General features: G+C 37.9%; 1 protein-coding gene across 1 annotated transcript; it reads left to right on the top strand.

Moving 5' to 3' along the window:
* The first annotated feature begins 3648 nt into the window (after positions 1–3648).
* On the top strand, positions 3649–42567 carry TINAG (tubulointerstitial nephritis antigen). The gene is made up of 11 exons (XM_038133563.1): positions 3649–4141; positions 8252–8315; positions 9415–9504; positions 11120–11234; positions 17449–17572; positions 19281–19431; positions 24892–25072; positions 25522–25567; positions 30050–30155; positions 40657–40702; positions 41768–42567. The coding sequence occupies exons 1-11, from the start codon at positions 3772–3774 to the stop codon at positions 41882–41884; spliced, it is 1410 nt and encodes a 469-aa protein (XP_037989491.1). The 5' UTR covers positions 3649–3771; the 3' UTR covers positions 41885–42567.
* The last annotated feature ends 29522 nt before the right edge of the window (positions 42568–72089 follow it).

Here is a 72089-nt window from a genome sequence, read left to right on the forward strand (position 1 = left end):
GGGCAAAAAGGCTGTGAGGCTGTAACAACCACATAATAATAATAATGATAATAAGAATGATAATAATAGTAAACCATGTGATGTATATTTGTAACACCTATAAAGTGATTTTCTTTTGCCTGCGGTTGTTGACTCTGAACTCTTGGGCATTTGTGTATGCTCATCTCTGTGTGTGAGGAATGGGATTTCTTGGGCATGCACAGTTTGGGTCAGTTGCTCTTCCTCTACCTCCGGCCCTAAATCTGTTGATTCAAATATCTGATGAATTAGAAGAACTGGTGTCAGAGACTGTGAATAATAAATCACACTGTGATGGGATGATTAAATTTGTCACTTAAGTGACCATTATTCTGAGTTACGTGTAGCTTGGATTAACATCATAAGACTTGAGATAGGCAGACCTGAAAATTTGAATTAAAAGTGTCATGCTTGCTACCACACCAACAAACCACAGCAATGAGCTGCAGGCTCTTGCCAAATAGGCATTCCTATGCCTGCTGCAAACCTACAAAGACTGAATCGACAGTGAGAAAATCCCTTTAACACACAGCTTGTCTCTGCATAAACACATCTAGGAGCTAGTCATTCACAGTGTGGGAGGATGAATCCTATTCTGCCATTAGTACAAGGTAGAGACAATACATTGGGGAAGAATACTTTTGTTGAAGTAATTTTGCCTAGAAAACTTTCACTGCATTGCAACCATTAATAAAAGAGGAGTAAGCATAAAGTACAGTGGCCATTAGAAATCAGTGGCGCATTCTGTGCCAGGAGTCACCAGTTAAATTTCCATTTGAATTTAACAAAAGGGATGGATGGTATCATTGCAGAGTTTAAACTGGATATAAGCAATTACATGGATTCTCTGATGCATTGAGTTGTACCTCCTGGCAAATGACTGACCTGGGCTCTGGCATTATGATTTCTTCCTTAACTGGCTGAGTGTCCCTTCATTTTCCTGGCATAAGGTCATAGTACTGCAATTCCCCCTGCACAAGGCTTGATGCCAGTCTGCTTGTGGCAGCCAGGAGAAGGGAAGGTATCATGGTTGTCTGATGAGATGGGTTCAGCTATCCATCCTGGGAGTCACCTTCAGCACAAGGAGTCTTGCCAGCCACTGCTATCCTACCCTTCTCTGAAGGTGATGAGATTTTCATGATGCCCAGTAGGCTCAGTCAGACAAATTAGGACAGCTTTTGAAAGAAATAACCCTGGTGCAGCTTTAAAGAGATTCTTGGACATTATAACATCCTTTTAAAAAAAATTTATTTGTTACTCCATCAATCATTCAGTGCTATTAATATTTGAATTTCTACCAAATGGTGGAGTTTCCTGAAGCTCAGGCGTAAACATGTAGAACTGCTGAAAGAGGAACTAGACAAACATGTTTGCACTTAACTGTGCCAACTAGAACTAGGACCCTTACTCAAAATCTTAGGACAGCTGTTATGCTTGGAACAGGCCAATCTTCAACAGAGAAAAAGGATCGCGTCCAGCTGTTTCTAAATTATTACAGATAATTCAGTAATTATGCTTTCACACAGTGAAGACAGAGCTGCTTGGCTTGCAGAGGAAAATGCCAAAAAAAAACTATTTGCTGAAGCACAATGGAGTAGTTTTGTGGGGTTTTTTAACATTTGAACAGAAACCATCAAGTGGTAAAAATGGGTTATATCAACTTTGTTGGAAAACACAACTTGTAGAACACAAGTTGATTTTTGTGTTCCTTTAAAGGAAATCTCCTGTGTAAATGAGCTGAAATGATTTCCAAGCAAATTCCTTGCCTTTGGTTTATCATCGGTAGGTCTTTAGAGTTGAAAAAGAGATATGCTTGTTCATTTGATCTGACTGACAGACATTTACCACATATTCTTTCTTATGCTTCCAGAGCAAGGAAATAACTAGATAAAAGTGTTTCTGAAGATTTGTAATACAAAGGAGATTCGAATTTTTCTAATGCCAGTGCAAATCAAAGGTCATTTTCTTGGAGCTGACAGAACTGCACAGATGTAAGGAAAAGAAATGAATTATAATTTCCAGAGAGCACTTCACTGTTTCCATGAATATATCCTTTCTCATCTCCCTTATATTTGTTGCATCATTGTAGTCAGTGACAGAATTAAGGTTGTCCAAATTTTTCTACTATGAACAAAACAAAACCAAACACACAAACAAAAAACAAAACAAAACAAACCAACCAAACAAACAAAAAAACCAACAACGACAACAAAAAAAGCAGAGCAAATTTGAAGGTTAAGATTTATGTACCTTTAATGTGATGGACAGTGATTGTCTATTGCTGACCTTGGTCTTTCTGATATCTTTCACACAGAAGATTGCCTGCAAGAGAGAAAAATAAAATCGTGTGGTCAGAGACAATTTTCCCTCATCTGCAGCTCCTTAGTTTGACAAGGACAGTGTAGGAGGCAGGTCCAATAAAAGCACTGCTGGTGAAAAGAAATTGTATTGAAGACTTCAGTCTTCAATAAACATACACACATTCTGCCTCTTGATGTCTCTATCATTCATGGCAATGCATCCACACTGGCTGTGCTTTCAAAAGTAGCTGCCCTTCGATGCTGTGCCTTCCCAAGCTGCCCAGCTGAAGTCACAAAGGGAAAAACCCCCTTAATTCCCTAGAAAACAACCCGCTATCAACTTCTCCAGGCTCCTCTCACTTACTAAGAAACGGAGACAGAAGGATGACTGGTTTTTACCTCTGCTTGTTCAGCTTTGGGGACTTAAACTGTCTTGTTCAGATCTGAAATTGTGTTTGGGGTTTTTTATTTCTATTAAGCCTTATGGGCTATCTCTAGTAGAAACTTCAAAGTTCTTTGGTACTTTTTTCTGAATCTTTTTTTGGAAACAGTACCACATATATTTCTTTATGCCCTCTGATCAAACACCTGGAGATTACGGATCATGTAGGAAAGCCTGTTAGACTTATCCTTGATATCTCCTTTTTTTTTTTCCCCTTTTTTTGAGGGGGCTGTATAAACACAGACATTTACTTTTTAAATAGGAATGAGCATTTATCAGTGGGTATTTATTGTGTTAATTAGAATGACTGCCAAGTTAATTTTGACTACAGAAATGCAAACCTTAAAAGGATGCCTTTGAATAATGGTTTATATTGAATACCACCTGATATTTTTTCTGAATTTGCCCATAGTAAAACAAGTGAAAAAAGTGAAGCATATAAGGCTAAGATAGATCACTGGAAATAAAATTGAAAGGGGGGATGCAGGATAAGTTTACTGCAGTGATGTCACCCTGCTTATCAAAAAGGAAAATTTAGATGAGATACAATCTAGATGTTAAAGGTTTTCTAATCATGTGGCAAACATGCTGGTTATAGGTACACAAAAAGAAAGAGAGCTTCCTTTGATACCGTGTACGCATTCTCACATTGTTTTGATTTTAGAAGTCTGAAGTACAGAACTAAAATACTGGATCATGTATATTTTGTATATGTTGAAACTTTGTTATAAACTTTCTCACTTGCAGGAGATCACACCAAAGTTTCATAATGATGAATACATAGTTGTGGCTCTGTTTTCAGTACCTCTGTATCTTGGACAAACAAATCTGTTTACAACATATCTGAGTAATAATTAACGCATGCAGAGTCTTCCTGGAAAACTAGTCTGCAGCTTTCTGTTCAAATTTTTTTCTGATTGCTAACTGGAGGTACTACCTCTAGAGTAAATGAACATTTGCTGAGAAAGTGAAGGACAAAAAGCCTCAAAAAAGGCTTCTGGAGGCACAAGAATGTGGCACAAAATTCAGATATTGCTCTTATATTGCATTGTCAGTGAAGTTTCGATGGCAAAACGTCCTGATGCTAGAAGAAATTTCCCCCAAGGACTTTACTCTGTAAAAGATAGTGGTTCTGCTAAGTGGAGCAGGATGAAAAGGAGTCTGTATCAGGGAAATTCCTGCAGGATACGAGGCTGTTGCACAGGAAGAGATGATGACTGCAGCTTTACCATTATCTCCAGAGGAGCTATATGTTACTGTGACCAGTACTGCACCTCGGGCTCTCCTGGGCCTGTAGACTGCTGCACTGACTACTGGGATGTCTGCAACCGCCCCGTGGAGCCCACCAGGTCAGAGGAGCCTTGGCCGCCTCCAGCATGGGGTAAGTGGAGGGAAAATGCTCAGTTGGCTTTAGTGCATCACAGTGAAAATATACATAGAAGTAAAATCCTGAAAAACTGACTAAAGTCATAGTGGACAAAGACACTGAGCATGAAACGGGAGTGAGAATTATGGTTGCTGTTATTTCTTTGTCTCTAGGACATTAGTGTTGATTTGATTGTATTTCTCTTGGACAGAACCTCTGTTTTATTTGAAACTTCTCAAATAACCTCATTGGGTCAAAATTAGTGTAAACTGAAAAGTTTCAATAGGGTTTCACAGATTAACATGAGATGAACAGCAAGCTCTAAATATTTGTATCCATGACTACAAACAAATCATCCACAAAACTGAGGGTTATCCTGAATGATACTGCCCTGAGGTGTTCTGCAATGCTTTTGATTCAGCATAGCTTTCCTGTAGGACACTGTTTTTCTGGCAACAGCTCAGGTGTGGGACTAAATGAAGGGATGTGCTTAGAAAAAGGAGTTGGTGAAGGGATGCGTTTAGAACAAGGATTTGTGGCATATTTTAGTTTCTTGCAAGTTTGCAGTGCAAGTCCCTCCAGGACTACTCTAAACTAAGTCTAATTATTTTTAGCACTAAAGATTGCAAAAAAAAAAAAAAAAGATTTTCAAACATCTGGTCCTCCCTTGGCTTGTGGATAGGCCAATACACCAAACCTGGCCAAAGATGTAGAGAATGTACCAAAGTTTCAAAAGCCTCAAATCAATGAAATACTACTGTGATTTTTAAAAATTAATTGATTCTTTGCAATAACCTTGCTGCTTGCAGTTCAGCACTCAGAACACAAACTCTTCAGGAGGCTGTGCTCTTAGGTGTGCAGCCAAAATCTGATAAGTGGGAGTGTCAAAAATGCTGCAAAACAAATTTGATTTTCCAAAGTGTTTCTAACTATGTAAAAGAATGTTCTAAAGCTTTATGTAAATAAAGACATTTATTTTCATTTTTATTAGGTTTTTGTTGTAAGCTCTAATTAAACATGTAGTTTTATTTCTGCCTAGAGCTGAGAGCTGGTGAATCTGCTTTGGCAAACTGTCTCTTGGAACTGAATCATTACAGAACCTGCAGCAGTTTGCCACATGGTCACTGCCACAAGTCTACGTCTAAAAGGCAGAAGGATAACAGGTTTAGATAAGGGAATAGGTGAGGGGTAATCTTTTTACTGCTTTCTTAATCCAATTTTTTGCATTTGTGTTAGCTGTTTGTAACTCCTAACATGCCTGCCAGGAGTAGCAATTATATTTACAGTACCTTTACTGGTCCTATAGATGATCTTACACTATTTTTTAGTATGTCATCTTTAAAAAGATGGAAAGTCTTCAATTTTTAAAAATCTCTTTATTGGATATTGATTATGTAAGTAATTTAGAGGGTAACAGATGAATATTAAAGCCAAAATAAAGCAGGGAGGAAAAAATGTAACAAAACCATCTCTAAAGAATCTTTGTAGAACTGGAATATGTGAGGAATTGGAATGAAAAAAAAGGAGAAACAAGTAGGACAAAATGCCTGAAGATTAAGCAAATTAGGAAGCATCATTAGAAATGACATAAGTATGCTAGCTGACTTTTAGCAACTGAGACTACCCTTCTGCCTTAGGCTAAGAATTATTTAAGCCCCTGAAGACCACATGTGCCAAAGTACTTTTTACCAGGAAGATCTTGATCTTTTGGTTGCCAGAGGTTTTGCTCTCAGAGCCTCCTGAGTCACAGTTCTTTAAATAAACCAATAAAGTGAAGTGTTTTACATGGGCTGGAATGTACAGCAATAAAACTGCTCAGTGGTTTATTTCTGGATCCCCACATATTCATAGATAGGCTACAGCAGAAACGCTGTGACTTCTTCCATGTGTGTGCCCAATGCTGGGGGTCAGTACTGATTTAAATATGTGGAACTGCTTTGACACTGCCTTTATAAACCCAGCCTTCAGTTTGTTTCTGTGGCTTTCATGTGTAATTTCAGAAAAAAACTGCACATTCCTGCCTTAGATACTGAATAGAAGTTCAGGGTCTTTTTATTATAATCATATTTTAAATTCTGTTGTTAGAACTTTTTGAGTTTTATCTCAGGCTTTATTTATTATTTATTTTATCTCCGTTTTTCAGTTATTCTGATGGTACAAAAAGCCCTGTGAAAACCCACACACTGGGTCTCACTCTGTTGGTGGTGTAAAAGTGACATCCACTGAGTTTGCTGATTGCTTTTACATGACAGATGTGATCTGACCTACAAGGGAGTAAACCTGGAGATATTTCACTGACAGAAGTACTCACAACAATTCTGGGGACAAATTAAATAAGAACCATTAAGGGATATGAACATTGGACTGTGAAGGAAGTCTCCATTTCTCAAATTTTCTTCTTTCCAGTAATGATTTTCACATCATAAAATCTCATTCACAAAGTCATCAAGCTGCATCTTCAAATTAATTAATTTCCTACTTAATGCATTAATATTCCAGCCTAATACAATAAGAGCCAGACAACCTCACTGTAATCTCGTGTGTCCTTTAGATTAGATAATTCTGTTGTCTCACTTATGCCTCAGGCAGTACTTCTGGCCCACAAAGCATTAACTTGGCTAGGCTAAAGAAACTGCATAGTGTTAATTTTCAATTCCCTAAGCATACATCATTATAAAGCTGCTTCTGTACCTGTCCAGGTTTGCATTTTATCTTGGGCACAGGCAGTGAGCCCTGCCAGCAGAGCTCCAATGAGGGTCTGTTCCGTCTCTCAAATGCTGCAGCAATACTTCCTTCCCCTGATATTTTTGAATTACCTTGCTTGATCCTCTTTCCAGCTTCTGTCTGATGTTGACTTAGTCACATACTGTGACAAGCTATGGCACTTTGGTAATTTGCTTTGCGTATTCTGTGAAAAATTCCCCAGCTCTTAGCTGAAGTTGGATTAGAGCAGACACTTTGGGCCTCAGACTGCCTCGGCAGGATCTGTTTTACCTGTGCTATCTCCCATAGCCTGCTGAATTAACAACAGGGAAATAAAGGCATTTATAGTTAATACTCACCTAATAATCCCCTCTAGTTCCCTTCTACACTTTGTTATGTAATCATGTCGGGCTCAGAGTGTGTTTCTGTCCTGGCAAGGAGGGAGGTGCCGGCAGCTGAGGCTGGCTTGTGTGTGCCCGGGCAGACAAACCCCAGGCCTGGCCGTGAGAGGGGCATGGCCTCCCTCTCACTCCCGCTGGGGGAAAAGCAGGCTACCATGCAAATTTGCGAGTCAACATCACATTAGAGCTTCTTGAAAATGCAGGAAAAGGGAGTCCAAGCCCTCTCAGCGGGGGAAGAAGCGTGGTGCCTGTAGGCTGGCCTGTCAGAACAGGCTGGAAAATACAGACCCGTGTGATAAATGTACCGCGCTTGCTCCCGACTCAGTCCAGCATCCCGTGCAGGCCTTCTGATCCTTCTTCTGCTGAAGCTTTGACAATCACATGCACTGATGAAACAATTTATGTGGGAGATACTGAAACACACACAAAATCTTTTCTCCGTGAAGTGTTACCAAATAAAAAGCATGAAAGGGTTGTATTTTTTTGAGAACTCCTCCCTCGATTTACATTTTATAGTGGGTTTTTGAGGGTGCATGAAACATACATTTGCCTTGAAGTGCAATTGATCTGTCTGTTTTTCAAAGAGGAATTAATCTGGCAGGAAAAAGAGTTTATTACAATACTTTTGGAATATTCACTAGTTTTTTAAATTCTATACCTGTAAAATGTTATTTCTAGTTAGTTGCCAATTAGAAAATACTTTTTATTAGAAATATTTTCTTTTTAATATTGGAAAATAACTTTATTTGAAGAATTTTTTATTTATATGTAAGATAGTAATTCTTCAGTGGGTGTTTTGATTCTAAATTTATTTGCTATGAATCATAATATATTTTCTAAAAAAATAAAATACATGAAACTGCCTTCATTACCTGGAAGAAACTGGAACCATATTGCTGACTTTCAACTAAATAATTAAAACATACTGCATAAAACAAATTAATACAATAGTAGCAAGAGTTTTCAGTAATTAACTTGAAGAATTATTTTATTTTCACACATCTATGTGTTATGTTGGCAGGTTGTTATAAAGATGGCCGATATTACGGAGAAGGAGCAATAATTAAAGACAACTGCAATTCCTGGTAATGTTTCAGAGAACTGCAAATTGAATTTTATCTAGCATATCTCATGAAACAGGAATTAAGGTAGAGAGCATCTTTAAATTCATATTAACCACATAATCAAATCAAAATGGCTGCAAAAGTAGTGCTAAGTGTTAAGGTTTTGTGGAGGTAGATTATAGTCAATTTAGAAGAACAGCAAGAGGGAAACTGGAATTTCTAATCAAGATATGAGTAGTAGACTATTCAAATCTCTTCCTCATGGGCATAATTCTGTTCCTGCTCAGGCAAACCTAAATTGAAAAGGTTTCAGTCTAGACCTGGGCATTAACCTGAATGCAGAACAAACAAATATAACAAATGTAAATAAACTTTATTGAAGCCTTCCTCCTTGTATTTTTTTTTTTTTTTTTAATGAGTTATGAGAACTTATATTAATCTGTAAGGAAAGGATATATATATATATATATATATATATAGATAGATAGATAGATAGATAGATAGATAGATATAGATATATATGTGGAAAGGGGTGAATTGTTTGAGCACCCCTTTCTCTGCCTTGGGATAGGAGCAGACAGAGCAAGCAGGGAAGCTTTGCTGTCAGCCCTGGAAGTTGGCTGCCTGGGCTTTGCCTCTCCAAAAACCAGCCCTACCCTGGAGTAGAGTTCCAGTCCTACCCTGGAGTAGGGTCCCAATCCCCAGGCTCCAGCCCCACTCAAGGAGGGCTGGAGCTCTTTCTGTGCTGACTTTAGCCTGAAGCACAACGTCTGAGGCCACAAAACCCTTTCTGGGTTTCCAGAGTAAAACTGCCTCAAAATATCACATTTTTTCAGGAATTCAACATCAACATTCCATTCCCTGGTTTGGTCTCACAAAGATGGAAGCAAAATGTTTCAGATATGACCTTTCTCACAAACTGCAAACCTTCCCACCTTGTTCCAACTCTTTAGACGGTGAAGTAGGAAGAAATGATGCTATGCTTTCATAAACTCTCTGTGACAATTATATTGTTCACACTCTTTCCCCCCTCCATCTGCCTTCTGCTGTTAAAGTGCATATTTTTCCTTTGAATTTTTTTTGTTGTTGTTTTTGTTTAATGATATTCTTGTCCTTTCAGCAAGTGTTTCAACAGTCTCTGGAAATGTTCAACAGACGTATGCCTTGTTCGCCAAGACTTAATTCAGCACATCAATTCTGGAGATTTTGGGTGAGGACCCTTTTATTTTAAAGTTTTGTTATGCATCACAGTATTGCTCATTCTGTGCATGTGCAAATTACAAGGTATCCAGTCTTCCCCACCCCTTCTTTCTCCAAATACATTGCAGCAATTTGCCAGTAAGTATGCATTTGTGAAACTTTCCAAGTCACAGGCAGATTATAAGGCTTTAAATGGAATGATACTGAACATCTCATGCTGGTAAGAGAACATCTGCTGTAAACATCTATGTAAAATATTCTCCAAATTTAGAACAATTTCTTTTTTCTCAAAACAAGATTTGCATCCTCTTCCCCTATTCTTCATTGTGTTTATTACTTGGGATAGATATTTAAAGTAATTTTTTCCTTCTCCCTTGAGAGCACTGTTCCATGTAACAGGACTCTATGTAGCACTGGAAGTGGAGAAGATGGGTGAAATTTTGATAAAATTATCAGAACTTGGGGGATTGGTGTTTTTCTTACTGAAAATATCATTTCCCTGGCTAGTGCACAGAGATTAGGGACCTCAGTACTGGATCTGTGCCTTGGGAGCCCGCTGGCTGTTTACAGACAGAGATTCAGGGGCAGCCTCCCTAGGATCTGGGGTGCCAAATTCACCCATGGAGCCTGCCCAGATTTCAAGCTGCCAGGAATGCTGAAACATTTTGCTCTTCATGGGAGGCATTTAAAGCAACTAAATTAGGATAAAAAAACAAGTTAAGCCCCTGGAGCCTGAACCTATCTCTTGTCAGTCGTGACCCATGAGGTTTACCACAGGGTGACAAGTGAGATATGACTCAACTTCTCCATGTGCTTGCACTTTTCACTGACCACAGGGAGACCAAGAGCAATGAGGCTTCTTTGGGCACTATGAATCCCACTCCTTGTTCTTCTAACAAAAGCAAGAAAAGAAGAAGGGTAAAGAGAAGGGTAGAGAGAATGCTTTCTCCCCTGTCACTCAGCCCTCTTCCAGCAGTAAATTTCAGTGTGTTCCAAATGTTTATGGCTGCAAGGGTGGTTTTCTTTGTGTTGTGCATATAGTTTGCACATCAACATTGCAATCTGAGTTGGGTTCACCTGAGAGAAGCAAAGGAATACTTAGAGAAACATGGGGAGCCCTTACTCTCACAGTGGCTATTGGTATAAAACTCGGGCAGAAGGTGTCAGCTGGGCTTTTGCTTGGTTCAAGAGTATCTCTCTTCTGGTGCACCAGAGCTTGAAGGTGCAGTGCAGCTCACAACGCAAGGATGCTCGTTCTCTGTGGGAATCTGGGCTGGAGCATGATTTGAACATAACTTCAAGAGAACAGCAGTGTTTTGACTGAGTGTCTGGTTTGCCAGTACTGCTCTGAAGTATTTCACACTCATGTCCTGCAAGCTGATATGATGCTGACCCCAAATTACAACTATTCATATACTGCTGTGTTGCTCCATCCTGCACTTCTCTGTAGTGGAAAAGCCCATAGGAAATATTTTCTCGTACATATTGAATGCAAGTTTTTGAAATGCAATTTCAAAAATTGATTTCTGGATGCGTTTGCTGTTGTACTCTTAAATGAGCGATGTGTTAATGTGAGTGTTGTCTCTAACCTGGGTCTTGTTTTTTGGTTTTCATCTGTGAGGAAGATGGAAAGCTGACAACTACAGTCAGTTCTGGGGAATGACAGTGGAAGAAGGTTTCAAAAAGCGCCTGGGCACTTTCCCTCCATCTCATTCTTTGCTGAATATGAGAGAAGCTCCTGTAAGTGTCATGTACACTTATGAATTGTTTTAAATAACTTTATCACATGGAAAAATAAATGTGGACAATTATAAGAGTATGATTCAGGGTTTTGTCACTAAATGTTTCCATGTTGAATATGATGTTCCTGGAACAGTTCTATAAGTCTTAGAATGTCTTTTGACATTGACAAAAACAAACAAGAAGAGCAAAAGAAAATCCTAATCGCTGTGAAGCTCTGCAGCAATATTAACTTATCATTGTAGTTCACTTCATTAAGAGGGCTCCATATTAATTCTCTCCATTTGCTAATTATTGCACACACAGCTGTAAACACAGAAAAATACATCTGGGCATAGTTCATTAAGGCGAACAGCTGAGACTAAACAGCAATCTTTGACAGAACCTGTGAAAGCTTTTTTCAGGTTTTGAACAGATGGACAGCAAAGTTATGGGAATCATTGCAAAATGAAATGGTTCTCTACTACCAGCTTTCTAAACCCCTTGGCCATGACAATTTTCATGATAGCTAAATTAAATTTCCTGTCATTTATTTATGCTGAAATTAGTTTGGCATCAAAGCAAATATACTTTAAGTTATGTATGTTGGTTAAGCAATTGAAGAAAAAAATACAAGTTATTTAATCCAGAGTGATTTTTCCAATGCTTTGGATCAGTTACTTAGTTTCTTTCTTAGAGGACACAATTTATGGAATTCACAGACAAAAAACCCCCACCTAACCAGCTCACCAGAGTGAAATTAGAAGTGAAAGTATAAACAGATAGATCCAAGGTTTGCAAAAATGTTAAGTATCACAGATGTTTATCTTTGCCTTCAATATAGCTCAGGCAAGTGATGCCATTTCATTATCTATTAGAAGCCAATTGTTAATGCTTGTTTATATGTTGTGGTGTTTCTACAGTCAAAAAAAAACTTTCCAAACAATATTAAAGGTGGTAATATAAAGAGCTGTTCTTTAATGAAAGCTTTCAGGTGCACAAAATATCTTTGTGTATGCCCAATATGGGATTTCTACAAATTTTGTAAGTTTAATTAATTAAGATATTTAGCAAGTACATCCTATAGGAGAGCAATTGCCCTGGTAACCACGCTTGGGCCGGCCCCTCAGGTCTCTCCAAGCGGTTCTCAGGTCTATATTTTGTTGTGTCTCCTGTGTGTTGGTGTAAAACAGAGTGTTCTTGTTAGAAATACTTTTCTTGAAAATAAGATTATTTATTGAAACAGAATTTCAAGAAGGTGCCATAAATGTGTGAGAAAGCATGAAAAATTATACAGCTGCACATTGAAAATCTACAAAGCAGTGAATGTATGTGTGTGTGTGTGTATATATATATATATATATATATATATATATAAAACTAAAAATATAGCTAAAAATCTTGAAGGATTTCCACATGATAGTGGGCCCTGTGGTGACAGAGTGCAGAGCTGCCTCCTGAATGGGTTTTGGGGAAAGAGGACATGGCCTCTACAATAATTTGAGCAGTCCTAACCCTTTTGCTTGATTCAGACCATTCTTGGTTACACACGTCAGCTCCCTGCGCCAGCATGGCAAGGCATTGTGCTCAGGCCCACATTGGCCAACTCAATCAAAATTACACTCTGAAGGGCTGCCAGAGCAAGAAGTGCACAGGAATTAAACTCGGAGTTTTATCTTGTAGGATTTTCTGGACTACTCTTTACAGCCAAAAAAGGATCATTTGACTTGAAGATGGCAGGTCAAAATAAGACAATGGCATAAAAGAATTTAACTAAATTTAGTAGGCGTCTGCCTTAAGTTACTAGTGAACTGCACTGAGGCTCAAAAGAGTTGGATTGATTTGTTGTTTTTGGCATTTTCCTTGAGGGATACAGTGTGAAGCTTATATAGCACAGGCAGAAAACAGATGACATGTACCCAGCCCAGAGATTGACATCTCCATTGCTCGGTATCTAGCTAGGTTAGACAAATCCCACCTAAGAAAACAGGAAAGGGGAATGTTTAAAGAAATTCTTCATGATACTTCCTTTCTTCTGTTCAGTTTGTAGTAGCTGTTTACTCAGTAGTCCTGCATTATATCCAGCTTATTGAATCATAGTTATTAAGCTTCCTGCAGCTATTTTAACTACTACACTTCTTACAGCCTTTGTTCCACAGGTACATTTCTCAGTCATATTTCCTCTGTCTGCTGTTTTATGAAATCTGTGAGCCACAGCCCAACTCCCTTTGGCACTGCCAGATACCTAAGGAGATTCAATGCATTTTTCTCCAGAAATCCAACTTGGCACATTCATGAATTTAGCCATCATGAGACTTCCTTACATGTTGCTGGAACCACATACCTTTCACAGGATTCTAGGAAATCTTTCTACTTACAAAAGCTAAAATATAAAATATTACTCTCCATATGACTTTCTCAGCTTCTGCAATATTCTTAAGGAAATCACAAACTTCCTGAAGTTGCTCATAGAGCTTTTAAAAGTTCTGCTTTTAATAAAAGGCTTTACCTGCTCAACAAGGTAATACTTTTGTCTGGAAGTTTGTCATGATGGTACATTAGAGCACCTAAAAGACAATGATATGGAGCAAGAACCAAATCTGAACTGAGGACCCTCTGTTGCACAGTATGACTAGACCTGAGTATAGACCAACAGCTAAATGCATTACTAACCCTGTTTGACTCCTGACAAAGCTGAAGCTCCTCCATCTGAGAAGGCATTTTCACTGCAGGAAACAGTGCAATCATTCTTGAAGTTCCATGTAGCACAATAATAATTGCAACACCTTTGAAAGGACTGTGATGCACATTTGGTGGTATTCTGCCAGCACAAGTCCTGGCAGGAGGTACATTGCAATGGTAAGGTCTGCACCCCCAGCAACAAGGTGCTCACCTGAGTGCCATCTTACATGAAGATAAAATACATAATTCAGTAATAAGGCACCATTTTCTCAATAAATATCAAGAAGCACGTAAAAACAATTGGAAAGTAGACAAAGTACAGCCTCTGTTTCACTGGTATATGGCTTTTCACAGTAAAAACTCTCAGCAGAGGTAGTTCTCTTGCAAATTGAAGGTCATTCGTGCCCATTTGGTCTTCACAAAACAAGTGATGTCCAGGATCTTTTTACTACATAAAAAAAAATTTAAAAATGTTGCTATTCCTCAGGGAAACTATTTCTGCATTTGCAAATTCAGTTATCTTTGGCCTTTTTTCTCTTATTGGTCATCTATCTTTTCTGAAGAAGTCATTGTTGAAATTCAAGTGCTCTTTTACATCCTCTTACCTTCCTGCTTTGGCCAGGCTGCTAACTTCACTGCAGAGAGTACATATAAAGGTTTAAAAATAGTTCACCAGTCATTTTGCTGATTGCCTTGTGCTGTCTCATGCTGGTCCATGGAGCATACATTGAGAAACAGTTGTCTAGACTTGACACAGACCAGCAGCACTTCTCAATATCAGGGTAGAAATTTTTTCAGAAAAAAAAGACAATTTTTCTGCTACAGATCAGTCCTGTATTTCTAAATGACAAGGCTGAGGGTTAATGAGGAATTTACTCTGGGATTTACAATATGAGGCTAATAAATATGTTGGCAGTGTGGGGTTTCACCCCCGGATTGGGGTGACCCTAAAAGATGGAAAAGTCCTTCCTCCAACCCGTGCCTTTGAAGAAAGACTCAGTAGTCTTTTGTTGTCTGTTCTCAAGGTTGTTTATTGTTGGTTATCTACAAGATTTTTTTCCTGAACTGCTGTGGCTCGTTTAGCAGGTCAGACAAAGGCACACTGCCTTCTCGGGGGGCTGGTGCCATCTTTTATATCATATATTACATACTACATGTTTATACTTTTTCTTCAATACTTACTATCTATATTGAATGGTGATTTTCTACTCTAAACTAATCTGTGAGTGTTAACATTACTAAAGACATGGAGGCTAGGAAGGAGAAAGAAAGAGGATAGGGCACACCTAAGTCCTTCTATCTTAGATCTCCTGACCCCTATGTATAAAATTTGGACCCCTGCGTACAAGGCTTAAAACCCCCCTGTACAGCACTCAGAAATCCTACCCTTTACTTCGTGACTACTTCTATTACAATATTTAAACTTTTGTGACTTCTTGTTCTTCCTGCAAAGTTGGTAAACTGTTCTATGGGTCAGATTCAAAGCCACAGGGGTCTCTGGCTGCATGCCAGAGTCTCAGATGCTTTTGACTTGGGTCTGGAACGTCTGAGAATGTCTGGAACGTCTGTTCCAGAATGTCTGGAACCAGAATGGAACGTCTGACTGTGGGACATTCTGAGTTCCGACAGGCAGTAGGTTAGGAATACATTGTCAATAAAGCAATACATTGTCAGGACTGGAGATCTATTTAGAATCTTGCTTTTCTCATTGGCCTCATTTGTAATGAGGCATCATAATGAGCATTATAAGCAGCGATTACTCACACAATTGTGCTAAATATTTGCCAAATTTTGCTTTTCAACTGGTTGGTAGTGAACAGTCTCGTCATATAAAAGAAATTCCATTTGTCTGGGATTTCTCATGTATGTTTCATCTTTAAAGTAAATCTTGAGTGCTTACTCACTAATAATGAACATAATGATAATTTGTGAAGTTATTATTTAAATTAGTTGCTGCTTCCTGAGTGGCACTTGATGTTGCAAGTCCCATGTGTATAAAACTCTGTAAAAGCAGTCTTTGAAACTGATTAAGCAAAATAATGAGATTAATATTTTAGCAAGGTTAAAAAAAGTTTTGGCCTTGTACGGGTAGAAGTGAGACTTTCAAAATCATTGAAGTGACCTAACAGCTTGCAGTATTCCTTCATGGATTCAGGACACACAGCCTGCATCTAACCTGCTCAACCTAGAACCACTGGGTCTGGGAAAACACACGGACTGTATCAATCTGCCTGTTGGGACTGTATCCCAACCTAATGTCAGATGCAGACCTGAGGTACATGCTTCCTTTTTCCTCACCCACTTTTTCTCAGCTGGGGATTCTCTGTGGCAAATGTGTTGTAGAAGCTGGATGGAGGTGCTGCAGTTTCACAGTGTACACAACAAAGTGATCTTGATACAGGCAAAGGGCTCAAATTTGGTTTGCCAAAGAGTCCTAAAGTAGTTTGAAAGAACTGGCCTCAAATGCTTAAATAATCTTAGCAAAATGTGTGTTTTATGATTATAAATCACATAAACAATTTGGAAAAATATTTTAGCAAGGGTATCTAGAATTTAAACATGATAGAAGCCATTGTGCTTCACAATTTCATCTTGCTTATGAGAAAGAAGCATCAGTGAGTGTTTTGCTCAGAAACAGATTATATTATTTTGTATATTGTATTTCCTTCTGGAACTGAGGTTATCAACAATTTTTTGAAACAGACTGATTGCATGACCTAATACTTCTGCAATTCTCTGTGGCCGTTCCTATTTCCTTGCACAGCATTATCCATCATTCCATGAAGTTCAACAGTAAAAAAAATGGGTCAATAATTTTGGTATGTTGAACACAGAGCAGATTATTAGCAGTTGTACCAGATGGCTCTTGCATATGCAAATATTTGTTCAAAGCTTGGAGGACTTTGGAGGGGGACATAAATTTAGTCTGAGAGATAAAGGTGCCAGAAATGGCTGGCCAAATTGCTTTAGTGAGCAGACAATGAATTTTCATGAATTCACTATCAGACTGGAAAGCAGAATAAAAATCACTGATTTTTATTCTGGAAAAGGAATAATTGCTTCAAAATGAATAAGCTCAATGTAAAAGACAAATCAATGATACACTGTACTTATTCCTCTCCCACAGTGACTAAAATTTCCTACCTACGGCCATGTGTTTGGGAAAACAGGGTAACAGGCATTTAACTTCAACTCTAATTGTAGCAGAGGGCTTTTCTTTCCACAAATGCCAGCTGGGCCAACTTAGCAAATTTCACAGGGAATTATTGTTTGAGATAAAAATCAGAGAGGAACTGGTCAGGTTATTCAGGTTGGCAGTCTTGAAGCTCAGCTTTTCACCTCAGCTAATGGAGTGCCAGAACCCTCCTGCTCTCAGGGGTCTGCAGCACCCAGCCATGGGGAAACCACCACGGAGTTGCTTGGGAAGTCACAGGGGACAATGCTTTAGGTTTCCTCAGTCTAAAAATCAAGAATTTTATAAATGAAATTACGATCAAATTTATTATAAAAATAGGAAATTAAGCATATACAGATCTTCTACATTTTGTTTTAGGGAAAGTCACTTCCAGAAGAAAAGTTTCCTGCAATCTTTTCAGCCATTTATGAATGGCCTGACTGGATTCATGATCCTTTGGATCAGCGAAACTGTGGAGCATCCTGGGCTTTTTCAACCGCAAGTAATATTTCTTTTTACTCCCTTTGAAAGTATCAGTGATGTTAGATGTGTAATGAAAATTGTAGTGGTTTGTAACAAAATAATATCAACTTGCTTTTCACCTTTTATTACCAAATAGGAACACTTAAAATTGCTACAACTTTCCCTCTATATTGTCCCAAAATCTTTAAATGTCAATCTAAGCTGCAGCACTTTGCTTTTCATAAAATTGTGTAACTTAAGCATGCGATCAATTTTTGTGACCTAATTTGGCCAGTGGGTCCTCACAGGTGCAGGTTTCTTCAACTGCTTCTTTAAATCACAGCAGTAAGAGAAGGAAAGGAGCTTTAAGGTCAGCTAATCCCAGTTCCCTGAAAAAAACAGACTGAACATGCTCTTTTTCTGATATATCTTATCCACTGCAGTTTTAAAAAGAGAAAACCAAGAGAGATTTAACAGCTCTTTTGACAGATAACTGCAGAGATGAACAGAGATCACTGAGGGAAAGACTTTGCAGATATTGTGTCTAATTTTTCCTTTCCATAAACAAATCTTTTTATTTTAATTCACATAATTATTTTCAAAGCTATGTCATGTGAGATGCCTTCACATGTTTTTTAGGTGCATCTAATGTTTTCAGTCAGAGTTTTCAAGATTAGTTGTTACTCAATGGACAGACAAGCACTGCTGGATAATTTTTTCTTATAAGGAATAATTCCTGTTAATACTCCAAAACTTTACAATAAAAGGCTCTTATACCAATGCATTATCATGTGACACTTCGCAAAAGAACATAATGCAGTTGTCATCTGACATCAGCAAACTGTTTTCTGAAGTCTTCCACAGAGTTCACCAAAGTTAGTGCTGATTTTGATAGGAATTTTGATTTCAAGAGATTTTTTTAAAATTTTATTTTAAAATTGAAAAATGGGGGGGCTAAAATTATTAAAAATAAAATTTAATCATAGGTAATGACTTGCAATGAGGCTTACTGATTGTTTCATTGTCATTTGATAAAGAACGTAGAAGGACCTTTGTTTCACCCACAGCTTAGTTTACCTAGTCTGCCTTTAAATCAGTTCATACATATGTAACTACTAAGAATCATGATTATCTGATTGAATTCAGGTAAGGTATCTATGTCTGAGGAATAATTTTGTGTAATAAGGGAAGGAGGTACACATGTAAATGTGGGAAAGAGTCCCACATTTACACTTCAAGATGAACATCTCCAAATATTCTTTGTAATAAAACCAAAATATACTTTCAGTCTTGAATTTTCTTCTTCATAGGACTGCTCTTTTTTTTTTTTTTTCTTTCTCCTCACATGAAGGAAAGAAAGGTTGAAAAGAAAGCAAAAAGATTTGGAGATTCAGCTGCAGAAAGTAGGGAAGTATTTGTTTCTTCTGCTGAAGACAAGTGGATGTGAATATGCATTTACAAACATGATACAGACAATTATGCAAATGTCTTATCTGATATTTAGGTATTTGGAACTTTCTAATAGCCAGTAAATCTAGGAATTTGTCATATAATAGTGAAGTTGCTCATGATGCTTTGCAGTTTCACAATTCTCTCTCACAAAAGTCTGGACAGATTATATCAGTATTGTTTAGTGAAGATATCTGCACAGACAGAAAATATTGAGGTTGTATTTCTGTCCCTCTTTCACAAAACAAAATTGTGAGTAATTACTTGATTTTGATAACAGAAAACTTATTTTCAAACAGGTGTTGCAGCAGATAGAATAGCAATTCATTCAAAGGGTCAGATCACAGACAACCTTTCCGCTCAGAACTTGATCTCTTGTGATACCAGGAATCAACATGGATGTAATGGTGGAAGTATTGATGGTGCCTGGAGATATCTGAAAACACATGGGTAAATATTTTAGCTGTCTGTTTAGATTATTTTAAATTGAAGCAGTTCCTTAATTTGCAATACGATAATACCATAAATGTACTTAAAACTTCTGTGTTTCTTGGGATATAGGCTCTTCATTTGAAACAACCTTGAGTAAGCAGCCAGTTGCATGAGACACCATTGTGAATATTCAAAAGAATCAAACATCTTTTCTCTATAAAGCAACTTGTAATCATCTCATTCCAAGGCTGTTCCTGAGTGCAACACTCTATTAAGGATTGTACCTAGATCCTTCTTCCTTCAGATCAGACTAAGCAGAGTTAAGAGCTATCAAATTCCCCATGAAAAGCTAGAAACTTTAAAATGGGATATAATCATTTATCGAATCACAAAATTATTTTGGTTGGAACTTTGGAGGTGACCTGATCCAACATTCTGCTCAAAGCATGACTTTGAAATTAGATCAGGCTATTTCGGCCACATCCCTGGACACATTTTGAGTATCTTCAAGGATGGAGGTTCCACAACCTTTCTTGCAGCAGGTCAGGTTTTTTGACTAATGGTCAAACACTTTTTTCTTATGTCAGCATTTTCCTTGGTAGAACTTGTGACTGGTGCCTTCCTTCCAGCTTTTCACTGTGCATCTCCAAGAGTTTTGTTCTGTCTCCTCTATACCTCTCCTTATGTAGTTGAAGACAGGAATGATATACTCTTTTGGCTTTCTCTTCTCTGAACTGAACAAGTCCAGCTGCCTCAGCTCCAGTCCCCTGAGTGCCTTCCAATGGATTTGCTCAGTTTTTCAGTGTCTCCCAGGGAACATGTAAGTGAAAATACAGCTCCATCTGTCAAGTAGTAATTTGAGGGGAAGATTAATTTTCCACAATGTCTTGGTTATGTTCTTGATAACACAGCCCAGTATTGACCATCCACATTTGTCAAGAGAGCTCACTGCTCACCTACATTCAACGTGCTGTTTCTCAGGACCTCATGTCCTTCTCTGTTAAATGACTTTCTACTCTGGCAGTGCCCTGGCAGAACCTGGGCAGTTCTGGCTCAGAGGCAGGATTTGCCATCTGTCTTTGTTGAAATTCAGGATATTTCTGTCAGGCTCATTTCTTCAGCCTATTAACACTGCTCTGAACAGCAGCCATGCACACAAATCACTCCCTAAAAGTTTTACATTCTCCAGAAACTTGCTAAAGGTGCCTTACATCTGGCTATCCAGATTGTTAATACAGATATAAAAGTGTTGCTTTTGTGTTGTCTCCTGGGGAATGCCATTAATAAACAGACACCAGTCACTTTGATCTGCCAACCATTCAACATGTCAGTCCACAACTGACCTTGTAAGCAATTTGCCTAGTCCAATAAACTAGAGGAACACCACAGAAACCTATGCTGAAAATGTCACTAAAGACAAGGTAACAAGATAGTTACTGCTTTCCTTATTCTCTATGGAGCCAGTAATTTCATCACGGTCAGACTGTCTCATCATATCATCATTACCTGTCATGGTAAATCTGCACATCCTGCTTTCAGTCTACTCCTTGAAGTTTGTATGCTTGGAAATGGCTTCCAGGAGAAGTTCAGTAACTGCATTTTAGATATCATATAATAAATCCTGCTGTTTTCCACATTACCAGAATTTTTTTATCCTTTCTGTTCCATACCAAAATCTATTTCCGGTCTTGCTTTCATACAATCTCTTCCCTTACTCTGATATATCTGAAACAGATTGACAGAGTGATCTCAGGTGCTCTGTCTGTCAACTTTTGATTTTATTTATAACACAAACAAATAAACAAACAAATAATGTCAAGAGCAAAAGAATGTCAGACGTGGTGTGTCATAGTTGACATGGCACTCTGGGGAGCCAGGAGAAGACCTGTCACACTACACAAATGATAATTCTACTTTCTGCAAGTGTATCAAACTATTTCTGATATGACAAGGACTTTGTATTGTCATGGGGAGAGTTTACTTTGAGTGCTCCTCTGTCTTTTTCTCTCAGGGTTTCAACACTAAACCAGCTTTCATTTAGGTTTTAAGAAGGAGATCCTTCAGCTGAGTGATTAGCAAAGGCCCCTCAGCACCTTGGGAGTTTAGAGAAAAGGCTTCATTAATGAAGAAATGAAAGTTATAACTTGACATTTTAATTGTAAGCACTTTTTAACTGCAATACTTTTCTGTAACTAGAAGAACAGTCTCATTTTACTCAGTAACTCATGTTTTTGGGAGAGTAATTGCAACTCTTTCTCTCTGGACTGTTTTCTTGCCTGCTAAAAACCGGAGCACAAGAATTGCTGGTGTAGATAAAAGAAGTGAGAATAATTTTTATGAGCATTATCTCCACAACAGTTGGAGCATGTTATTTTTAGAGGAAAAACTGTACAAATTCAGTGACCGGACAATCTCCTGGTTTTCTATTCCCTCTGACTGTTACCCCTGTACAGGCACAACTACCATGAGCCCCATAATAATAAAATTCTTCCTATGCAAGAATGTAGTATTACTTTGACCTTAGCATTGTGGTTAGTGACATGGCCTGTTATACAGAAGCAATTTAAGTATAAAAGAGTTAGCTTACTTTTAAAAAAAAAGCAAGACAGTTTGAAGCTCTGCAAGGCACTTCATTATCAACCTAGATTTACCCTCACAGGAGCTTGTTCTGGTGTGAACGCAGTAACATGTTTGACCTGACTGAGTAGCAGTGTGACAGTGATGTGCTGAGCAGGCTTTCTGAGTGATGTGAGCCTGGAAACATAGAGCCACAGCACCTCAGCTCACACAGCACACCTGTGAACTGCCTTTTCGCCTCCACACTGCCAAGTACTTGCTTATTGCTCAGCCTCATGTTAGTCACCAGCCTCTTGCAGCTGATCATCTCAGTAAAGAATCTGAAGGGCAGTTGTGAAAGCTGTCATAAATTTTTGGAAACTATCTAAATCTCCAACAAATCTCAGCAATCCAGGATTATTTTCTTAGTCATTTATTATGCTTTTTTCTTGCCATGGAGCTAGCTCCAACATGTACATCACTTTGCTATGACAGTCCTTTGCTTGCTGCCCATTTTTATCCCTGATCATTGATTTGTCATCAAAGTACCACACATGAAAATATCCCTACTTACCTATTTTTATAAACATTTCTACATTCTGCTTTTCTTTCCTCAAGTTCAAATGATATTTCAAAACCCATTCTGACATTTCCAGACACAAATAAACACATTAAGGGAAATATCCAATTATCTTTAGGACAGGTACTGGAAGAACACATGAACAGCACTTCTGGGTCTGAAAAGTGTCCATGTAGCCCAATGTTGAGTCTCTGACAGTAGCCAAGAGCAAATAATATCAAGAACAACAATTTAAAAAAAAGTTCTGATTCACTGGACTCATAATTTAATCAGCTTTGTAGCTAAACCCCATAATCCATAACCTTTAACCTGTGACAATGAAAAAAAATTGGAAATTTATGTCATACAAGTCAGAAGTGTCTTTTGAATGAGCCCTGTCAAATAGTCCTTGCTTCCACGTACTTCCAGGTGACTTATTTTTAGGAATCGTTACATTGCAATCATTGTGTCATTATCTCCATACCCTGCAATAGGGAGAAAACACATTGATTTTCTGTGGGGTCTTGTAAATTATCACAACAGGCATTCAGTGCTGTTTAAGGTTTCTGCTGTTTTGACTTCTGGAGTGTGCTCAGCTCAGGTTTTTGACAGATGTTCAGAAAAATCAAGTGCTGACCTAAACTATCCCCAGTGAAGTCAGAAAAAGATTTCCATAAAGCTCAAGGAAACTAGGCCAGTGCTGAGACCTGACTTTTCAGAATCATTAGGCACCAAATTAACAGTGGAATCTGCTGTAAGTGGAGCTGAAACACTGTTTAAATATCACTTTCTCTTTGTCTTCCTCCATTAATTAAAGAATAAATATGTATCCTATTACTAATTATCATTAGTTTCAAGTATTTCAGTTACAAGTCATAATTTGGGAGAAATAAATGTTCTTGAAAGCATCTATTTTAACTAATAAGGAAAACAAAAAGGTTATATTCATTAAGAATGAGGAAGAAATGCTTCATTTTCAGGTAGTATAAAAGTTAGACATGAATATAAGTAGTGCTTCCAATCACAATAGGGCTTAATCTGATTTGTACCTTGGGCCCCTCGGCAGCTGTAGGGTATGAGAAAGATGTTATTTATATTAGCCAGCTTGCAAATAACATGGTCTACTGTTTAGGATTATTTTCTTATCTCACAGTTCAAATATACAAATGCCATGAATCCACAAAAATTTCATTAGATTGAACACAGAAACACGACTTCAAATGAATTCTGTCTAGAATCTATGAACATACTACAGAGTTTTCCTAGTTGGCCCTGGATCCTGCCTGTTTCTAACATTAACATTATTTTTGTATATATGTATCTATATTTGTGTATATAAACATATTCACATCTATTTCTGTTTTTCTTCTATTACTCTTTTGGAAGGGTCTTCTCCTTGAAGTGTTTTTAATGTTTACTGTTGTGCTGATGCTTCAGCACATACGACATTATACTTCAGCACATACGAAATTGTGCTTCAGCAGAAAGCTACTCAATTGTGTTAATCAAGGCTGCAGAAACTGGGGTTGGTGACAAGATTCAAACGTGACTCCTAGTTCAGAGATCTTATCTGGATTACCACGCAGCTCCAGTGTGCTGCTGTGTGTATGTGGTCTACTTTGGGCAGAAAGAAAAAGATTTCTCAGAATTTCTATCACCAAATGCTAATGGTATAATGCAATTTCTTATTCAAAACAGCTGAAGCATATATGGGCTTATCTTGTAAAACTCCTGGCAGCTAAGTATTCACTGGCAAGCATAGTTATACTCCATATTGTGTAGAAATATAGTTTTCAATTCCTCAGGTTCAGAAAGTCCAGTATAATTAATGACCTACTTAAATACAAATGTTTTTTATCGGACTGACTATTTTAAAGTATTCTGCTTCAGCAAAATATTTGATTATGCTCTGTAAAAGAAACCCTCTCATAAGCCTGCATGGCATTAATGCAGAAATGTTCATTTTGTTTCAGAAATGTCCGACAGTATTCCACGTATTCCATTTCACAAGCCATTTTTGATAAATGAAACCCATTGACAACATTGGTAATTTATTGATCCTTTTCAGTATGAGCTTTCATGCATCATTAATGAGATGAACATACCAGGTGACTAAACACATTTTTTACCCTATCTCTCTTTGGAGAAGGGCAGGAAGAGGACTACTGTAATGGAAACTTAATCATAAATATTATGTATATCAGTTGAAGGAAATGCCATCCAGCTGAAAATATGCCATCCACATTTCTGAAGGGTAGTACTTGAAATATGACAGTTGCAAAATAATTAAAAGCTTGAAGTAAAATGGTAAAAATTTTTGAGCGAGCTTCTTATCAACGCTTTTTTTTTAACTACCTGAACAGGGTTGTATCATATGCTTGTTATCCATCATTTTGGAACAAACACCTGGGGCCATCAGCTGAAAATCAGTGTTATGTGTCAAGTGAATATGGAAAAAACCATACAAATGGACCATGTCCCAATGCTTTTGAAAAATCCAATCGGTTATACCGGTGTGCCTCTCACTACAGGGTGTCCTCAAAAGTAAGTTCATGAAATTCATCTGTTGTCTCAATAATTTTACTCCTTTGAGGTTTGATTAAAATATGTTCACTTAACTTCAAGACAAGAGCTGTGAATTTTCTTTTATGTTGCCCTTGAATTTTCCTATGAGTTGAAATTCTTTATAGTTTCTCAGTTGTACATAACCTCTTTAAAGTTGGTACTTTGTGGTCCCATAGAAATAGAAAAGAAAGTATGTAGTCATAACACTGCAGTTGTTCTTATTAAACATGTTTCTGAAGGTTTTGTTAATTTGGTAAACCAAATATTCTCCAGCAGAAATACAAGTACAAAGGTATAGTCATATACCTTTATATATTGTGTGCACTATATATATGTGCACACAATGATAAATTAGTATAAGTTTTAATTTAATTTAATAAATGTAATCTTCCCTTGCTCTCTCTGTTGCTGCTCTCATCTCCTCTCAGGAAACTGATATAATGAAAGAAATTAAGGACAGAGGACCAGTGCAAGGTATGGTAAGTTTAAAGGATGATAACATTATTGAAATAGTTAGACTATGCAACGACGTTGTATCAAAATATTAGAAAATGCAAATTATATGCTACAGCGAAGAAACTGGTCATATGCACTGTAGCTCATCTAGGGACATTTGGTGGGTAAATAATGGCCCTAAAGGCAGCATGGCTGCATCAGAGCCTGTAAAGGGTAAAATGACCTTGAGCTGGATATGTTGAAAATTGGTGCAAAATCTGTGTGCAGATAATCTGTGTGGCATTGCACCAGAGAAACCTTCCTAATGGCAGAGAAGAGGAGCAGTTTTTCATGACAGTTCTTTGGTCATTGGTGAAATAGCAATTTATGGAATTAAATGTAATCCAAACTCGGTTCTATAGGGCTGGGGTTGATTCCCTCACGGCTAAGGCCAGCCCACAAGAGCTGCTCTCCTCTGAAGGTAATGCTGAACTATATGAGCCTTCCAGCAAATCATTCAGTACTGAAATACCCCAGATTTTCTCATTTCAGAGCCCAAATGCTCTTGTTGATGCCTTCAAGTTTTGAAGTTTTCTGCTGAACTCTGCTATGAAGATCCCTGGCCTCTCAGAGGTCAGAAACACAGAGACTTCAGTCAGAGACTCAGCACTGAGTAGGGAACTGAAAACTTCTTTTTTTTTTTTTTTTTCCCCCTGGATACTGTCCTTTCGGGGCCACGTATGATGCTGGCACCAGCTGAAAATGCAGGTTCCCTGCTCACAGCCCAAGCCAGTGTAACAAGAGAGATTGATGGATGTGGGGCTTGAGATGATGGAGAATGGTCATAGTGCAGGATCTCCAGCTCTCTTGGATGGCTGGCTGATGCAAAACCAAAGAATTTTACTTCAGGGGACTTCTGCATTTCTACTGCCTTTAATTATATAAGGAATTATCATAATCTTCAATTTATTATTCAAATGGTTTTGATTATGGGATAGAATTCATTTTGGTGCATCATGTAGTTGAAATTACTTCTTAAAGCTCTATGTGGGCAGCTGCTATTAATCTGAAATTCAGACTTAACAAGATCAACATCATCAGTCTTTTTTTTTTTCTTCTGTTCAACTTTGTTCAAGGAAAATATTATTTCTCACACTGAGTTTGATCTAGATGCAAAGACAGTAATTTCTGTCGGTTTTAGAAAATGATAAAAATTAGGATCCTCAATTGAGTTTCAAATCTCAAACATTTTTCTGGATTAATCTGCTAGTACTAAATTTTACACATGAAATAATCAATATTCATCCATTTGTTAGGCTTTAGCCACTCAACAATTCAGATTTATTTTTTTTTAAATTTGAATGCTTTTGTCTGTCAGGTTAAAATAATGTTTGTAGAAAAATCAAGATCTACATAACGGCATATAACTGAGAGTATGCATCACTGAATAAAATCACTTGCTGTTTTTTCTTTTGGCTTTAATATGAGTTTTAAATGAATCACAGTTATGACCCTGTAATTTGCCACTGATCCTCTCTTCTATCTTCCCATATCACAAATGCAACCAGGGCAAAAGTCTAATTTTAAAACCATATCATACTTTTTCTGCAAATGATCTTCAAATATTGAAGGAGGTTTTCCATTATTCATTCACTTGTCATTCCTGACAAACTTACAAAGTGCTTAGGGACAGTCTTATCTAATGTACTAAGCAATGTTTAATAGCTTGAAAATATTCAAGATCCTTTCAAGATCATGATGATGAATGGATTTGGATTTCTGGACATATTCTAAGTTAAGAAAAAATATGGTTTTTTTAAACAACTATGAAGCAGTAGGTTTAAGAATGTAATTGATGATTTAATGTTATACAGCTTTCAAGTTTGAATGACAATTTCTCTCTGACCTACATCGTTGTCTTACATGGTACAGAAACTGAGCAATTAACATTTTTTGATTCAAAGATGAAATATTAGTTTTTTTAAGAAATCCATTTTCAAGTAAGCATAGTGAAATTTCACCAATAATTTGAATACATTCAGATGGACAATACAAATATTGCCCATATGGCTCTTTTTTTTTTTCATGGACTTTAGGAAATACTCTGATAGTTACAATGCTGATGTAGGAAAATTATCCTCTCTGACCCATTAGTCAGTCTCAATTAAAAGAAAGGCTCACACATTGTTGGCAATACATCAGAGTTTTGACCCCACAAAACTTACAGTTTCAGCTGTTATGATCTTGGGAAAAAAATTATATTTGCTAAAGAAAGTAAATCAATAAAAAGATGAAGAAAATTATCTGTACAAAGCACTTGGCTATATTAATGTATAGAGCTAAACTTTGTTCCCTTTTGTATCACCTAGTTTTCATTTCTCATGTCTTTGTATGATGTAAAATAGATAAAAATCCTAATTAAGAATTTTATTCAGGAGAATCCATAGTGGAATCAATCTTTTAATCTGCTGCACCTATATGCATAGATCTGACAATCTCATCATGACTAAATAGTTCATGCATGAACTATGGTAAATCTTATGAAAATCGCTGCCTTTTCTGATTCATTGATAATTAATCTGTTCATTGTGGGAAATGCAAAGTCTTTCCTATGTGAGAAGGAACAAAATTAGATGGTGGACTGTGATCACCTTGTCCTGTCCGAGTCACAGTCTGTATCAGGACAAAGTCACTGAATAAATAAAAATATCTCAGTGCTAGATCTAGAATTACCATCACCTTTGTCCATCCTGTACTTCATGAACCTAGACCACTCTAACTCCAGACTGCGCCATTATTTAGCTCCTTATTGCAAGGTATTACATGTACATAGGTATATCTATTTACACACATATACAAATATATGTATACACATGTGCCCAGGTGTTCAATGTATAAATAATATACAATCATGGATAAAATTCTATCACATAAACTAAAGTTATTCTGGAAACACACTTCAAAAATTTCTACTTCATTTCAATGGAAAAAAAAATTAGGTATGATATCTCTTCGCAGACAAGAATGTGTCTCATTTAGGGCACAAGTTATATTCTCCTTTGTACTTACAGTTTAAGGCAGCAACACTGGAAGATATGGATGGGCTGAGTCTACTCAGACATCATGGCTCCACGGCTGGTGTCACAGCTCAAATGTTGGGGGGGTTTGACAATGGAATGGCCTAAGCACCAGGCATGCTGGCATCAGATGGGACTCCCCTTTCTCAGAGAGGAAGAAGAGTCTTTGCTCAGGAGCAGCAGGTCTCATTGCCAGAGCTTCAATAAAGATGTGATGGGGAAGGGGCACCATATCAGGCTTGTCCATGGCAAGGCAATTGGCCTCAGTTCACCATGTTTTGAGAAATCTCTCTCATCCCCTAAAATTTTTGACTTCAGCCAAATATGATAGAGGTTCTTTTAAAGATAGTTAATTTCCTTCAAGTTTATGAAAATATTCAGGTAGGAAAAAGAAATTTGTAAGTAAGTCAGACAGAAAAAAATGGCACTATGATCTCAAATTACTGGATATTGCAGATCTATACCAGGCACATATGTTATAAATGGTCCAACCACATAAAAAATGGTCAGTGAGACTTGTACTTTATGGTACTCCCAAGGTGCAAGACTTTAGGAAATTTGATTTCACTAATTCTCATGTTCCAAGCTGTGTGGCAGTTAAAATCATAAGCTAAAAATGAGATGGAATGAAGCTTATGTTTAATGCTTCTAATTACTGGAATCTAAAGGTAATGTAGACCTGAAAAGTATTTTCATTTCTCTGGATCTGGTAGCCCACCATAAAGCAAATGGTACTAAGGTCGCAGAATGTATGTGGAAAAGAAACCCAGAACTATTTTCTTAATAAAAAAATAAATGATGTTCCTAAGAAATAATAAATAGGCATAAAATGCAACTTGTAATCTTCATTCTCTTGCACAAAATTTTCAGTCCATCAGCTCTTTCACCTTACATTTTTACAAAAAAAGGGTGACTTTTTCCAAACTTTTAACTAGCAGTCACGATTTATATGTATACAATCTAGTTTTCTTTAAGGAGATTACTGTGTATTTGATGAACTTCAAGTTTCAGAAAAAGGCATTTCACTCCACCATATTTCACAGGATATACATTTTCTGTTAAATACTTTTCATGAATATGCAGATCTGAATGGAGTAGTTTATACATGAGCCTTGGGGAGATTAATTTTATTGAATTAGATTTATGTAAGACTTCATGAGGCAATGTTTCCTCTGACTTCATTAGAAGAAGTCAGTTAGAGGAAGTTTCCATGACAAGGAAAAGTAACAAACTTGATAAGAGACTGTAGAGAGAACTCTGTTGAAGTATTTCTATTGGTTCACTCACAGCAGGACACTTCTGAGAAATTGATGCTTTTAGAGGAATTACAAAGATCACTTAATGCAGTCCGACACAAAACAGGAATTTCACTGGTAAAATGCAGTGAACAAAGAATAATAAGTGGTTATGTTTGCTGACTGTGTTTTTTCCTATTGTTTTTCAGCTATAATGAAAGTGTACGAAGATTTTTTCCTTTACAAAGAGGGAATATATCGACACTCCCAGAAAGCGGGATCCAAATGGAAAACTCATTCAGTCAAACTCCTTGGGTGAGTAAAGCACATTCTTTTACCCTATTTCTCTGCCAGCCATGAGTGTAATAAAATGTCAAGGACCAGTTTGTAACCCAAAGATTTGACTGTAACAGATGGAACACTGCTAGCTCCCAACATAAGACTGATGTTTCATTTTTGCCTTGTCTACAAATTTTAGAGAGTATTGAAAAGAGGTGTAGACCCATCACCTCTTAATCTAATCTTATATTTGTTCAAAAACTTCAAATATAATGTTTATAGAATAAACCATTAAAACCCATATAAGTATAGTTAAAATCCACATACACACACACATAAAAATAATATATATATACATATATACACATCTTATAAAAATACTTGGTTTAATATTCACAAATATTCCAAGTACATATCAAGTTGTGAACAAAGTTGACATAATTTTCTTCAAATATTCCACCAAACATAATGCAAATAGAAACATGAAAATTGACAGCGACCTCCCACTGAAATGGCATAGCTTACTGGCACAGCAGTCTAGGCTCTCTGTGCCCTGAATAGAAACCAACTGCTGCTGAGATGCTGCTGATTTTATTTGGAAAACTGCTTCAGAAGCATGTGTGTAGTACACTAGTGGATTTTCTCTCAAATGTAGACCAGGGCCGCTATGTTAAGAAGACAAGCATCTAATAATGCATATGCTTGAATTACTGAACACACCACAAGGCTTTAATCTTTGCCATAGACGGAATATGCAAGGATGAATTTTTATTAAATCAGTGAGTGAATATACAGAAAAATGACTGTTGAATCTCAAGAAAATATTTTATTGGTGGTCTAGAATATCATATAAGTAATGATTCAATGTGTGCTAGGAAAATCACTGAGAGTATTTTCAACAAGTACTTCAAGAACATAAAATTGCAAAATAAGGTTAATTTTGTGCTTGTGATATTAGTGAAGACGTCTTCATGAAGGGCATGGGAATGCCCTTCATGGTTGTGGAAACTGCTGGCTATGGATTACAAGAGTGTGCTTGATAGTGGCATAGAAGCAAAGAGAAGCAGCAGGCTTATGCCAGATTGTCTTTGATACTGCTGCAAAAAATATTGACTCAGGCAAATAAAGGAAAAACTGCCAATCATATTATTATAGAGAATATTGTGCAGCAATGAAAAAGAGAAACTGGAATTTAGTGTAGAAAAATGGAGCACTAAATTAGGAAAATATGTTTATGGAGGACAGATGGTAAGTATTGGTTTTTGTATCTGTATTTAAGGTAACAGCTGTGAGAAACCAATAACATTAGACAGTAAAATGTGCAAAGCAATTTGAATACTTTAGCTCTGGAATGAGCTGCTGTGAGGCTATGAGTTCAGGTGTTGGGAGGGCTGTGAAGTATGCTTGGGGCAAGCATAGGGTGATGACAACTCTTCCCGAAGACAAGCTGCTCCACATTGTGCAGAATAACCTACCCAGATGAGTGATTATGGAAGAATAGCACCAGGGGAAAAAGTGATGGCTGAGGAGGGAGAGAGGAAGAGATAACTAAAGTGCCAACCATATGTGCCAACCATATGAATTTCAACAAGGGGAAATGCCAGATTCTGCACCTGAGATGGGGCAACCCTGGATGTACACACAGGCTGGGAAATGACACACTGGAAAGCAGTGCCACAGAAAAGGACCTGGGGAACCTGGCTGATTGGAAGTTGAATATGACTGAGCAGTGCTCTGGCAGCCAGGAAGGCCAACCCTGGGGGTTATCAGGCCCAGCATTGCCAGACAGGCAAGGGAGGGGATTGTCCCTCTCTGCTCTGAACTGGGGCAGCCTCACTTCAGGTGCTGGGGGCAGTTTTGAGCACTGCAACATAAGAAAGATATTCAACTATTAGAGGGCAACAAAGATGTTGAAGGGCCTTGAGGAGAAGCTGTATGAGGAGCAACTGAGGGCACTTGGTCTATTCAGCCTGGAGGAGACTGAGGAGAGGCCTCACTGCGGTTACAGCTTCTTGTGAGGGGGGAGGAGGGGCAGTCATTGATCTCTTCTCTGTGGTGACCAGTGACAGAATCCAAGGGAATGGTCCGAAGTTGTGCCAGGGGAAGTTTATGTAGGATATTAAAAAGAGATACTTCACCCAGAGGGTGGTTGGGCACTGGAACAGCCCCCCAGGGCAGTGGTCACAGCACCAGCCTGACAGAGTTGAAGAAGCATTTTGACAATGCTCTCGGGCACATGATGTGACTCTTGGGGTGTCCTGTGCAGGGCCAGGAGTTGGACTCAATGATCCTATTGGATCCCTTGCTAGTCAGCATATTCTATGATTCTGTATTTCCATGCTGAAGTGGATGATGATTTAAATGGGAACTGACAGGCTGTGCAAAGAAAATACGGCAACCCTTAGGCAAGGGACCACTCTGAGCAAAATCTGAGCACCTTGACTAAGACACAGGGTTGTGTTGAATGGTCACTGGTAAACACTGAGAAAGAGGAAAGACAAGTGATCTGATGTATTAAAAAAGAACTTAAGTGAAGGAAAAAGAAGACAACTGAAGATGATATAAGAAACCTCAGGCTTGTTCAGAGTTTAATATGGGGGGAATGCATTTTCTTACTAACTCATTGACTTAATTTGAATATTCCTGAAGTATCCAATGGATCCAACAGTATAAAGAATTACCAGTCCTGGAATTTTCTAAGGCACAACTGGTGAAGTGGTGTGGCCTTGAAGGGTGTGCCATATAAAATACTTGCAGACATGTTTAACTGAAAAAATGGAATTAAATCTTGACATGATGGAGACTGTTGGAGCCTTAATCTAGGTGTGTCTAGCAATGATAAATCCAGCCATAAAATGGGATTCTGCATCATGATCTCTAAACCACTTTGGTGTATAGATTTTAATGTCTTCAGGATTAAGCCACCACTTTTTAATATAATTTATTAGTTTCAATGAAGTTGAATGCAAAATATATGTTGTGGGTATAAGTTCTTTGTCACTCATATATAGCTTGGAAAAAAGTGAAAATTTAGACTCCTTGACCTCAATAAAAAACTCATGGGGATCTCATCATAGTTGTACTTCAGATAAAAATACTGATGAATATTTGCATTTTGCTTAGCTGAGATGGCTCCTGGGGAGAAAAAAAGGAGCAGAGACATGCTGATAGATAGGATAAAATATGCAGTTTTTTGTGGGTTGAAGTTTATTGTAGGCTTATTTTTATTTATAATCCCTTCCATAAAAGACATTCAATACTTGTAAAAGGCAGCCATAATAATGACTGACCCTTTTAAGCTGATATTTTTAATACCTCAGAAACATTTTTGAAAATGCCTTAAATTGTCCGTGAATTGTGCAACACATAAGGCAATGGAGTGATAAAATGCAAATACATTTTGGTGATGCTTGCAAGAGCTATTTGTACAAAACCAGAAATGCACAATTGATCATTGGACCAGAAGGATTTTAAATATTTAGACTGGCTTCCCTTGTTCTGCAAAGGGGAAATTGCAAGTTATTTTCTGTCATTCAAAGGTTTATTTATAAAATCAGCTGTGACAAGACTGGGAGTCTATCTCCAGTGAGGTACTGTGTGACCTCTGGCTCAGGGAGAGAATATGAAAAGACGGAAAAGCATGGAAGGAGGAGAGGAAAGTGTGGAAGAGCCAGCTGGAGGCTGCTGTGGGTAGCAGAGCGTTTGGGTTTGGTCACAGTCTCTCTAGTGAAGTAGGGCTTTCAGTAATCTGAAGGCAGGATGGACTGACCTAATGATACTTAGAGAGAGCAGGATCTCTCAGACAGTTTCTGTGAGTATTCCAGACACTGGGAGATAAGCAGAAAAAGTGAGTAATGGAGACTGGGATATATAACAGCTAGGTTTTGACATAGAAAAGTTAAATTCCTATGCCCCTGCATGTTTCCTTTATCTTTTATAGATACTCATCTACTCTAGTTTAAGTATCTAAAGGTGAGCTAAATTGCTTTGTTGGATCTGATTTCTCCTTGTAGACTATAATAGAATTTGTGGGATAACATCACACTTAAATAGCTAAAATGAAAAATTCTAGATTAGATTACAGAAATCCTAAATGCAATGGCATCTTAAAGTTGCTCAAAACCAAAATGACTGGTGCATAAAATTCATAGTAAGACAGTATTTTCAGAATCTTGAATATGTATGTGTGTATGTACATTCATGCATTGATGGATCCATACATCCACAATTACAGCTCTCAATGACACCAGAATGAAAATTGGTTAAAGAGGCACAATGGAACTGCAAATGGCAAGTGGGACTAAAGAGGACAAACTATTAGTTTGGTAATTTTCTTTTTTTTCATTGGCAGTCTCTTATTTTAAGGAGGTTGATGGCTGAAAAATGACATACAAAACTGTCATTTTTATCTCAAGGTCTCTTAATAAAAAAGACTAAATTCACATCAAAGATGAACTCGGTAGTAGGTTTCTTTCAGATCTGTACATTTAAGCTAGGATTTCTGATCAAACCTGTCATATTTGTTCTCTAACAGATTCTCTGCAAATTTTTTTGTTGTTGATTGGTTGGTTGGTGGTTGGCTGAGCTTTTTATATTTTCTCTTCTTTCTAGTCTTCTGGCTTTATTAGTTCCATCTAGGAAAAGGAATGTAATGTCTATAGGAAAAGAAAATCTGGGGCAGATTTGTTGGTATAAAATGCCATAGTCTGTTTGGTAAGGAAAGTACAGTTCAGTCAAGGAAGTACATTGGATGGAGTAGATGTGGTTCTAGCTCAAACAAATCTCTTTTCAAAGTTAGTGAAGTAAGCTGCTGAATGTTTGCAGCTTGTTTAGACAAATCTCTCAGACTTTTATTTCTGAATCACTTTAATATCAGTGTCAAGCTACAATATATGATCCATACCTCACTAAAAAGCTGCAACTGCTGAAACCATGACACTGAAAAATACAGGAAGGTCTCAAAAGCCTTTGGCTGCAATTAAATCTATGGACTATCACTTTAAGGCTTGGAGGAAACAAACAAATATTATTAAAAGCCTTGATAATCTTTCATGGACAAGATAGATTTTCAATGCTTGGAAGCAGCTCAGAATGACAAAAGGCTTTAATAAGAGGACACTGAGATGTACATTAGCTGGAAACATGTTTCCTCTCTATTTTAATTAGCAATTCACTGAAAGATTTAAATGGAATAATGCAGCAGATTAAATGGTTTAGCCAACTACTAAACTGAAACTTCTATGCCCTGAAAAAAACATTGGTTGAATGTTGAACACAAAAAGCCATATTAATGGAGATAAAATTGATATGTGAGGCAAAGAGCTTGAGGTTTAATGTTGAGGACACAGCCAGACAGAGCAACAACATTCTGAGATTTCATACATAATTAAATGATTCACCTATCCAAAGTCCAAAATCCAAAGTCTTGACTACTGTTAGTGATATCTGGGGTTTTGGCTTTGGAGACTTTTTTTTTCTCTACATTTTTCTCTTAATTGCCCTTACTCAATCTTACACTCAAAATAACTACAAAAAAGTAACATCTTAAACCACCAAAAGTCATAACCCAAACTGTTTTGCTCCGGAATAAAGAAACCTGGGCTTGAGTTCCCTTTTTCTTTCATGGGGAAGAAAATAATTACTTTTTCATTGTCAGACAATCAACATCAGGTATTATAGTTAAAAATTAAACAGCAACACTCAAATATTTTATAACAAAGAGAAATATATGAGGAGATCATGGGGAAAAGATACAGTGTCTGATGATTCATGCAGTTAAATCCATGAGACTGTACCCCATACAATTCATTATACTAGATCTGTGGGATCTGTGGGAGTGATTTAACTCTTGGCTCACTGACTCAATTTGACTCACCTCTCATGTTGAAAAGTCTATGCAAAAATACAATTTCAAATCCCAGCAACCATTTTCCAAGAAGCTTTCTCTTGTGGTGAACATAAGTTAGTGACCCTAACCTTCTTATTTTTAATACAAGATTAAGAATTAAACTTTTGTCTAATTGATTAGATAAAATTGCTAATTTTGAAGTATACTAGGCTGTTGTGATCCAGCACTAAGAAGAGGACATGACCCACAATACTTATAATTTTTTTTCTCTGGTAGCATTATGATAGTTATACAACCAAATCCAAGGAAGAAACTGAGATGAGAAGGTTTTGGATTGCATATATTTGTGTCCAGCAAGCAGTTTAAATCCTTGGTTAATGCAAAGTGTTGAATTCTACTAATAATAACTAATCTGCAGAAATTAGCTTGAGATCTAAACCCTGCCATTCCTCTTTATTTTTAAGGCTGTATTTGTTTTCTGTTCATATCTTCAGTCTTATGGAGACAGTTTGTATAATATTATTTAGCACAATCTTCAGAAGTCTTCACTGTATTTGCTGTGTTAAGAGCATTTTACCTACAAAAATGAGTGTAAGCATTTTACCTACAAAAATGTTACCTAGTTATCTGTTATCTGCCAAAACACCTTAGTTTTGAAGCCACTGCTCATAACCCTTTTTCTTGTGTTAGGTTATATTTCCCATTTTTTAGTATTTTATTCAGTGATTAATTGCCAGCTTACTTTTTTCCTGATAGCTTTCTTTATGCTTTTCTTGTGAAGTCCACCTACATTTTAGTGGTGTAATTTATTGAAAAACAAACTGGGAAATGTTCAAATAAAACCAATTTCCATTCTCTGTAACACTACTGAAACAGTCTCTGTATTCTAGTTTCTTGCCTATCAGGCAGAGTTGTGTATTCAGGGCTCGCTCCTACAGAGTTAATGTCAAGGGTAAGTTATTACTGAAAAGGACAGCTAAGGTGCGTCTACTATATGAAATTGGACACAAAATTATGAAAATCATTTTATATAAGACCACAAGAACTCATCCTTTTATCTGAAAGAGCAACAGAAGAATTCTTTTAACAGAGTCACTTGGAGCAGGTTTCCTTGGAGTAAATGGAAACACATTGCTTATTTTTTTTCCTGAAGGGGATTGAATGCAGTTTTGTGAAATTACTTTTTTTATTCAAGGTTATTTTTGATTGAAGATGATGATAGTTTCTTTTGGAAAAGCTAAGTGGAGTATTTCTCATAGAATATTTTTGCTGGAAAGAAGAAAACTCCCTTTCAAAAGTAATTTTCAGTAATTGATAAACACACCTTCTCAATGATTTCTTAAAATATCTTCTTTTTCTTCTAAATAAAAATGGAATGTTCGGATATGAAATAGTGTCATGATTTAAGCCCAGTTGGAAATTAAGCAGTCACTCTATCAACTTCATCTCTCCCCCCACACACCCCAGTGGAATGGGGGATAAAATCAAAGTAAAACTTGTAGATTGAGATAAAAACAGTTTCGTAATAAAAAATACTGTAAAATACAATAATAATGGCAAGTGGTAATAAAAAGGGAAAAAGAAGTGCTGTATGATGCAATTGCTCACCACCTGCTGACTGACACCAGAACCCTCCTTCCTGAACCCAGATTGGACGTGTTTCTAGGTAACTTCCCCCAGTTTATATACTGGGCATGAGTTCTATGGTGTGGAATAACCTTTTGGTTTCTTCCAACCACCTGTCCCAGTGAGGATCTCTCCTAGTTTATTTTGCATTTCTCTTTACTGTTAAAGCATGAGACAAAAGGAAAAAAAAGTCCTTACTTAGCAAAACCCAAAAAATCAGTGTATTATCAACATCACTCTCATTCCAAATTCAAATCACAGTACTGTAACAGCTACTGAGAAAAAAAAAACAACAACCCTTTATTCTAGTGGAAACCAGGACATAAGGTTGAATAGTTTTCTAAAAATACCAAAGGTAGGGACATTAGTGATCTAAAGCTTTGTAAAAATAACCCAGAGAAATTCTCTGTCTGTGCAAGTCCAATAAGATCCAGCATCTCTTTGCTTTTAAAATGGCATTCATTTGGAGTAAATATCAAGCTGGAATAATCAGAAAAGCAAACAAAAGAGTGTGATTAGATTATTTTGGTCATCTTCCAGAAAATACAATACTGTTCTCTAATGGATGTTGTCCAAGAATGTGTCACTTTAAAGGCTCTGTCAATTCCACTTGGGAACTAATTCCACTGGGAGTTTAGTTATTGCTGCTAGTCTGCAGGGAAGATGATCTTGCTATCTAGAGTAAGCTGGATGCAGCCATCACTACCTCCACTGGAGGGTGAAGTTCAAGTAGGGGATGTTCAAAGAAGGGGGGCAGTGGGGGGAGCCCCAAAATGTATCAGGAGAATCTGTTCTATCTTCTCTTTACCCACCCTGTGTGGAGAAGAAGACAACAAATCTATCTGCCCTAAGCTTTCTCTCCTGATGGCTGAACAAAGCTAGCTCCCTCAGCCTCTCCTCATACATTATGTGCACCAGACCCCAAACATCTCAGTGGACTCCTGCTGGTCTTGTTCCAGCCTGTTAATGCCTTTCCTCTGTGGGGAAGCTCAAGACTGGGCACTGGACACAGAATGGCAGTCCCAAAAAAAGGAAAGCAGTCACTTCTCTTGAAGTGCTGGCTACACTCTATATTTTGATTTACTTTAATTTAGAGTATTTGATGAATACCCATAGGCATTGATTAATGAGAAAGCGTCTCTTCTTTCTAAACTGTAAATAAAATGCATATCTCAAGTGCCTATGTATCTATGATGACACAAACCCTGGGAAGCTAAATTCATGGATATGTTATAGTCAAGGATAAAAAAGGTTCCTTTTCTATCATGGCTTATAAGTCTTCTTTTATCTACAAACATTTCTAAAAATCAATGAATTCCTATCAATGTATGAAACTAGAAGTTGACTCTTTTAGAAAATAACAAATGTTAGAAAAACATTTAATCACAGGAATGTGACCCTGTGGGAACTGGTCATCGTCATACTCAAGCAAGCAGGAGAAATTATATGTGGTATAAAAGGCAGGAGTACATGAATATCAATTCAAAGCAATTTTCTCTCTCTTTGAGACTAACATAAACATTGGACTTTCACATTACAGCTGATGTATTTTTTTTTAGTAAAATGGCCATGAGTAAAGAAGTAAATCTGAATCAGATATAAAATTCAAAAGCCTACAACTTTTTTTAAAAAGTTATGATCATGACATATTGAATCTGAAATATTTGGCAAAGAAATGGCAATTATTAATAATCCGTGAACATTCGTGTGGTAATGAAAAGAAAATGCATCATGAGGCCTCTTTAAAAAAAAAATTAAAAATTGCATTCCAGGCTCATTATGGCAAACATTGTTTTTCTGATTCCTTGAATTTCATTATCAGTAGCTACAATTTGTGTTTGCAACTACAATCCACATTTCATCTCTCTGCTAGGCACCAATTTATCTTCCTTTCCTTTTTCCCTCTGGCTAAAAGTGCTGGTATTCCATGTAAATGAGGGTTCACTGTTAACCAAGGAGAGTTGATGTCACTGTTGCTGTTCAAACAAAAGGATGATGGAAAAATCCCATTTTCCCCATTCACAGTGTGGGATTTCTTATCATATTTTTGCTGGTTGCCTTTGAAAATGAGCGCTGCAAATACAGCTCAAACAAGCAGTGTTGATGGGCTATACACCAGTAAACACCCTGTCAATGGCATTTGATATTTCCTAGGATTAACTTCACACTGGGGAAAGCCATCTAAAAGTTCACATCTTTGGTTTTCTGTTTATTTGTGCCCTTTCATAGGCACCCAAGCATCATGAGCTGTGAATAGTAACTAGACATGCATTCATGGCATAAATTAAAAACAAGACAGAGCTCTTTAGGCTCCAGCAGAAAAAACATGTGTACTTAACTACCTAAGATGTCCAGTGCAACTCTTGCTCACTGAAATACATCCAGGTGGTTGGGTTGGAACTTCTGCCCTGTGTTTAAAGTGAGACCTAAAATCCAGAGTATTAAGCAGTTCAGCTACAGCTATACCCTATGAAAATCCTATCACTTGGCAGACAGGGATGGCAGGTGGGGAAAATTTCTTGTATGATTTCACAGATATTTCCACAAAAGTTAGCATGCCCTCAAAGATGACAAAAACATCAATGCCCCCCTCCTCCCCTGTCCCCCCCCATGCAATGAAACAGATTAGGCTGTCAGCAGTCCAATTTAATCTGAGAAAAGCTAGGAATATTTTCAGTCCCAACTCACCAGCTATTTCTGTAAAGGTGCTGGATGAGACTTTTAACAAAAATGTTGCTAGGGATCTTCAGCTGAGTCGAAGAAATATGCTCACAATAGTTTCAATATTCCTACACAGCTCAGTTCAGCAGGCAAGCTCTCCAGAAGAGAGATTCTGTCAATGAAAACAGGTTTTTGCAATGAAAAACTAAAACCAGACTTGTGTTAACTTTTTCTTATAACTAATGGCAATTTGACTTGTGGTAAGCAAGTCAGCAGCAGGTAGCCTCACTTGAATCATCAGAGTTTGTTACTCAGGCTTTGTTCTGACACTGATAATTATTACAACTAATGCTTGTATTTTCTGACTGCTTGCTTCATCAAAGTACCATTCTTTTCTAAAAGGTGGGGAGCATTACCTGACAAAAATGGACAGAAACAGAAGTTTTGGGTAAGTGAATACTTGGAACAGTGTTTTGAAGCAGGAGAAAAAATAACAGAGATCATCTAAAATTTACTTCTTTACTTTCATTCACTCTCTCTGCATCTATTTTTTTCCTTCACCTTAAGGTGTCCTGCATAATTCAATTCCCTCTCTGGCAACTTTCATCATGCTGACCCTCAAACTATTGCATCACCTACCTCAATTTCAAAGCCTGTTTCATCCCACCTATACCTCTGGTTTTTTCCTACACTGCCTTTTCTGTTTCAAATGTTATACAATTTTTCAAATGTTATTAAAAATTTCTATGAAGAGTCAGTTCTTTTTGATGCCTGCAAATGAAAGTCAGTAAAATAATCAACAGTAATTGTTAAAATATTTGGAAAAGACAAATTTTCTGTTTAAACAGTGTTGGAAATTGTTATCCAGCCTCAGAATAAGCCCCCAAAACAAAAACCAATCAAACTAAGAACATTTCCTTCAAGCCATTTAGAGTAAGTCAAATTTTATCACTTGGACTATGACTAACAACTCATCCCACTATTCCTGTGTTCATCTGAAGGTACTTTGGTGTTTACGCAGCTGATGGCAGGGCTTATGGTAGGCAGTTTCACTGGCATCAAAGGCAAAACCTACTGAGACTACGGAGACTTCATCAGAAAATATGTTTCTTAATGTGTCAATAACTACCTGAATAAAACTTCATTCTTTAAAATTGAGCTTTTTTTTATATAAATCTTTGGCGTGTCTTTGGAATTCTGACCATTGTTATTTCAATAACCACTTTCAGCAGTAAAGAGTAGAATATTCATTTAATGATTTCTGCTTCCCTGCATCAAACTGTCTTGTAGAAATACTATTTCATTTTTACTAAACCTGATTTTGGAACTGAAATTTTGATCAAACCAAAAAATGAGTAAATTATTAGAAATCAGAAAAAGACACATGCTAATTCTCAGTGCACCCAATCTGAGAGACTCTGTTCTGTAAAAAGGAAACTAATACAAAAGATTAATTTTGCACATTACACCCTGCATTTTAAAATAATATTTTTTCTGTTTTGTTTACTTTTAGATTGCTGCAAATTCCTGGGGAAAATCCTGGGGAGAAAATGGTTATTTTAGGATTCTTCGTGGACAAAATGAGTGTGATATTGAGAAGCTGATTTTAGCTACTTTGGGACAACCATAGTTTATCTATCTGCTTGATTTATCTATTTTTTCCATTGTTGTATATTGAGTCTTTATGGGGAAAAAAATGTTGTCCTCTCTAAGTTACCTTTCTATTAGCCCTCATGAGGTCTGCCTGACTTGAACACACTGCAGACATCATAGCACTCTTGGATCTCACCTGGTACAAAAAACCCTTTAGACTAAAATCATTACTACTGAAAACCTTGATGTCTCACAGAGCAGGAAGTTCCCTCCTCATTGAACAATGCCTGAAAAAAATGGAGTTACAGTGTTAGCATTAATCTGTTTACAATATATATACTCTGACCAGAAATTATTTCAGAAATATTAGGTGCTCTTCCAAACAAAATTGGCCCAGACAGCTCATGGTCATACTGGATAATAAATTCCAAAGAAATGTAAGTAGTTCTGATCGTGTAGTTGAAGAATTATTTCCTATACACCTTTACTTAAAACTAAGTAGATAAATTGTGTCTATGTATCAATATCTCATCCAGGAAATTAATTTTTTTCTAGTAGATCCCACAAAGTTGATGCAGTCATTGTAATACAAAAATAACTTGCAATGAAAGAGTGTGTTCTGGTTCCTGCAACCACAACCAAAATGGTACAATTTTAATAATGTTTTAATTAAAATAAAATAAAGAAAAAGATAAGAAAATATAATTTCTTCTCACTTCAGTCTAGACTAGACTAATTCCTGGACTGCTTGCCTTCCACTCCCTGTTTAACCTGAGAACAAGCATGTGGCAACATTCCCAAAAGCCTGTTGTAAACAGAAAAAGATGTTTGTCTCGACTGACATATCTGTAATCCAGGCTCAGTTCCTGGTGTTGGTGATCAGGATCACTGGTGCAAATGAGACATGCAGAACTCCTAATGCTTCTGTCTGAAGAAGCAGCTTTTTGACCCACATTCCCTCCTATAAGCATTGCTGCAAATTTTGATAAGTTTGAGGACTGTTTTGCTTATTTGCTAATTAAAATATCAATATTGAAACTATTGACATAAGAAGAAATAAAATACTTTCTAGCCCTTTCTGTTTCAATTAATCAAAAGGCCAAATGCCAACTGGAATAAAATCATCTATGAAAGAAAACATGTCATGTTAAATAAGTAGGGGGAAAGAGCTGCCATGAAATATCAGTGAACAAAGAACTTCCAGGTATACCTTCAGTGTGTTTAATAATGTTTATTCTTTCTAGAATAAGAACCTGTTTTCTAATGTCATCAGCAAGTTCATTCAAGAATTTTTCATGGCAGAGGTATATGGCAAGTGCCCATGTCTCTGAAATAATCTCTCTTAATCTAAAGTTGGGTGACAATTTATGTTGCATCACTTAAAGGAGCTACTGTTAAAATGGCAGTACCATACTGCAGCACAACAAGCCTTCTAGTGTCATATAGTAAACTGAATTTAGGCACAAAAACCCCTTTATCACTTGAAATTTGTAGCAAATTGTAACACAAACAATTTTAGAAGCTCTAAATGCTGTGAGAGAAATAACTCTTCTAGTTTTAGTGAGCTAAGCCAGTACTTGAAAGTATACTGAATCATCTGCAGACCCATTTCCCAACCTGTTGGTATGTATTGATTCCATAAATGTCAAGATTTCAGGTGAGTATAATTTAACTTTGAAGTGTATGCCACTGTAAAAACATGTTCAGTAACTCTGGGGGGGATTATTTATTTCAACTTCAAATTGGCTTGCACTGCTGTGGCTTTTACTTTTGCCAGTGGCTACTGCTGCTCCTGATTCCCTTATGAGACCTTCCTAAGATCTGGTTTGTAATGTTAAGCTTCTAATTTAGGATACTTGCTTTGTCTCGGATGCCCAGAGTGAGATTCCTCAAGGACAGCTTCCCCTGGGCATGCTGAAATTAGGGAGGCTTCACGGCTTCAAGCTGGCAGCCAGCCCTGGGACTCACAGCTGCAAAGCTTTATATGCATCTTAGTGCCACATGATTTATAGGAACACAACATGAAACAAGAGGAACAAGAACTCCCACAGACATAAGGAATTTGCATCTAGAGCAGGGACAAGACAAGCCCTGAGAATGACAAGGGAACTCTTTTTCCTGTAGTTGCAGAGATCATGGAAAATTGCAAGACTAAGAGCAATCCTGAAGAGAGGAGCTACGCTTCCAGCAATCCTGAAGAGAGGAGCTACGCTTCCAGAAATCATAATAAGAGAAAGATATGTTAGTAAATCTTTTCAGCACAATATTTTACTAGAGATGTGACAGAAACTTGCACTTGGTCACTTAATGCTATAACTACCATTTGGAAACTGTTTTCTATATGAACTTACATCATTGCACCCATTCCTCACTGCAAGGACCAAGCCTTTATTAGGATGGAGGCTGTCTCTGCCTCAGTTAACAGAAAATTGAAACATTGCTTTATTCTAAAGTTCTCCTGCATCCCCTCAGTCAAGATACACCTGTATCCAGTTACCATGTTTGTTTCCAGAAAATGTGGAGACTCCCAGCTCTCGACATTTTCTTGGTTCCATGTTCAGCAGTCATCTCAAATCAAGGACAGTGGCAGAGGTCAGTGAGTGAGGGCTGCAGAGCAGGCACCTCTGACTCAAATAACTTTTAGTTAGGGCATATTAGAGACAGAATGAATGCAATGAAAGGAATAAGTTTTCTCTTTTCTTTATAAGTCTAGCTGTCAAATGCACACACCATAATACAGTGAATGTTATTGCTTCATCTATAACAATTTATTATTTTGTCTGGAAATCTTCATCATGGAGCAGCACTGCGCAAAGCTTTTCCTGGAGAAGGCAGCTGAGGAAGAAGCCTGAGGCAGGAGGTCAGATTAAGCTCACCACTGAAATCCTCTGTGCTTTAAGGTTTTTGGGACTCTTGAAGCTGTGGGCTGCCTCAGGCTCTGTATGAAATATTTTAGGCTTATCTGAATGTTTCATTCAGCTCTTCCAACAGTGACAACCACACAAACACATAGATGGGAACTCATTAATTTAAACTACTGCCTTAATATAAGCACAACTGCAATTCCATTGCAAAATTCTAGAGACAATAATCTTTTATTTCTCACTGCAGCAAAATGAGCATAAAAACACAAGTATAATTCATTATGTCTATCAAGTCATGATTCACAGCCCAATGTGTTATCAAAGAAAAATTTCTAGAAAACTTATGAGTAGAAGACAAATATTTAGCCCTAGTGTGCTGTATTGTCATACTGTGAAGGACTCAGCTGTTGGTCCAAATTCATTAGCAATATTGCTATTGTATGTAGTTATAACACTGTTCTCTCTCAGAATCACAGAATCGGAACGAACCTCTAAGATCATCAAGTCCAACCATTAACCTAGCACTGCCAAATCCCTAACATGCACCCATAAATGGCACATCTTCAGCTCGTTGAAATACTTCCATGCATAGGGACTCAATCCCTTCCTTGGGCAGACTTTTCCAAGTCTTGAAAACCCTTTCTGTGAAGAAATTATTCCTAATATTCAATATTAGAAATTATTCCTAACATCCAATGTAAACTTCCCCTGGCACAACTTGAGGCTGTTTCCTTTCTTGTGCTGTCACTTGGCAGAACAGACTAACGCCCCACTTTTTGATAAGGTGCTCCTCCAGCCTCCTTTTCTTCAGGCTAAACAAGTTTATCCAGTTTCCTCAGCCTTGTAAGACTTGTGCTCCAGCCAAAGGGCTTCTCTTCATCAAGAAACTTGGAAACAGTGAAACTGGAAATTCAAGATTTTAGAAACTGCACATTTTCTTTTTTAAACTACAGAAGAAATTTTTTAAGAGCACTGTGTGCTACCAGCTAGCAGGATCCACTACATGTGAAAAAGTGTATTTAAAGTGTGACCTCAACAGAACCCAAATTGCTGAAGTCTGTGAAAGTCTTGACATCAGAAGAAAGGCAAAAAGGGTAGAAGAAGAGGGAGGGGAGAAGTGGTTTAATAATTCTTTTTGGTTTCCACCAGGTATGGAAGTAAAAAGTAATTGTACTTTTGTCTTGGAAACAAAATTCAGCAAGTTTTGCAGGGCTTCAGCTCAGTCTAAAGCAAAAAATAAGGCCATATTTACAGATTTTTCAGCAAGTCTGGGCCAAACTTTGGTGAAGTCTAAAACAACAATATGTTTCAACTGGAATCATCATCTTGTTATAGTTCCATTCCATTGAGTCTGGTGTGAAACTCACCTGTTTCTCTCTGATTTCCTTCTTGAAAAACTAACCAAAATCAAAATGAACTGTAATAGGAGATTATCTCAACTGCACTGAATGAATGCTCAAGAACTAAAAAGAAAAAAAAAAAAAAGAAAGAAAAAAAAAGAAAAAACAAAAGAACCAAAAAACCCTGCATCTTTGGTCTCTACTAAATACAGACCCTGCCAAATTTCATCAACACTGCTGCAAACAAAAAATACTACAGCAGTGGTAGCTGCCCTAATGACACTTTCAAGGTAAATAACTGCATAAAGATTCATCCAATAAAAAAAGACAGAGGAAAAAACCACAACTAATCGCTCATTTTTTCAAGCCCTGAAGAATTTATTGTTCCATTAAACAGGAAACCTTCCTTCTTTGGATGAACAGATGGCATTTCACTAATTGGCTACTTTTAATGTAGATTTTTGTTCACTGTTCTGATCCTTCTTTGTCCCTCATGGTGTGCTGCCTTTTAATGTGTTTGTATTTCTTGTGTTACCTTTGTTATTACTGGCATGTTAATGTTTGGGACACTGAAGGTGGTATTTAAATAAGGTTGCAGGCAAGCCATCTGTGTATACTTGAGAAATTGGGTTCCCATTAGTTTCCGTGGTATTTTGGAAAGGCTGCTGGAATTTATTTTGGGAGAGGAGAAGAACAAGAAATTTAATGTAATTTCTGTGTACTGAGTTTTCTCAATGGACAGACTGCCCAAGTGCTAGTAGCAGAAAGGGAAAGAACATAAATGAGCAAAACTACTTTGACTACTTTGATTTCATTCTGATTCTGTTCTGCTCTTTCATAGAATCATAGGATCATAGAACCATCAAGGTTGGAAGAGAGCTTGAATATCATCAAGTCAAACTATCAACCCAGCACCACCACTGTAACCCCTAAATCGCTAAATCATGTCACCCAGAGCAAGATCCAGATGCTTCCTAAACACCTCTGGGGTTGGTGACTCCACCACCTCCCAGGGCAACATAACATCAAAATTTTTTTCTAAGGTCTAATCTGAATCTCCCCCTGAATCTCTCTTTCAGTTTAAAGCAATCTCCTCTCATCCTCACAGGGGAGACACAGTAGAAGAGACCACCCCTCACCTCATCACAACCTCCTTTCAGGTAGTGTAGAGAGCAATGAGGTCCTCCATGAGCCTGCTCAGCTCTTAAAAATCCCAGCTCCCTCAGCCACTTCTCATAAGACATGTTTTCTAGACCTTTTCTTCGTCTAAGTGGGCCACTTTTCCACAGAAGGAGATCAGGTTGGTCAAGCAAGACCTGCCTTTGTAAATCACATTGGCTGGCCTTTATCCCATAGTTGTCCTCCCTGTGCTGTGGGATGGCACTAAGGATGATCTCTTCCATAACCTTGCCTGGAATAGAGGTCAGGTTGGCAGGTAATTCCCCTGATCATCCCTCCCAACTCTTTTTGTTGATGGGCAATACATTTGCTAATTACCAGAGAACTGGAACTTCTCCAGTTAACCAGGACTGTTGGTAGATGATCGAGTGTGGTTTGGCAAGTTCTTTCACCAGTTCTGTCATTACTCCATGTTGATTCCTTCGGGGGCCATAGAATTCCAGCCTAAACATGCATGCCAGCTTCCCTTCTGTGCATGGCAGTGATGTTCAGTCCTCCCTGGGGTCCTCTGCTCACTCAGTGTATAGCTCCAACAGCAGAGGCTTTTCTGTCACAGTCTCACACTAAAATGAGGTAAATTATTAGTCATTGGAAGAAATTTGAAAAACTGAGCATGCAGGAAAAGATGTTAAGAAAAGCCTTTGGTTAATGCCTGAAAGCACATGCTGCTGTTGGTAAAGCAAGGTGATTGAAGAGTTCAGGTTGGTGGTCCAGACCGGTATCATGAATATGTGGCTTTTTACTTATAATTTCCTCTGCGTGTGATACTCCTGAGTTTTCACATGTGTAAGTACAGCTTCAGGGAGAGCTAAAGGATATTTGGGAAGTGAGTGCTGCAGAAAACAAACTGGGATCACATTAATGGGCATGACAATAGCTGCAGCACGTGCGTGCATCTCTGGATGTGTGGATCTCTGTGTTTGGATAAATACAGAGACTTTTTTTCCCCCATAGCACTATCTTGGGTCTAGAGCTCTTCTGCAGGAGAACTTCAAATCAAAATGATGGGGAATACAGGTAGTCATGGTGTTCAGAACTGCACAAATCTCAGGGAAGAGAAGGAAGTTTCCTTTCTAAAGGCACGTTGCTCAGTCTGCAAACTATAAAGGTACCTGTAATGAAGACATGAATTTGCTTTGCTGAGAACACTGACTGACAAGATAGGCCTGTGTAACTCTTTCTTGTAATTTTTTAAAAAATACTCTTTATGAAACAATAAATTTGTAGCCAAAGGTCAAGAACTTTAACTCTTTTTATCACACAGAAAGCTCTGCAAAAGCATCACACCCTTCAGTATCAGGAAGAAAAAAAGAACAGACAACAAGGAGGCAATCCTGGTGCATATCCCACAGCCCTGCCAGGCCCAGGGCCTGGTAGCACACCCTATCAAAAAGAGTACTAGTGTCAGAAATGGTACAACTTCACACCAAAACTGCTCTTGCAAAAGTCAGTTGAGGAGTAAAAAAGGCCTAGAATGGTCTGTTTCTAAAACAGAACATAGCACTGGGTGTGAAAGGTAAAACCTGTGAATTTATGTGAAAAACACGGCAAGAGAGTTTGGTCAAGAGCAGGGCATCATGCGAGATGAGCTATCTGGGAAGATTTTGTTCCTGAGGCTGGAGCTTGTGTCTGCTGGGTGTAGTCCCTGAAGGCCCCTGGTGTCACCAGGAAGTCATTGTGACACCTGTGACAGCAAGGCTTTTGGTTCTACAGGGCAGTCCTGAAGGGCCACAGTGCCTGGCCTCCTCCATCAGGGACAGACATCCAGCTGTGTGCTTTCTAAGGGTGCAGAGAAGATTTGCTGGACAAGGACACTGGGGCATGTCTGTGTCTCTTTGGAGAGGAGTGAACACCATCAGTGGGGCTGCCACATTTGTTTCATTGAACTGCAGGGGACAGGGAGCCAAATCCCAGGGTGGTCCCACAGCACCTGGCACCAAATACCACAGGAGAAGATAAGGAGGATGGAACACATTGTGGGTCAAGCTCTAAGTTCTGAACACGATGACCCAGTGTCAGGGAGGAGCGAGCGCCGTCAGCGAGGACGCCGGGTTTCTTTCAATGAACCGCAGACGTCGAGGAGCCGATCCCCGCAGAGGTCCTGCAGCACCTGGCACCAAACACTGCGGGAGAAGCTAAGGAGGATGGAACGTGATGAGGGACGAGCTCTAAGACCCGAACGGGACATCCCAACCTCCTCAGGGTGGAGTGAGCACCATCAGCGGGGACGCCGGGTTTCTTTCACTGAACCACAGGTGGCAAGGAACTGATCTCCATGGAGGTCCCGTAGCCGTGCTGGGCACAAGCCTGGTAGCACACCCTACCATCAAGGGAACTACGGTATGCCCTCTTACCAGTGTCAGGAATGATACTACTTTAGATAAAATCAGCCCCTACTAACAATTGCAAAAATAAAATCAGATCCAGTGCTCAGGCCTCAGGCCAAGTATCTATTCTCCATCAAAAAATGAATCTGAAAATCTAAAGACACTCTTTCAAGGCCTTTTTAGGTTAAGACGATAGCAAACATGAAACTTGAGTGCTGGTTTTGTTGTCACATTCTATTTTATGCTGTTCTATGAAATGTGGTACCAAACATTATGTATGGGACTCCTTTGTTCCCTATATTGTATTTCCACAGTGTTATCAACTGAAGACGTTACCACTTTTTCTCCTTTCTGCCCTGATATCAACAACACCAATGGCTTACTAGAAAAAACTTTTGTCTTTCCATAACTGTTTTCTCATGCTTCACTCCAAGTATCACCCAGAATAGCTTTTCCTTTTTTTTACCATTCTCACAAGGTGGCCGTGAAAAGTGAAGTCAATTTAGAATTACTCTGTCTCACACTGCCTGTAATGTCAATCTAAATCTAATGCCTGGTAGCAAGCCTCTGAAAAGCTTTCTCTTCTCCTGCTTCCTTAGAGACTTTAAAAATAACCCCCAAAGCCTTTATGGAGAAATTTGCCCCCATGCTATGCCCTGTACAAAGCCTCAGGTTTAATGTCTAGGGTGGCAGTACAGGCTACAGGTTCTTCAGATGATGGCCAAAGACTACCAAAGTCATCAAAAAACAGTGTTGCACCGAGAACTATTACTTTCAAGTAAGACTGGAGAAAAAAGAGGAGGCTTCTCAAAGGACAGGTGTTACAATACATTAACTACTGGACAAAACCCCCCTGTATTCAATTTTTGTGCTTAACTGCAGTTGACCTCTAATTTGAACACTCCTCATGTCACTCCATGACTAGTACCACCACAGAATAGAAGCTTTAGATGCCACTGTGAAGGAATTTGGCAGCTGTGAAGCTGCCATATTCTGGCTCTCAGATTTGATGTGCAGCAAGTTGCTTCAATTATAAATTGTGACCTGCCAACCAACAGGGAAAACTATAGTCACCTGTAATGCATGTGGAGATAACAGAGCCAATGATTTTAGAGAGATTTTTCACTCATTGCAGCCCCCATATTTTTGTTTATTGTGTTAGTTGTCTATGCAGTCACTAATAAATCCCCTAAAGGGGAAAAAATTAGGATGTGAAGATCAGCTTCCATGAGGCAACTTCCAGCCTGGAGGCAGCAGTCTGAGCCCTTCCTCATAGGAGCTGCTGTAGTCCCTTCATTGTTTTTGTGAACCTGTGCTGGAGGCTCTCCAGTATGTCTATCTCTCCTTGTGCTGGGGAGCCCAGCACTGGCCAGAGTACTCCAGGTGTGGCCTCACCAACACTAAGCAGAGGGGGATGATCACACCCCTCCTCTGACCTCCAAAGCCTGCCGAGGAGTAAGGAATGCCTTGAGATTGTTGACTTCTAAAACAAAGCGGAGTGCTGGGTATGAATGTGAAACCTGTGAAATTATATTAAAAAAATAGGACAAGAAACACTCTTTTTTTTTGTATGTTTTCTTAAATAGAAAGTACTGAACACTTGTGATGTCATAATTTATTCACCAGCTTCTTTTCCTGTCTAGAAATGCATGCAGAAACCCAGAGAAACAGTGTCACCATACTGAGCATGCACAAAAATTTTTATCTGATTAGATTTCAGTGAGACTGATGATGGAAATTCAGAGCTAGCTGGACTGGGAAAAAATATTGCTTTCCCCTTTTTTAAACATCTTTTTGTTCAAGCCCCTGAAACGCTTTTGATTAGTGCTGCTCAGTACTCATGTGGTTCTGAAAGGATTCACAGAACAGTGAATCAGAACTGGACCGTGCCAGTCTGGACAATAATATTTGTCTTTATTCAGAGGGGTTGAGCTCTGTATCAGAAGCAGCTGTAACAGCCTCTAAAATTTGTGTTCATCTACACATGTGAAAGCTATCTCTTGGGGAATGATTTAAAGGTTTGTGTGAGTATCTGATCAAGGAAGTTAATAACTTTGTCTATTAAAAAAAAACAACAAATACCAACCATTTTATCTCTTGATTTTACATGCATCAGAGTGGAATTTACCAACTTCCCATATATATACAGCATCCTTGAAATATTATAAAACTCCTAAGGAAACAGCAGCCCTCTGTCATCTTTTAAACCCAGACAGAAATTAGGGTACTGTGCAGCCATTCGCTCGCCCTGCCCCTCCGACTCCCACACCTCGGTGGGACAGGGAGGAGAATCAGAAAATGGTAAAACTTGTGGGTTAAGAACAGTTTAGTTATTGAAATAATAATGACAACAACAATAATAACAATAACAATAGTGATTATAAGGGTGATAACAAAAAGAGAGGAATAAAATCCAAAAAAAAAGAGAACCAATGCAAAATGTAACTGCTGTCTGCCACTGGCCAATACCTATTTTAATCAATGCCTGAGCAGTGACTGGTACCTCCTGATAACTCTCCTCAGTTAATAAACTGGAAGAGATATTCCTTGGTATGATATTCCAAGGTATGAAAAAGCACTTAGGTCAGTTTGGATCAGGTATTGGGTTTGTGCTCTGTATCAGCTTTTTGTGCAGCTCCTCACTGGCAGAGCACGACACACTGAAAATTCTTTGACTTTATGCCAACACTGTTCAGCAACAACTAAAACATTAATGTGTTCTCAACATTATTCTCATGATAAATCCAAAACACAGTGCTACACCAGCTACCAGGAAGAATATGTCCCAGCTGAAACCAGGACACGCTATAACAGTAGGGTACAAGTCATGTCAAATTGTAATTGTTGGAACATGAAACTGTTCCTGACCCTTCTCTGAACAAGCAGTCATCTCTGGATGTCAGTACGCCTTCCTTGGCTGACCTGCCCTCCTGTAATCCTCTCCATCCCCCTCAGGGTTAGGTGATTGAACAGAATTGTCAGAGATGCATAAAACTTTGGACCATTTCAAGAGTCAGGTAAGGAAGGATGCACAATCTCTGTCTGTTAATTTGATTTCCAGGGCTGATATTCACTCTGAATGGGATGAAGCATTGCCTTTGCTCAGAGCCTGAGCCAGGACAGCTTGACCCTTGCTGCAGTTCCCCTTTGAGTTGTAAGGGCTGGGCCCCCATTTCCATCTGTGTATTGCACTGACCAGGTCTGTTGCACTCCAGGTCAGTTGTGTTAAAGCACCTTTTGGAAGTTGGGTAGGGGTGCATCTGGCAATATAAACAGAGCTAACAGACCCAGGGGCATCTCAAACCATCATCACATTGGTCAGACAGTCTTTTTTTATTCAAGTACACCTTCAAATCATCTGCTTTCAATACAGAGAAAGTCTTTGTGAGTCACTGATTGCCTTTCTTTCCCCCCACAATGCTGTTTTTCTTGCTCCTGTATTTAGAAACAAATGGGCTGTCTGTAGTATAACAGTCATCATTGATATATTCAATATCAGACATGTGGCTAAGGTTTTTTGGAAGTGCTTAAGAAAGCTTCAAGTCAAGTTCTAGTGACGCACAGGAAAGTTGGGTGAATTATTTATGAGTGCTTATGAAAAGCCCACTTATGCGTATTAGAAAACTGATTTGTGTTCATAAAACTCCACTCTTTGCAGACACAATGTAACTTAAAAAAGCATCTTAATGGAGTCTAGCTAGAACCTAAAATCAATATTTCATTTATCCTAGAGAGCCTTTGCTTTCCAAAAGGCACAACAAATAGTGTCTAGAATAAGGAATTGAGAGGTTTTGCCTGATCACATCATGCACATCATGCACTGATCACTTCATCCACTAGAATTATCACGTGATAGCACTCATTTTTTTTTTTTACTTTTCACTTTACATTATCCTTCCTTTTGATATCCATAAATTGATAAACATTTTCCAGCTCATAATTAAGCATCTGATTTAAAGTTAGAGCAACACAATTTTGGGTATGAATTTATATACAGGTTCTTGTACAAGTGGTGGAAATTTAGATTGGGTTCTTCCATACTTGGTGAGTCGAACCTCAGATCTCCTGTGATACACCAGAACACCTGTCATCTTCTATAGACAATGGCAGGTAACCATTTACTTTGTATTTCTGTGTGGTATGTAGGACTGGTTAAAATGAGTGATAGTAAAGGAAATTTGTCCACATAATATCCACATTATTGTGCATGTAAAATTCCTTGTGGATTACCAGGTGCACACAAGGCATGTACTTTTTCTTTATTCCTACTCTGACATTCCTAGGCATAGTAAATCCGTATGTCTTAGATTCTTCCACCTCTTTACTTGTGCTCTTTACTTGCCAGATACATACTTCTGGAAATTATGACTGTGCCTTTTGTAAGTTCTTGTCCTGAGAAGGAGTGAGATTGATTTCAACACACATGTATTGAGCATTCTCCTAAGCTGTGTGAGGCTAAGAGAGAAGATGGACATGCATGCAGAATCCATAGTGATTCACAAGGGCCTGAGTGTGATCTACAAGGCTGGAATTGTTTATTACATGAGCGTGACAAAAAAAAATTGTTCAAGATTATAACCACTAAGAAAAAAAAAATCATCTCATGCAGGATTCCAGTTTCCAGGAGAAAAGAAATTTCACACAAAATAAATTGTATGGAATAAATTACTAAAATAAAAGAAAGAGACAGAAATATTTTCTGAGTCTAGAGTAGCACTTGGTTCCCTTTGCTATTTCTCATGTTAAAGCCCACATGTGCAAATCTCACAATGATAACAAGACATGGATTTAACTTCTTTTCTTTTTTCTGACAGATAAAGCTCCTCACCACAGAGATGAATAGAGGGTCCTTCAAAATGGTCAATATAGAATTTTTTAATACCAGAAGACATTGTAATACACTGATGTCTTTCCAAAACATACTTGTAGCTACATTTCCATTTCCTTCATCCTCCAAGAGGCACAGGCATTACATTTCAAGCTGAGGTTTCTATTTTTAGAATGGCTTTAAGTTTCTTTAGCAGTTTCTCCAGGCTGGCTGTCATTCTGTCTGAGCTAAATGGAGCTGAGAGAATGAAGTCGTTCCATTCGTCTGTTTTGCATGTTCATGGTTAAAAGTGGAGCTGGTTTGTTGGGCTTTATTTAGCTTCACTGCAGCTTGCACTCAGTATAGCAGCAATGGAAAGACAAGAATGCTGCAATGTTTCAAAGTAAAAGCAACATTCACCCATTGCATTCTTGCTCAGATGTGTCTTGCAAAATACTACAGCTAAATATTTGTAAGTCAGATCTCAAAGAATCAAGAGATTAATGAAAATGAGTCATCAATTTTAAAATGTTGGAGGTTTTTTTTCCAGTTTAAAAGAATTTTGGTTTACATACAGACCATGTACTTCAAACCCTTTCTCACTAGATATGTGAGCTTTGTAATAAATTTTAAAATGATAAAAATTATCTAAAACACTCCCAAGGACACTTCACTTCAGGAGCATAAAACTCTTGCTAAGTCTTCAGGATGTAAAGTATAAAATGTAAAACCATGTATCACTCCAGGTGTGTGCATTTCTTATATACATATTTATTTCTTAGATTCAGTAAAGATAGTATTCTTAGTATAAGTGAACATGGTATGCTCATTAGGAAAGAATGTAGTAGGCTGTGCAAGTTGACTTCTGTCAATAGTTATTGGCATTTCCATTTATTCTATTATTAAAAGATTGAATAAACAGGATTTTAAAAATATACTTTTGCCTGATTTGGGTGGTACTATATTGCCCTTTCTTCAAGATGAATTAAAGATGATGCACCACTACGAGGAGTTCTTATATGCTTGGACCTAGAGGAAGCCTTCTTAATGAAATAGTAGAGGGCTTTTTTAATCACCATGATCATCTCTTCCCTATAAAAACTTAATAATACTTTCCCATAAAAATACAATAATCAATTAGAGTTGGGAGTTTCATTCCCAACTCACTGCACTAAAATGATCCTGTGACAGCTGGCTTTAGGTGCCGAGGTGAGTTACATTTAAGTTCTGAAGCTAAATGTATAGTACAGTAACAGGAATTAATTTCTGTCAGTGCTCTTTGTGTCATCCTCCAGAAGGTTCAGCATTATTCTGCACTTTTTTTTTCCATGTAGAGGAAGAAAGACTTATTTTCTTACCTCACAGTGCACAGATACATCCCAGGTTACAATCCTTGCTCATAACAGTCCTGGTTTATTTGAGAGAGGTCATATAGGTCTGAATGATTCTGCTGTCATCCAATTGAGCATAATTTTTCTCATTTTTGTAATTTTGACTAAGTAGGAAAAATACTGTAACATATAAATCCAACAGCTGTGACATATAGGAAAGAGAAGTGTTTCTTGTTTAATATGTATTTTAATATTAAACATTTGACATTTTTGTTTCATCTTACATCAAGGTCTTACAATTCACACTTATGAAATATTCATCAAAAGGAATGAAACAAGGGATTGCCAAAAAGGCACTACGTGACTTATTAAGGTACATTTCCTTTAAATTCCAAAATTCTTAGGAAGATAAATAGAAAGTCCTGAAACATGAGAACATGTTACATGAAGCATTTGTACTAGTTCAAATGGATTTTGTCTCTCATAAAAGTAATATTATGTGCTTTGGAGGGATATACACCTATATATGGTTTTTTGCTATGTATTTTTAAGAATTTATTGATTGATATTTTTGGATGTAGAGCTGGATGTCTAATATTCCCAAGTGGATTTCTTTATTCTGATTATTAAATACATCAAATTTCCAAGTGTCAAATATATAATCTTCAAAATATCTTGAAGATATTAAAAAGTTCTGATAAGTAAACCTTCTTAAGGTGTAGAAATGTGAATGTTATTTCAAAATGGAGAAAAAAGTGAAGAAAAGTGACTTTGCTGTCACCCAGCATTTTGGTAGAAAATAGATGATTCTGCTGTATTGATATGGGCAAGTACACTGTCAGTAGAACACCCCTGGAATTAATCTGGCAATTGAAAGAAAAATAATCATACCTTATAATGATTTTTTAATGTTCAATTTAAATTAGCATTGTGTTTTCTTAAATAGTCCTTACTTCTCTAAAACACCATTCTCCTGTAGCTGATTTTATGTTGGTTTTTTGAGTGATGAGCTTGAAATCTTCCTTAATAACTTATTGGCAGTTGTAGCCTATTTTAATGGTAGAAGATCCACAGAGATATTTATTAAATATGTAGGAACTTAATCTAAACATGCAAGCAGAAGCAGACCTTATCTTACTTCCTGTTAGGTAAGAAGAACCCCCTTTTTGTGCAAAGGATAAGCCACACTGAGGGGAAATTGTTAATAATGCCTTGAGATCTTTCACAGAGTATTTGCTGGACCTCACACATACTTTTAGAACAATTTAAGACACACTGCCACCCTTCCCCACAAAAGGAAAAAAAATCAAATGTCCTTAATTCTATTGTTCCCACTGAGTCCACTCACAGAGATATTTTTGTGAGTTTCTAATGAAAGAGCATGTAGCCAAGACACAGCTCACTGAGGTGCTACCTGGCATGTTAGCGTTTGCATTTAAATGGTAAACCATGCACAGTAATTCTGAGGACAGAAGTCTACTGCTGGGTGAGGCCCAACCAGATGCCTTTTTTCCTCTTATTATACTGTTCCAGTCATTTCCCATCCTACCAGTCAGGCATTTGCAGAAAAATCTCAGAGTCATTTTAGTTACCCGAGCAAAGTTATGTTCAGGAGACTTCTCTCAAATGTCATTTTCTTTTTCCAGCTTCAGTCACAGTGTTCCTTTTGCAAGCTCTATTAATCCATTTTCATGTAGTTACCCTTCTTACTGCATTTTCCTCCCAGCACTCCTTAGCTCCAAATTCACTTCATGCCCGTTGATCACTTTCTGCTTGGGAAGTCCAGTTTCCAGCTGTGCAGCAGAAAAGTGCACCTGTGAACTGAACTGCTGATTGCACTGTAAGCAACAGTATTTATTAAGGTTCATTCCTACGTTAGAACCATCAAACATCACCATTGCTTGTGCTCTGAGCTGTTTTCCCACCTTTCTTCTAAGAGAAGGGATTAATAAAGTCTGTTCAGATGTGTGGGTGTGAGGTTTCCAAATTGTGTAAGACTAGTCTGTTTTTCTGTGTGGGCACCTGAACAGTTGCCTCAGGTCTGAAAATTATTTGGATTTAGCTCTTTGTAGTTTTTCTTGCATCTGAACATTGGTTAGATCTGAATCTTGAGTGTGAAAGTACAGATGTCTCTCTTCCAGGCTGTATCTGGAAGGAACTTTGAGGGTGTTTCAGAAGTGTTTGTCTTTTCTCACAGACATGACCAAGTGACATTATTAGTTACTGCATTTCCTTCTTTCCTGTTCATTGACGTCTGACTTGTACTGTTGCATCTGTTGCAAGTTCCCTAAGAATCCCAAATATCCAAGTTTTATCCCTCTCCTGCTTTTGCCAAGGAGCTCTCCAGGCTGGTGACAGTAAGCAGAAGACTCCTCTTTTACACAGCACCTGTTAGAAAGTACTCCTAAGCCAACCTGAGCATGCACCTTGGCTGCTCTGAAAAGTACTTCTGGGTACTGTCAGAACCTTTCCCTTTGGATTGTCTCGAAATTGGTGTCTGCAAGACAGTTTCTGGCAAGTATAAGGATGTAGTTGAAAAATTAAATACAAGCATCTAGCTGGCTGGGATATGGCAGCACTTTCTTCATTCCTGAGGCTCCAATTACAATACCCTAACTGTATTAAAACCACAAAAAATGGAAACTTTTGCTCTCTCTTCTTACACTGAGAAATTTGACTTTAAATTTCCAATAATGAATAATATAAAAGATAAAAGTTGTCATGGGGCATTCCCCCCACTCACTGCTTAGTAGCAGTTATTTCTTTATAAAGGGTGTATTTGACAATTAATTATAAAAAAGAATATTTCCGAATAGAAATATAACCAATAAAATTAATAAGAGAAGAAAGCATACTAAGAGGAATCACTGGGTGTATACTGTTTCTTATGCTTCTTCCTAATGCACCTGCACTGAAACCTGCCAGACAAGATGCTGCATTAGGCAACTGGATCCATTAAGAATGTTGAAAAAAAGCATATGGGATTGCTAAGTGATTGTCCATGATGGCTTGAAAATTCATCCTGAGCACTGTTTTCTTTTCATACCTATGAAGGCTAGATTATTCTTTTGAATAAAACGTGAGAGAGAAAATTTCATTGGCTTGGATGATGCCATTTTCTGCAGCATGAAACACGAGTCAAATTATGTCAATGAATAATAGTCAAAAGGTTTTGAACAAATACGGAACACTATTCTTCCTAATTAAAAACCAAAACAAAGTGAAGCTCTTTGTTTCTAATGAAATTGCCATGAGGACAAGCACATTAGAGGTACAGAAACAGAATTCACAGTCAAAAAGCAATAGCTGCCTGCATGCTATTGAGATAACAAAACAAAATGTTTCCAGCTGAGCGACCATAATTCTTTGTAGAATAGAGATCCATTAGGCAAGCAGAATTTACAGCTCATTCCAGCCTATGTGTACTTCCAGTTAAACAACCCCAAAATGTGATGTCAAACCCAGGAAGTCTCAGATGGCCTTAGTGCAGCACAGGAAGAAGTTAAAGTGGGACTCACAGTAATAGAGAATATTGCTTTAGACCTCAAGGATATTTAATTCAAGTAAAAGTCTTTTTGAAAACATTTGGGATGACAGTATGATTGATTAGTTACACTGTAAAAGCCCTATACTGTACTGCAAGAGAAATGTTATCAAATTTTCAGGACCACAAATTGGGTTGTGCTAAAAGGACACAGAACTGAGCAGTTTGGAATATATGCTGTAGACCAAGAAATTAATGCTGAATTTAAAAATATGCATAAGATATCAACAAAGCACACATATTTTAGCAGGAAACAAGTATTTTCCCTAATGACACTGACACAAGTTATTCAGTGTAACCTACTGGTTTTAACCTGTCACCTCTTTTTTTTTTTAGAATTTTTCTCAGAATCACAAGAAATGAGATGGGAATCAGAAAGTCTGTCTCATTTTTACTCCCCAGTTTGAGGCAAGACTGGCTGTATCTAAACTTGTTCTGACAGATGTCTGGTAAGTTCTTAAAGCCTGCAGAGGAAGATGTAGTACATCACTGCTAAGTAATTTACTCTGGTACTTACCTGTCTTTTGCATTAGATATTTTTTCCCCTGTCTGATGTACACTTCCACTGCTGCAATTCTAGTCCATATTACTAGTTTCATTCCCAGTAGACATGGAAAAATCTTTTCCCCTTCCTTCTTTTTCAGCAGCTTTTTCAGCTGGCCATTTTTCCCACACAGATTTCTCCTGAAAAACCAAATCACATTTTTATGTTTCCACAGTTACTGTCTAATAATTCTTAAGGGCTTATTTTTTGATTGTGTAACATCCAAATTGGAAATGGCAGTCCTGGGGAGGTCATATCATTGCTGAGAAGAGCAGAATGATTACTTCCTGTGATTAATTTTCAACAATTCCGTTTCAGTCTATCAACAGTTCAGTAACATTATTTAATTACAATTGAATATCTTTTTGTAAACAATAATTATTTAAATAGTTATTTGCACTGATATGACATGCCAATGGCTGCTACGTATACTTGATTTTTATTGTCACTGTTTCCTGTCTAGGACAGGTTTTTTTCTGGGTGTATTTCTCTATAGTTTGTCTTGGTATTTTTTGCTCATGTGTTTTTGGTTTTGCTTATGTTTTGATTCCTGCCATTTGCTTTTATTTCTTTTGTCAATGTCCTTCATTCTAATATTCCGCTTAAAGTAAGCTCACAACCACACATGGCTTGCACATTAATTTAATCCAATTTAATTGGATTTTGTTTAGGTTCCTAGTAAAATAGGAATCTAAATAAATAAAAATATTTGAGAATATGGAACCATGAAGTCCCCCTGTAGTACTTATTTCCTTTATTTTTGACCTATTAAATTTTTTTTTCTCCAATTGCTTATCCATTTTGTGAGAAGCTAATCAGGAGTGTGGTTTTGGAGGAAGTCAAATGAATATCCTGTTGGACAAGGTCAGAAGTCCCATTCAGTTCCAAATATCTGCTTGCACCCATCTTTCAGGTTTCCTGTCATGCCAGAAAATGCAATTGGTTCATCAGGATTTCTTTTTGATTCTTGATTATTACTTATCAGTTCAGTGTCTTCTAGATAACAATGCTTTCAAGTTGTTTGTTTCTAATATTTCTTTGAAAAATGAAGTTACAATTATTTCAGAAGCTTTTAGGCCTCTCCTATTGTTTGATCTCCCTTTTTCCCTAGGAATGAAACACTGGATGGATGATGTTATGATTAATGTCTGCCATATTGCCAGTTTTCCAAAATTGTTCAGAACAATTTTGTTTGAAGAAAACATTATTCTTTGGCTATGTCTTAACTTCCTGGATCTAAAGACCTGTCCTGCTTGCCTGTTGTATAGTCTTACTCTCTTTCTTCAGTGAATCAGGAGTTAGAAACCTGCCATTAACATCAAAGCCTATCTGTCAGATGATGGTGCCAACACTTTTTCCCTTTTATTTTTCCCTAAAGGCTTCTTCCATTTGATTTGTTAATTTAGAAGCCAGCAATAGACCATACCTGATGGCAATACTCTTGGTTTTTTTCCTTTTATTATTGTGTACAGATTTAATGAGTCTAAATGCTATTATAGTTTAGATTCAGTGAAAGTGCGTATCACTTGATATATAAAATTCTACCCCAAACTTCTTAATTAAGTGGCATTATTCATCATCATTCATATTATAGAAATGATCAACTAAGTGATAGTTTTGGTGCTGAAATAACATTGCTTACATTCTTATATGTGTTGCATACACACATTTTTGTTCTTGTTACTTTGCTATAGTTCTCTTTTCAGTGCAGGTGCATCTAAAATCCTGCTGATACTGCTGCACCTTTTCCTACCGAACCAATTCCCCCTTCACTAGAGATTTGGATCTTCATTATGTTGATAAACTCCTGGTCTTCCTTGAAAGTCATTAACCTATTAACTCATTAACCTACAATCACTCAAGTTCTCCCACTCGATCAGTCTAATAGGACACATCTATCACACCAGATGAACTTCCTGACATTTTTTCTTGGCAGGAAAAAGGAAGACAAATTGTGTGAAACATGGGCCAGGATATAGTCTGAGGATTCTCCCTCTGACAGACAGAAGGCATTTTGACAATACAGCAGCATCCAGCCAATTTGGTTCTTTCTCCTGGAGTCTTTGCAAACTTGAATGTATGCTTCACAGGTTATTGTTTCAGGATCAATACACAGAAAAATTAAATGTCCTCAAATGTCCACAAAAGTACTGTAAAGGAATTGAGGGCAGCCTTTTAAGCATGTGTGTAACATCAGGAACCCCATTGGAAGTGTTTTAATGAAAGTTTGTATTGTGTATAGGGCTGGAGGGGGAGAATAATTATTTTTCAGAAAATTATGAATCCAGATCCACAGTGTTAAATAATTTTTTTAGACCAAATAGTGCTAGAAACAATATTCTAGACAACAGTTCAAATCCCTACACATAAGATTTAATTTCTAAAAATATAAAAAATCAAATGACAAGAATACCCAACAAGTGTGTAAAAACTGAAATGGATACCCATTAACCATAATTTACTCTCAGCTAGAAAACTGGTCTTCTTATCAGTTATACCAGTTATAACTCGTGGCACCTCTTCTCAAAGAGTATAATTGCTCCAGGGTCTTTTTTTCTGATTATGAAAGGTCTGACTGAGATAATTTGCACCAAAAGTCCCCCAAGAAAAGTACCTAAAACAAATAAAATTTATTTTAATTTTGTTTTCTGAGGGATGTTTTAGTCTCTAAACTTACTGAAAATACCTTTAGGACTTCTCTGTAATTTTAAACTACTGTCATGGTTTGACGCTGGCCCAATGCCAGTGCCCCCATGAAAACCCATCTTCTCTAGTGTCTGCTGTGAGATGTGATCAGAGACAGAGCAAAGCAGGCCTCCACTTGCAACAAAAGAAAAAAACTTTATTATTACACAATTACAATAAAATTAACACACAGAGTAGAATGGAAAACCTTTTAAAACATTTCTCCTCCCCCCACTCAATTCTTACAGAATATTACAGAACCTTAGATCTTAATCCAGTCCATCACCCTTCAGATAATCAACTCAGTCCATCTCCACCCTTCAGATAATCACTTCTCATTTCATTAAGGAGAGAAGGAGCCCTCCTTGTGCCACCACAGGTAAATTCCCGTCACTTAGCAACTACACGTCGTGATTTCTTCCTTCCATGTTCAGTGCTCTCACCACTGCACATGGACCAGAGCTGCTCTTAGGGTTTCCCCTTTTAAGGACGCCTTGCCCAGTTCCAGAAGAGAACGACAGTCTCTCTCACCTCATTTTGGGACACCAGTCCCCCCCAATATTTCACCCTCTGGGGCCGAGGGGTCTCACCATCTCTTCATCACCTGTCGTCTCCGCACACATCACTCCTTTGGCGCAGCCTCCCCCTAAAATGCAGTCTCTGTATTACAGGAGAGGTTCTATCCATGGCTAATACAAGAAAAGTCCAGCCAAAAGCCACTCCATCATCTCCTCCACCTAGGATTCTCTCAGCTTCTCCCAGTCTTTCTTCACTTGCACCCCTCTGCATCACACTTGCGCATTCCTTCTTATCCGTCTCTCTCCTCTCTCTCAGCTCCCGGAGGATCAACATTTGCAAGGTTTCCACCTTCTGCAGAAGGGTTAAAATCACAGTCTCTGCTCATTACGAACTCCCACACCAGTTCCGCACTCTTCACTGGGCACGGTTCCCATTGCCTCGGCCCGGCCGGTGCTATCACGTTTAAGATAGCACTGGCACCTCTCTCTCACTCTCTCTCTCTCGAGGAGGGGGGGCTGCCCGCTGCTTCTCTGAGTTCCTCCACCCCTCCGTCTCTGTGGGGAACTCACTCTTATCCAAGCCATCGCCTCCCGTCTCCGGCCCATGGCTCCGGCCTACCTCCTTCGGCCGCGTGGCCTTCCCCTCCCCCACCCAGCCCGAAGCTGGGCAGGGGAGGTCTGAACTCTTCTATCCACCGGAACCAAGAGGACGTTCCCGTTGGGAGCTCTCGCTTTTAACCCCCTGTGTTCTCAGAGGCGGATCCATATCCTCAATGGTCAAACCAGGTGCCAATATCCACATCTGGGCACTTATTGGTTTGACCATTACCACCTCCCAAAAACTCATTTCCTCTCAAACCACGACAACTACACAAATAAAATTTGATATTAGAGGGATTATTAGTGTCTCTTCATTACAAATGCATTAAAGTAAATGCAGTAAATTTTGGTTTTGAGAGCAAAATGGTGTAAACAAAACACAACAGAAACTGTGGTCTGATTGTGTTTAACCCCTCACTGCAAATTAAGAGCAAAGATATTAAATAAGACAGTAGATCCAATTGCAAATTTTTGTCGTAACCAATAACACAGAATATAACCAAGTAAAATGAATAGAAGAGCTGCTTGTAACTGATGAAGGATGCAATGTAGAACATCCATTGATGCTATAGCATAGAGAAAATATGCTCCATTGCTGGAAATAGAGGTCACTGAAGTAATAATTTCAAATGAGCTAACCTCTGACTTAAAACCTGTGGGATCTGCCATGCTTTCATTGATGCCAAGTTCAAAGATAAGGGCTATGCTCAGCAGGCCTACATCAAAAGTACAAATTACTGCAGCCACTCACTGGAGTGATTTCTGAATAACTACTACCATCACCGTGGTATAGGTCAAAACAATTATCATTTTGAGCACCTCAGATAGCTGTTGTATTACTAAGTAAGTCTGATATATGTAAGTGTCAGACTCAAAAGCACACTTAAGACTTAGAGGAAAAACAAGCAAGGAATATGAATCACTGAATTAGTGGTTAAATCTTTTAGGGAGTAAGAGAGAGTCGTGAAATATATCCCAAGGAAAGGATCAGGGCTCCTTGTTTCCTGCTTCCTCCTCCTGTTATCACTGCCACCCACTTTTAACTCTCCAGAACAGGATCTGCAGTTGGCAGGAAAGGTGTCTGACTTCAGAAACTTCTTGAGACTTGCTGTAGGCCCCTGAGTGCTCTTCCCTTCTTTACCCAGGGAATCCAACAAGTAGGATGAAATATGGGCATCTTCCTATAAAAAGCCTACATGCCTCCACTCCAGGAAAGCCAGGTAACAAGGTATTGTGAAGTGTTAGCGCCTGAATCCTTATAGAGAAATCCATGCATTGCAAGGAGTTGAAAAGCATTGGTTTGTTATAAGCTCTAAAGGCAACATCTCAATTTTACAAGTGATGTTAATCAGGAAACTGTTAGGGGAAAGAGCTGAATTATTATTAAAAGTCACTGAAGCATAAGTAATTGAATTTAGTTTACTCAATCAATAAAAAGTCTTCTAACTAACTGTAGGGCTTTGTCACAAGCCATTACAATCTGTGGCAATTTCTTTGTGTCTTTCCAAAATGTAAAGGCAGAGTGAAGATTTTCTTCACATGACGGAGAAAAATCAATGAAGAAAGAGACCAAAATAAGTACAGGATTTCAGCTGAATTTGGTGTTAGGCTCCAAAACTGATCCTGAAAATGTCTTGTCATTTTTGGATGCTGCTGGACCCTGAATGTACCTAGATGAGACAAAAACGCTGACTTTGGTCAAACAAAACTGCTGAGCTTCTTAACCAACAACCACCAGAAAGTCTGTTTCTGGTCACTTGGGTATTGCCTTTGCTGACTTGAGTGAGGGGTCAGGAGTGAGATCAGGGTGCTCATATCCCAGCCCTCATCCTACTCTGCAGCTGTGACAAGCTCCACCATGGCCCACCAGGTCACCAGCCTCAGCTGCTGCCAGAGCGCTGGACACATTACAGACATTCAAGGGACTGGCACTCAGAACACGCTGAGTGGTACCTCCACTGGAGCAGCAAAAGTTGACCTGACTACTGTAAGAGAAAGGTCATAACAGTCTGAACAGTCATTCAAAAACAAGCAACCCCAGAATCAAAACCCCATTCCTCCCTCAACTTTATATATCTTATCTGGTGACTTTTTCATTCATTGGCTACTGGGTTCTATTCTGGCACATCGTCCTGGCTCTCAAGGGAAGCAAAAGAAACCCTGCTATCTGTGAACTTCCATTTATCTGTAACACAAGGAAACCCTTAGTATTTCAGAGGCATTGTATGTAGCTAAGTTTAATAAAGCTGGCGAGGTACTTATAGTATCTATATATATTATATTATATATAATTGAGGGAAGATAATTGTCAAAAGGAATGGAATGGAATGGAATGGAATGGAATGGAATGGAATGGAATGGAATGGAGAGGGGTGAGAGCATAGGATGGCTGATAGAGTCACAGAGCAATGTAATTTAGCAAAACAGATGAAACAATAGAGACCAACCTACTCAGCTCAGGGAGCTGCTGGCAGCTTGCTTACCTCATGCTGAGTGCCACTCATTGTTTAATCAGTCAATATATGACTCCTCTGACTGTGTTTGGAAAATCAAGTGAAGAAATATTGAAAACATGTTTTGCTGCATTAATTCTAAGGCTCAATTTTGACATTTCTTTAGTACCATCAGATATGACTTCTATGCATCAGCTCAACAATAAAGCGCTGCTATTCAGTCTCAGTGTATTTTTTGACAGATTCAGAAACTGAAAAGGGACTGAAAATAAGGAATCAGTCATATGACTGGCCAAGCAGCAATTTTCCATCAGCACACAGGCAATGGAGTAGTTGCCCTGTTAGCATACTCCAGCATGGTGTTTTAGAGTGTGATCCTGGTGATGACATCAGTTTTAGGAATATGGTTGCATTGGCCAAGTCCTGTGTCCTGGGCATGCAGCCAATGATGCTGGATCTTAGGTTTGCACTTCCTACTCTGAAACCTTGTATGTATTTTGCTGCCTCTGCATTGGAGTCCTGTACACAAAATGCTGTGAGGGATATTAGAAAATTCTCTAACAGCAACCCAGCAGGAGAGGGGCTCCCACTCCTTATGCTCATGCTCACAGGCAGAAAAGAAAGTGGTCCACCAGTTGTGGGACATAAAGGAATTAATGGGAAATGGAAAATGCTTTAATTTTATTCTAAAATTAAAACTCTGGATAACTTTGTTTAACCTCTGATTAATTTAAAACTTTGATTAACCAGGCCTGGCTTTTCTTTAATAGAGACTAGAATTATAAATAAGCTGGCAAGCCAAATGAGTCAATGTGGTTTCTTAAGTCCAGGTCTTTATAGATCTTGGCAAAAGAAATGTTTATGCAGATACCAGTCAATGTGTTCCCATCCCAGTAAATTCTGAGTACTTCACCTTTATGCCCTGTCTGATTCTACTGTCTGCTTTGTCCCACAAATGCAAGAGACACGTCTAGTTAAATAATAACCACTCTCACCCTGTGTCTCGGTGCTCTTCCTCCCCCTCAAAAAGAAAAGACCAAAGGCTCTTTCATTTAAAGGCTACAAAGATCTTAGGTGAAATCCCAGTGTTATTGAAGGCAATGTCAAAACTCCCACTGAGTCCAATCAGGTCAGGATTTCACTGCTTGGTTTTATGAAGCAGATGAGTAAGAGGAGGTGGGATATGGGTGTATAAAACAGTCACAAAGCACACTGTGAATCATTCACTGTAAGAGCTGAGTTTTTATATTACAAGAAATAGGTCATCCTGGAAAAATAAGAGTTGCAAATCTAAAGCTGATAAAAGCAAAGTGTTTTTATCTCACTCATAGTCACTTTTAGAACATCATAGCACAACTTTCCCATTGCTGAGTGAAGTGCTTAGATTAACCCAATATTAGCCACTGAATAAAATTTTACTTAATTTAAAAGGGGCTATGTAGTAAAAAATAAGCAGTATAGATATCTATGATCAATAAAAGAAGATAAAAACCCCAAAACCAGATGAGCTTTGGCAAAACACTTAGGGAATGGACAATTATTGCAATACCTTTTCCAAGGTATTCCTATTTGCCATCTTAGCTGAAGGATCCAGCATACAGAAGAGATTCCATAAGTTCTGTTGGAAATAACTGATGTTGTGAGAAGAGATGATTCTATGAAATTAGCCTGTGCATTATGTGCCCCAGAAATAGCTACAAGAGTTTAACACTGAGCAATCTCATGCATCACAATGGGGACAGGAACTGCACTCTGTGCTCTGCCTTTTACCGTCCCATCTTTGCAGAGTGACAACAGCTTAAAGAAAAAAACCAAATTTGCTTGAGACAAGAAAAGAAAATTAATAAGAATGAAAAAGACAGGAGTAGGGGGGTGGAGTGAGTGAGCAGAAGTTCCTTCTGACCTGAATTATTTTTTTCTCCTGTGGCAACACAAGGATCTGCAAACTCAAAATGCACAAGATCTCAACCTGTTTTCAGGGCAGAAAAGGATTTCTCTCATGCATTTATTGGCTGCAAGTGCCCAACTGGATAATCCTGCTCCTTTCATCCTATCTGCAGAACATCCTTAATCATCTGCTAGTTGGTAGTGCTGCTGTTCTTCAGCTACCTAGCACTTGTGAAAAGTTTAGTGGTTGCTCTTCAGGTTATCTGAAAATTAATGAGAGTCTACTTTCCTTAATACTAATTCCTCTATCCACATAAACCTTTTTCTCCTAAGAAAACTGACTTGAAGCTACAAATCTACAGCTGCAGTATTTTAGAAATTATGTATCTGAGAGGTATGTTCTTTCTTCACAGTGGTCTTTCTGTCTGCTGGCTTTTACAGGGACAGTTAATGACACATGAATTTATATGTTCTTTAAAGGCATCTTGTCACAATACAGTATTGGTCTCCAGATCAGTAATATGTTAATAAAATCACAGTGTTAAAAGACAGGTATTTGGGTTTTGGACAAAAAAACCCCAAAATTAAAATAGCAGCAGCAACAACAACAATATCAAAACATTTTAATTTAAAAAATCACATTTTTTAAAAACTTGAAAATTCCAGCATCTTTCAGAAGTCATTGATGAGCCCACGTGATAATGTGTCAGTTACCTTAATCAGTGATTGCATTGATTTAGTAGCAGCTCTCAATTTTCTTTTTTCATTCTTGTTGGATTTTTTTCATTCTTTCAGAGGAAGAAAAAAAGATGAAGACTTTATCTCTGTTTTACCTGCACTTAGAAACCAAAATGTTTCTCTAAATTGGGCACTCTAGTGCTTGTTCCTGCCTTACAACATTCTACAAAGGAAGTTCCAGCACCGGGATTTTATCTAAAGAGTTTGGGCCAGATCCTGGAACACAGAGCCCATAATAGCAGACCTATTATATAACTGATTCAGCTTTGATTTAGTTCAGAGTGTCTGCCTTTTAATTGCATAGAAATCCATAAGCCAGGAGGGAAGGAAAAAGAATCACTGTGACTCATCTAAAGGCTTAGATAGCAATAGTTTTTGTGGTTCCTCTCCACATGAAATTAACCTTTGCGAACGTGAATTGATATAATCCTCTGCCAAAGTAAGTCCTCCTCTTTTAACCCAGGGAGAACCTTATCAAATTATGGACAACACCTGCACTGCAGATAAACTCACTAACGGAAGCTACTGACCACAGTTATTTTACTGTTCAAGAAAGAAAACCTGAGAAGAGCCAACATGAAAGAGTACATAAGAAAAATGTCTGGTTTGGCTACAGCCTTATTTTGGTATCTCTGTTTTAAGAGCTTTGAGGGAGAATATTCCTTTAGGATGCCTCCCTCCTGCAGTAGGATTGAAACTTAGGAAATTTATTTCATAAATTAATGGTGTCCATTCTTTTAAGTGCATTACAAATAGGGAAATAGCATGTGAGGATTGGGAATTTTGCTTAGAATATTTATGGATGACTTGAGAGAATTTGGAACAGAGAGAAGTATACCGGTCTTATCTGAGTCTGTGATCTCCAAACAAGTGTTAAAGAGACATTATTAAAAAAAAAAAAAAACCAACAAACTCCATTATTGACACTGTTCAGTAATAGATAAGCCATTTATATAAAGAAATTTAAAACTGATTAATTTCTTCTCATTCACAGAACCAGAAATCAGTTTATGCATGCTTATCTAAAGTAAATAATTGAAAGGAACCTTGATTTAGCACCTTAACCTAAAATTGATGAGGATTTTTTTACTCCAGAATATTTTGGAGCTATAAAAATAGTGTCAGACGGGCCAAGGTTTTTTATAATTTTACTTGTTATTGCTTAAGACATGACTAAAATTTATCATTTTGACATCTCATACTTTCACAAAAGAGGAAGCCCTAACTCTAAAACTCCTGAATGTTTCATTAATATCCCTCAGTAAAGAAAAAAAATACATTTCATAGTTTGTCAGATCCCTATAAGTTTATCTCTTCACCATATCTTGAGCTGGATATCTCATATATGTCCAGAGTGCCATTGTCTTGCTGTCTTGTGAGATGTCCCTACTGTTGGTTCATGACTGAACAAAAAATGTCCATAAATGTACAAGTAATCATTTTGCAATGCCCTGCAATTTGCAGTGACAAATTTATTTGAATAAACCACAAGATACTCTCTAACAGTAGAGAAAAAAGTAAGGTAAAATGAGAACTACCAGACCTACATTCTTGAGTTTTTATAAATATATTTCCAAGTGTTTAGGGCCAAGAGTATTAACTCCTCTGAAACTTTAAACTGGAGGAAGACATACCATGCAGCAGAAAATATAATTGCAGTATCATAAAATAAATAAATAAATCCCAGGAACAGTCTCTCCCAGAATAGTTCTTAGCATCAAAAATTCAAACAACAGTAGATACCATCTAAATTTCAGTATAGGAATAAGCTAATTATAATAACCTAATTTTATCAGAATAAATGTTAAAATTTTATAAAATAGCCATTTATAATTACCTTGCTGGTAGCAACTATCCAAGGCAGATGCAGAAAAAAGTGACCCAAAATTGGGGTAAACACTGGGGACTTTGAATGTTTTCACATGTAATATATCAATGCAGGCACAATTGTCACTCACTGAGGGATCTCAAATATCCTTAAAGCGTGGACAGAGTGTTTACTGTCTTGTTTTTTCTAAATTAAAATGTTTGCACAGTTCTGTTTTCATGTTTATGACATGGTGAGCACCATACTGCAACTGATGCCATTAAATATGTATCAGTTTCAATTTTTTTATCCATTATAACAATTGGATGAATTTTTCAAGGGAGTTACTGTTCTTACATTTGAGGTGAAAAGCTACCGATATCAAGCCTTTGTAAAATGTCTGAGTCCATCTAAATTCTAAATGCCATCTTCGACTTTCATCCATGTTGAACAGTAGAACTGAATCAAATATTACTTCAGGATCTGGAAATAGCTGGAAGCTTCGTCTTTAGACTCCTATTTTCCTGTATCTTTATGACATCTAGGATTTTGAGGCAGAATATATTATCTCTTAGAGGCTTGATCTTTTAGCCCATGGTAACCAGTTCAAGCAAGAATTGAAGTTTGCTCTCTAAATGATCAATGTCAGATGTATGTAAACTGTGTAAATGTATTGCATATTAAATCTGAGCATGATCTTCTGCAATCTTCACAGAAACATACATAATGTCCAAAATTTGAATAGGTATTTAAAATGTAAATATTTTCCTCATCAGAAACCTGCATTTTTTGGGGGCTGTCTATAAAAATCCAACTTCTCTGGTTTTGGTCTTCTCCTTCTTTTTAAAACTCTGTTTTAGTGCATCTCTTTTATTAGGTATATATTGAAAGCAAGCCCAGTTCTATAAAAACACCTTTCTTCCTGCAGCTGGAGTTCCAAGACTCGCCATCCTTGTCAGTGAGCACACTGAAGCCCAATCTAGTAGAGATTTAAGCAAGGCAATGAGCGTGGGCAAATTGTTGTTTTCTAAGGTTCTGCCAGTCATTGCTGCCTTAACAAAATTAATACATTTTCTCTTTTCTTTCCAGTTGCCCTTTTCCTCATGTGCGTTGCATTTCAGAGTGTTTGCACTTTTAAAGGCCAACTGGTGCCTTGACATGCAGCTCGTATAGCCATGACCTGTGAGACCGTGCCTTATGACACATTTACAACTGTTTGCCTCACTCAGTAAAGAATGATGACAAAAAGAGTCACCATTTTAAGGCAAAATCTTGCATTAAAAAACCTCAAATCTTACAATGTGCAGGCAACTCACCACTGGTATTTGGTCACCCACCAAAGAGCACTGAGCTGAAAAGCATCTGGGTCTCTGCCAAAGGCCCCAGAACCAAGGGAAGCAGAGGCAACCTCCCCTGAAAGAAGATTATACCACAGCATAAAAATCCACTTCCAGGGGCAGAAGCAGAAGGCAAGTCAAAGTAATCTATGCTTTTAACTGCAGTTTTTTTATAGGGACGTGAAAGCCAAGATGAGATGTTTCCTGAAATTCTCAGAATGTGGCAGACTGGTAAGCATAATGAAACATCCAAACACCAAACAGGGCATTGAGCAGTGAAA

This window comes from Motacilla alba, chromosome 3 (genome assembly GCF_015832195.1).
Source record: "Motacilla alba alba isolate MOTALB_02 chromosome 3, Motacilla_alba_V1.0_pri, whole genome shotgun sequence".
Lineage (NCBI taxonomy): Eukaryota > Metazoa > Chordata > Aves > Passeriformes > Motacillidae > Motacilla > Motacilla alba.

Bases quoted from the DNA above. Each gene is read 5' to 3' on its own strand.
- TINAG (XM_038133563.1), top strand. From the start codon at position 3,772: ATGTGGCACAAAATTCAGATATTGCTCTTATATTGCATTGTCAGTGAA. The intron at 9,505-11,119 runs GTGAGGACCCTT...TCTGTGAGGAAG, and splicing joins ATCAATTCTGGAGATTTTGG to ATGGAAAGCTGACAACTACA. The intron at 25,568-30,049 runs GTATGGTAAGTT...ATTGTTTTTCAG, and splicing joins GGACAGAGGACCAGTGCAAG to CTATAATGAAAGTGTACGAA.